This window comes from Odocoileus virginianus, chromosome 13 (assembly GCF_023699985.2).
Source record: "Odocoileus virginianus isolate 20LAN1187 ecotype Illinois chromosome 13, Ovbor_1.2, whole genome shotgun sequence".
Taxonomy (NCBI): Eukaryota; Metazoa; Chordata; class Mammalia; order Artiodactyla; family Cervidae; genus Odocoileus; species Odocoileus virginianus.
Genome location: NC_069686.1, coordinates 64,433,481 through 64,505,569, shown reverse-complemented (window position 1 = coordinate 64,505,569; position 72,089 = coordinate 64,433,481).

Sequence of the window (72,089 nt, the reverse complement as noted above, 5' to 3'; positions counted from 1 at the left end):
AACACTGGCATCAGAGATTCTGAGTGGATCCCAGTGACTTGTGCTTTTGTAAGTCCTTCAGATGTTTCTGATATCCACTGAAGTGTGAGAACTGTGGATATAAAATTTGCTTCTGGGCCACATATATTCTGAGCATTTGATTAAAATTATATACTTTCTTGAAGACAGAGTTGGGGTAATTCAGGAAAAAAGAATTTACATTCAATATTCAGGAATTAATGAAAAGTAGAAATGTGGTCAATGACAATTTGTGAAGCAGAAAACCAGACCTCATCTTATCAGAGTCATCACAACAGCCCTGCTAGGGCTGCCATAACAAAGTCACAAACTGTGGGGCTTAAACGGGAGATGTTAATTTCCTTACAGTTCTAAAAGCTAAATGTGAGGTTAGCTTCAGCCTCTCCTCAAAGGATGCAGTTGACCACCTAGCTCCTGTGTCCTCTGAACAGGGGGTAGGGATGGGGGAGAGTCTGATGTCTTCTCCTCTTCCTGGAAGGAAACCAGTTCTATCAGATTAAGGCCTCATCTTGATGAACACATTTAACCTTCATTACCTCCCTAAAGGCTGTATATCCAAATACAGCCACACTTGTTGTTAGGCTTTCAGCATATGGATGCAAGGGGACAAAATTAAATTTGCAATAATGCTGGCTGCAGAATGTGTGTTCTGGGGCTCAATTTGAGTTTGTAAGATACAATGAAAGTTTCAGTGGATTTCTGGGAAAAGATTTTCTCTTTCCTTCCGTACTTGAACCTAAATTTATTAACAGGAAGTACTGGCAACCATTTTGATACTATACGGGATGAAATTGTCTCAGAATGGAGGAGTATACTTTAAGGTAGTAGAGTAATGGAATGGAAAAAGAAAAATGTTTGATGTTGGAAAAATATTTGGGTTCTATATCGAACCTTAACTGTAGCTCCCCCTGATATTTTAATCCCATGAACAAGTATTTCTCATTTTCATTTTAGGAAGTTTAGGTTAGTTTCTCTGCCACTTGTCCATGAAGAATTCAGAGGCAAGAAGTACTGAAGCAGGCTGGGAACTGGGACCGTTTACTACAATGCTTGTACTGGACAAACATCTTCTCCAGCAATGAAATACAAAGAAACTATAAGGGGCTAAAAATAATTGCATGCATGCATAGTTGGGGCAAATTATGCACAAGATACAAAAAGACCAAAACATAAAGAAAAAAAAGAAAAAAATCTAATTGCCACTTCTGAGCACCCCAGAGCAAAAGAAGGGTGCAGTTAACATCCCCTACACACAGCACCTCCAAACCAACTATGGCATCCCCCTTCCAGCAGACCCCCGGATCCACCTCTACCATCACTCCATTTAAGGAAACAGCTGGCCTCTTTAGGGGAACGAGGAAGGGAATGTTACTTGTTTTCTCTCTCCTGGTACAGCAGGATCCCCAACAAAGCCTTGCCTGAATTTCTTGTCTGGCCTCTCATCAATTTCTATTGTCCGCAGAAGGCCAAGAACAAGGTTTGTAACAGTACTGGACTTAAAAAATCAGCAGGAACCAACCCTCTCTGTCCGTTGTAGGATCCACAATCTCTTCCTTTCCTTTCTCTCTGCAGACCAGTAAATTGTCCCTCCTCTATGGAAGGGGCATATGGGACATATGGGAAAATAGACTCCACAGATTCAGAGCTACAGATCTTGCTGTTCTGAAACCAATAACCAACTGACCCATATGTTGGCGTCCCGTTTCCAAGTGTCCTAAAAGTAAAATCTCACCAGGTATACTTAATTCAGATCACTCTGGTCTGGGGAACTGTGGAATCATGAAAAGTCATAAACCTGGATGGTCAACCCTCAAAACCTGAGCCTAGGTGGAAGTAAAATACCCAAACATGTGACCGCCAGTTTAGCACCTACCAAATGGGAGGAGAAGTGATACCAGAAAGTCTCTTCAGCTCCAATCTTGAATGCTGCTCTAGCTCCTTACATGAAATAGGAGTCGTCTATGCATATTTTTGTACGGGAACTCTAATGTGCAGAGATACAAGAAACCTATCAAAATAATTTCATAGATGTGATCAGACTTGACTTTGCTGTTTAAAGAGAATGAAGTAGATGGTTTCTTTACTAGGTTTTTAAGTATAAACTTTCCTTCTCTAATGGTTATATAAAAAAGAAAACTGGATCACAGAATTGGGGATCACTAAGAGACAAATTTCAGGACACATAAAATACTATTTTTCAATCAGTGCCCATAAAATATTGTATATGAGTAGTCAGCAGGTATCGAAGCGTTTACATTTAGGGATATGAGCATGTGATGAGCACTCCATCCCCTGCAGTGAGACAAAACAAGTGTGAAATGAGATATCCAAACTGGGTATCTCATTAAAGGGAAGGAGGGAAAGAGTGGGTCTACAGCTCATGGTCTCTGATGTGAATTGCTCTGATATTACAAAATTATACAAATAGGTTGTTCTGGTTCTCGATCACGATATCCCAGGAGCAAAGCAGGAAATGGAAGCTTTCAGCTATAGCCACATCACCAGCAGATGATTCATTTCCTTCACACTAATATTCCTGATGACAAACAGACAGTCTCACCAGGATAGAGGGAAGGTGAGGCTGTGACATTCTGTCTATGGTTCAGTGTGTGAAAACCTCAAATAAGCCTCAGGCATTATCTTGGTTTAAGAGGAATCCATGTTAAGCTGAAAATAGAAACTCAGCCCAATAACACTTGCACTTAACAGGGGCACCTATATTTTTTAAAAGTTAAATATTTAATTTTTATAGAAATGCTGTCAATATACAATTTTTTAAAAACCTAGAGCAATTTATCCCCTTCCCAATCCTTATTCATAAGCTTAATTTTGAAAGATAAATTCATTTACTATATTTAATGTAATCTATCAGAAAATTTCCACACCTGTGCTTCCATGTATATGTGTGCATATGCGCTTAGTCGCTTGAGTCATGTCCAATTCTTTGTAGCCCACTACACTCCTGTCCGTGGGATTCTCCAGGCAAGAATACTGGAGTGGGTTGCCATGCCCCCCTCCAGGGAATCTTCTTGACCCAGGATGGAACCTGCATCTCTTGCATTGCTGGCAGATTCTTTACCAGTGAGCCACCAGGCAAGCCCTTCATGTATATGACTTTGTTAATAATTTAATTTTTCTTCTCTTTTGATATTTATTTTTATTATATCTTGAACATGTAATTTTATTTTTAAATTAACTTTATTAGAGTATAATTGCTTTACAAAGGTGTGTTAGTTTCTCCCGTACCGTCAGTTGGCCACACATGTACACATATCCTCCCTCTTTTGGATTTCCTTCCCACTTAGGTCACCACATTTGAATCTTTATTTTTTATATTTTGTTGATTTACAATGTTGTGTTCATTACTGCTCTAGAGCAAATTGATTTAGTTATGTATATACATTCTTTTTCATAGTCTTTTTATTCTTGATTGTATTTTCCAATTAATATTTTTTGGAAACCTATAAACTCATTCTTTGTAATGATTGTATAACAGCTATCATCAAATTTATATATTAACTTCTCTTTTCTTGGTTGCCATTTAAATTATTTGTAGTTTCTAAAAAATTTTTGTTTGTTATATTTACCATTAAAGAGCCATATTTCAGAAGCGTTCTCGTTCACTAAACGTTTGTGTCATGCAAATTTATGTATTCAAGACAAGTTCTTAGAGAGGTATAGTAATATAGCAATAGTTATAATAATATTATTTTATATTAATACAAATATTTCCTATTAGCATATAAATATATTAATATAAATATATCTTATTAATATTAATAGAAAATATATTAATATTTATAATAATATAAAATCATAATTCAGCTATTGATGAGTAATGCCAGATTACCCTCCACTGAGTCCATATCTGCATTCACTAAAAATGTGTGATACATTCACTAAAAATGTATGACGCATCTGTATTATGATTTTAGCTGTTATATTTGTTTTGTTGGTAATTTACCCAAGTTTGCTATGTGCTTGCTTATGCTTTGTTACTTGATCCACTATGGAGTCAGATAGGCAGAGTACTTACTCATTATAGAGTTGTATCCATCCTCTATCTGTTCTCCAGGGAGCCTCAGATGCAGTCGACTTCTGGACCGATCTCTACTGTGTTTCTCTGAATTGGGCAATGTGCTTAGGGCCACACTTGCATCTGTGATTCTCTCTAGACTTGAGTGTCCAAGGTATAAAGCTTTGTTGGACCTTTCAGAGCAAGCTTCCTCATGTTGAATGCTTCAGAATATGATTCAGTAGTTTTAAAGGTAAGAGGCTACGCAAAAGATCTGTACGGCATTTTGCCAAAACTTTCCAGCATTTGGAAGGTATTCAATGAATTTTATTTTCAACATTTGTTAGTTTGTTTTAAATATCATTTAAGATAATTTTGCTTCTTTTCAATTATAGAGGAGAGAGGGGTAGTTTGGGGTTGAAGGTCTTTTGGTTTCATAAAAGAAAGTAATTACAGATTCCTCCTGGACTCTGCCACATTATCCAGATGTCCTTTGTAAGTCAAATGCTTGCATGTGAAATATAAATGTTATAGGGTCATCAGAGCATCCCCCCTCCAAGGGGCCTTTTAAATTAGAAAAGGGCAGGCGGTAGGAACTCCATTTGTGATTACAAGTCCTATTCTCTACATTTTCAAACATGTTTTCTCTCCTTGAATGAGACAAAAAAGCTGAAGGGACATTAGCTTAGGAGTTTCAGAGCATAGCACTTGACTCATACCTACAGTATAATGCTCTGATAATTTTACATTTTTAAATGCATGTTTCCTATGTATGCTTTTGCTTTCTTTTCTTTTTTTTTTTTGCTTTTTTCTGGATTGATTTCTTTTGAGGGTAGGGATTTTTTTTAATTTTTTTTTTTAAATTTTGCAGATCTGTAGGATCTGTAAGTATTTAATGATTTCTTGCTGCCTGAAATCATCCTTGAACTTAGAAGTTGTGTCTCATTGACAAAAGTTTACTTAGAGCACACATTTGTTAAATGTGAATGCAGTCACTATAAAAATCCGTTATGCAAAACTTTATTGGATTTAATTTCAAATACACTATATATACCAAAGCAGTTTCTTTACAGCATCTTCCTATTCTCCACAATGTCCTATTATTGATATGTCTAAAATCTTAGAATAGCCTGAATACTCACTGAAAGTGTTGCAGGAAGGGAGAACCATTCCAGGGCCCAAAACTGGGCTCTTGTCTAACACTCGGAAATGAATTGTCTGAGGAGACACACCTGCTGACAAAGCAGGAGATTTTACTGGGAAAGGGAGCCCGGGTGGAGAGCAGGAGGGTGAGGGAACCCAGGAGAACTGCTCTGCCCCTGGCTCACAGTCTCGGGTTTTATGGTGATGGGATTAGTTTCCGGGTTGTGTTTAGCCAATGCTTCTGACTCAGAGTCCTTCCTGGTGGTGCACGCCTTGTCCAGCCAAGATGGATGCCAGAGAGGAGGATTCTGGGAGGTGGTCGGACATGTGGTGTCTCCTTTTGGCCTTTCCTGAATTCTTCCGGTTTGTAGTGGCTTATTAGTTCTGTGTTCCTTACCAGGACCTCCTGTCATAAAAACAGCTCATGCAAATGGTTACTATGGTGCCTGGGCAGGGTGGACGTTTCAGTCAGTATGGCTCCCCTGACAGAAGGACTGATGCTGGAGCTGAAGTTCCAATGTTTTGGTCATCTGATACAAACAGCGACACTTTGAAAATGTCCCTGATGCTGGGAAAGATTGAGGGCAGAAGGAGAAGAGGGTGTCAGAGGATGAGTTGGCTGAGTGGCATCACTGATGCAATGAACATGAACTTGGGCAAATCCCGGGAGATGGTGAGGGCCAGGGAGACCTGGTGGGCTGCCGTCTATGAAGCTGCAGAGTCAGACATGGCTGAGCAACTGAACAACAACTAAAATTTCAGTCACTGATTCTCTTTCCACTTTTAACTATGCTTACACCCTAAGTGATCTCATTTGGTCCAACGGTTTTAAATATTATCTTTATATTAATTTATAGGCTTTCCAAATTTATATATCCATCCTAGATCACTTTCCTGAACTGCAGACTACATATCTATCTCCTTACTCAACATCTCCAACTGAATGTGCAAATCCTATCTCAAATCTAACATGCTCAAAACTGACTCCCTGATTCACACTGGCCCCGGTGCACCCACCAACACAGTTCACCTTGGACTTTCTAGTCTCAGCTAGTGGCAGCCATCCATGTATCTAGACCAAAAGGCATTTTTTTTTAATCCCTTTTTTTCTCTCCTATCAAAATTTTTAATTTTCAAAGGAAAACCTTTAGATCTTTTTTTCAAAAGATATCCGTATGCTTGGTACTTCTCACTGTGTCTATTGCTACATATATGAGACGCAGAAGTAGCCTTTTAACACATCTTTCTGTTTCTATCCTTTTCTTCCTCAAATCTATTCTCAAAACAGCAGTCAGAGTGATCCTGATTAAATAAAGGTTATATAATATTCAACCTCAAACTGGCCCATGTCTCCCATCGCTGCTAGCCTCTAACCCCTAAAAAGAGAAGGCTTCTGAAGGTAGGGAATGGAGAAGAATCATATATAAACATCCTTAATCAGATGACTGCAGATAATTACATTCAGTGGCACATTTCAAAGTGGATTAAAGTGGAAGTATGTGGATGTTAGACCATAGACTTATTACAAGTGGGGGAACATAAACTTTGAGATCAGAAACACTGGGCATTCAGTCCAGCAGTTTATATTCCAGCTGGGAGGTCCTGGGACAATTACTCAACATGGGGATAATATTTCAAAATAATTAAATGAGAATAGTTGAGGTCATCATACAATTTAAATTGTACAGAAGTGGACAGAAGAGCTAAATAGACATGTGTCCAAAGAAGACATACAGATGGCCAAGAGACATATAAAAAGATGTTCAATTTCACTAATTTTCGAAGTAATGCAAAAAAAGTTACAATGATTATCACCTTATACTGTTCAGAATGACCATCAAAAATCTACAAATAAATTGGAAGATCAAAAAAAAATCTACAAATAATAAATATTGGGAAAGATATGGAGAAAAGTGAATCCTCCTACACTGTTGGTGGGAATATACATTGATGCAACCACTATGGAGAACAGTATGTGTGTTAGTCACTCAGTCGTGTCTGACTCTTTGTGACCCCAGTGACTGTAGCCCACCAGGCTCCTCTGTCCATGGGATTCTCCAGACAGGAATACTGAAGTGGGTTGCCATGTCCTTCTCCAGGGGATCTTCCCAACCCAGGTCTCTTGCTTTGCAGGCAGATTCTTTACAGTCTGAACCACCAGGGAAGCCCTGAAGAACAGTATGAAAGCTCCTTAAAATAAAAATAAAATCTAAAAGTAGAACTACCATAGGATTCAGCAATCCAACTCCTGGGCACATATCTGGAGAAAACCATAGCTTGAAAAGATATGTGTACACAGGCAGTGTCAGTGAAGTTGTTCAGTCGTGTCCGACTCTTTGCGATCCCATGGACTGTAGCCTACCAGGCTCCTCCATCCATGGAACTTTGCAGGCAAGAGTACTGGAGTGGATTGTCATTTCCTTCTCCAGGGGATCTTCCCGACCCGGGGAGCGACCCCAGGTGTCCGCACTGCAGGCAGACGCAGTACCGTCTGAGCCACCAGGAAGCCCCTACACTTCTGTGTTTAAAATGGATAACCAACAAGGACAACCACAGGGACCTCTGCTCAAAGTTATGCAGAAGCTTAGATGGGAGGAGAGTTTGGGGAAGAATGGTTACATGCATATGTATGGCTGAGTCTCTGTCAATCATCTGAAACTATCACAACATTGTTAATCGACTATATTCAATATAAAATAAAAAGTTTAAAAAAGGGAAAAAAAGAAAAGACACATTCACTCCAATGGTCATAGACATAGCAGCACCATTTATAATAGCCAAGACATGGAAGCAGCTTAAATGTCCATTGGCAGAGGAGTGGATAAAGATGTATAAAAGATAAAGATCTTATACAAAGGGATATTACTTAACCATAAAAAAGAATGAAACAATGTCATTTGTAGCAACATAGATAGACCTGGATATTATTGTTCTAAGTAAATCAGACAGCAAAATATCATATATTGCTTATATGTGGAATCTAAAAAAAAATGATACAAATGAACTTATATACAGAGCAGAAATAGAGTCACAGGCATAAACTTATGGTAACCAAAGGGGAAAGGAGGGGAGGGATAAATTATGAGTTTGAAATTAATGTAAGCATACTTCTATATATAAAATAGATAGCCAATAACGACTTACTACATAGCAGAGAGAACTATACTCAATATTTTATAATTACTTAAAAGGGAACATATCTGATATACATAAAACTTAATCACTTTGCTGAACACTTGAAGGCACCAAAATGTTGTAAATCAGCTATACTTCAATAAAAAATTAAAATAAGATAAACTGTACAAGTCTAGCACAAATTCCAATAAACACTTGGTTCCCATTTAGCACTTTTTATAGCTATCAAATATTTAAAACCTTATACTTGGAAAATGGATAAATGGAAAATCTCCTAGTATCAATACTAGGAGATAATCTTAAAGCAGTAAGTTTAAAAGCGGTGAGACAAAGCAGGGTCCTACTTACCAGGTTTCCAAGTTTTATCACTCTCTGTCCAGTATGAGCAGGTTAAGTAGAGACTTGAATGGACATAAACTAACCACATCACAAGGTACTGGCTTCAAAAAGGCAGAGAAAGAGAAATGCTAAATCTTTCCATCCCAGATGGCTTTATTTAGAAGACAGCTTAAGAAAAAAGAGGGAAGGTAACTAAATCTACAAAAACTACATTTTTAACCTATGATCCTTTTATTCTTCATTCCCTCCTCCTATTTTTATCTATTGCTTTAATCTCTGCTGTTTTTGAATATGATTAAATGTCAGTAGGGAAACATTTTATTTTAGATGATTAGCAAACTGAAGCTATCTGAAATTATGAATCATTCAAACTTGTACATGAAGCTCACACATGTATTTTTTTTTAACGTATTTTCTTTTTGGTTTGGGGATTTTTTTTAGGTCGGATTTATATAGCAGTTTTCCTACTAGGGGCTGTAAGGAACTGAGTTCCTTACAGATCTCTACTCCTGTGTTTCCCTTTGGGCTTCTAGATACTGTCTCTGAGCTTATATCTTAGAAGCATCAAAGTAGTTAAACAAGGCAACAGATAAATAAATTAGGTCACAATAATATGGAAATTCTGCAAAAGATTTCTTAATTTCTTTATTGCATATGCTTCCTGAAAATTTCTTAGAATTATGGAAAAACAGAACACTTCAGTTAATCAAATCATCTAGCTAATGATTAATGTGATTATCCCTCATTTGTCTGACTTTACTTTCTAAATTAACCTCATTGTTTCAGGCATGGTAAATCCACACTGTTCTCTACATATGCCACACTCATCTCCTCTTTGACCTTTGCTCAGCATGGCTCTCTCTTTCCAAATCCTTCCATACATGACTCTTTGATCCCTCTAAGGCTCACTCACTGCTACATGGAGTGGACAAGAGGTTATCATCTCAAGAACATGGAGTGTCAATGTGAGTATTAGTCAGGGAGCTGATTTGGTTACTTGTAACAAGGGGCAAACAAAGTATTAGTAGCTTAAAGGACAGGTGCCTAGTTCCCGCTCCATCAAAGCAGTCCTTCCACATAAAGAATGTAAGGCTAGGACTCAAGAATTCTTAAAACTTCTTTCTTTGCCACTCTTAGTACGTGACATCTTTTTGGAGTATAGTGCTTCTCCTGTGACCATATGTTCAGCCCAGCTGGTTCTACATGGTATAACTAATTCTTTCTTTGGGAGTTTCTCATCAAGTCCATCTATAGGAGCACTGGTAAGAACTTAAACGCATGGTCAACCCGATCAGCACAGCAGTGTGTAGTTGGATGGTCATATACCCAGTTGGGATTTGGAGTTCTGAATATATGAAGAAGTAGGGGAGACAGATATTGAAATACTGAATCCCATCTTTATTCCTATCAATATAAATCTGCCTCTCTATGCAAGATTCCAGAATACTTTGCAGTTCTGTTCCTGTTCATTATGAATTGTTTAGTTGGCACTCTAGTCTTAAACACTGGTCAGATGAGCTTTGTTAAGCATTAGCTAGCATCTTCAAATCCCATCAAACGGGAGTACTAGGAAGTCTGAGGCCCAGGGCTGTGAGCCAGTGATGGTAGATCTCACCAAGGGATCTGCCACTTCATGAGGTGAGTTGGTATATAATCAGTCTGCCTCTTCTACTCAATACATCTCTGAAAGGCCACGTGCCAAGAGAACATATTTCAATTTGTAAATAGTCTGTCTTCCAGACATATGGACACTTAATCATAGTCAACCAAAAACCCAGTTCCAAGGGCATCTCTCCTGATGGGAAACAGAATCTTGGCTAGCTCAGTACTCCATCCAGAGTTTCTTGGACTCTAAAAATACTATGCCATTTTTATAACAAATAAGTCCATTACTGAAGTTTGGAAACCTATTATACATCAGTTCTTCTTCAACATACCTAGACTCTACCATAATAAGACCAATAGTCATAGAAACATGATGAATTGACCTTCATTGCTTTATATGAATCTTAAAATAAGAAATGTTACTTTAGGTATATAATCTCATATTTCCAAATATCTTATAAGCTTCTTTAGGAAAGACTATTATTTGTACTATAAGCTAGACTGCTAATAGTTATCAATTAGTGCTTATGATTTCTATATTTTATTTTTTATTATTTATCCTTTGAGCATATGAAGTGAAGAAGTGAAGTCTTAGTCGTTTAGTCATGTCTGACTCTTTGCAACCTCATGCAATATAGCCTGCCAAGCTCCTCTGTCCATAGAATTCTCCAGACAAGAATACTGGAGTGGGTTGTCATTTCCTTCTCCAGGGGATTTTTGCAATCCAGGAACCGAACCCAGGTCTCCTGCATTGCAGGCAGATTCTTTACTGTCTGGGCCTCCAGGGAAGCAAATGGAAAATATATAATAATTTAATACCATGTAGTGACTATTAAATATGATAACTGTGTCTAATTTAATTTTCAGAAAAGTCCTTTGATATGCCTATCCACACCTCAAGTATTTAGACGAAGATACTGTGGTCAGAGCAAAGTGATATGCTCAAGTCCATTCCAAGAGTAGTTGGAGGCAAATGAACCTATTCACAAAACAGAAGTAGAATCACAGATGTAGGAAACAAATGTACAGATACCAAGAGGGAAAGGAAGGGGAGGGATAAACTGGGAGATTGGGACTGACGTGCACACTACTATGTATAAAGCTAATACGGCCCTACTGCACTGCACAGAGAATTAAATTCAGTACTCTGTGATGACCTCTATGAGAAAAGAATCTGAGGAAGAGTGGATGTGTGTGTATGTATAACTGATTCACTTTGCTGTGTAGCAGAAGCTAACACAATATTGTAAATCAACTATACTCCAGTAAAAATTAATTTTAAAAAAGATTACTTGGAAGAATCTTCAAATTAAGGTCTGAATCTAAAGTTCATGCTTGCTATCACTGCACTACTCTGCCACTTTAGTAAATTGTAATGGAGTTCCTTATTAGTTCTTCTAATGTGTATTTTATATTTATTGTCTATAAAGATGTACAGTTCATCAGTGTATCTGAGGTCAATACAATAAATAAATATTTTTCATTATACTCAAATACTCATCATTATTGCACTAAAATGAATAAATGTTTGTTTAGCTTTTCATATTATTTGAGATATCTTTGAACAGAATTTGTATAAAGATATATGATGCTTGAAAAATATAGAGAATCGGTGTTATGGTGGGAAGAACAAGAGTCTTTTTGAAAATCACATGAATTATCAAGTGGTTGTGTCTATTTATCTACCTATTCATTAGTTCTGTGAGCACTGGATTTGCAAAATTTCAAAAATTTAGTTTATATCTACACAGCTGTCTTTTTGCTGTGTCCCTATGTAGTGGAAGGGGCAGCATTCTCCAACCCTTTTGTAGAGGCATTAGTTCCATGCAAGAGGACTTTTCCATCATGACCTAATGAACTTCCAGTCTTCTCACATTGGAGATTAGGTGTCAAACATTTTAATTTTGTGGGACAAAGTATATTCAGTCTACAGCAATTTGTTAAAAGTTTTCTATAAAAGACAATTTCAAAGTATTTTCTATATACAATTGTTTTCAGGTATCACAACAGCTGCTGAAATAAATATTATTATCCCATTTTTACAAATGTTCCAAATAACTAATTGGCTTAAAATGCTCATCTGATAAGTAATGAAGCCGGATTTCTACCCAGGGAAGAATATCTGGCAAACCTCTGGTCTCACCACTTTCATGCTAAGTGAATTTGTTCAACTGCTTACGATTTAAGAGTTTGTTTCTTTATGTATTTCATTGGTAAAAGAATAAAAATATGTTTCATAGAATTGTTATAAGGCAGTGTATATATATATAAAACACTGTAAACTCAAAAGCAGAGCTCTGGAAACACCAGGACATCAAAGGGTGCACTCACACTGTGATAAGCAGTACGGAAGGCTGCAATGATCATGCTTGGTACTGAAGAGAAATGTGATGTGAGATTCTGGAAAGAAATGTACACTGAGGAAGACTTCAAGTTTTCATGATGTGTCTTCATCAGAGAGGGTGCGGAAATACACACAACAGGCAGAAGTCAGAGTGATTAATTGAGAAGAATGCTGGACGCACCTGACATTGAATCATGTCATTGGAAGAGTGGGCTGAGGACAGAAGATCTAGACAACCAATGTGGAGCTGCGATGGCCAAATTATATTAAATTTCAAAAGGGTTACTAAGGATTTCCTGGAATATTTTTATTTTAATAAAATTTTATATGGCATTTTATAAAGATTTATTCACTAGTCCTTATGACAAGAATGAGAGGAAGGTATTGTAAATATCACCATTTTAGAGGAAGGAAACTGAAGCATAGAGAAGATGTGGGGCATATATACAATGGAATACTATTGAGCCATAAAAGGGAATGAAACTGGGTCATTTGTAGGGACATGGATGAACCTAGAGTCTGTCATACAGAGTGAGGAATTTAGAAGAAGGCAAGTAAACATCATATATTAAAGCATACTGCTGCTGCTGTGTCGCTTCAGTCGTGTCCGACTCTGTGCGACCCCATAGACGGCAGCCCACCAGGCTCCCCCGTCCCTGGGATTCTCCAGGCAAGAACACTGGAGTGGGGTGCCATTTTCTTTTCCAATGCGTGAAAGTGAAAAGTGAAAGTGAAGTTGCCCAGTCGAGTTTGACTCTTGGTGATCCCATAGACTGCAGCCCACCAGATTCCTTAATCCATGGGATTTTCCAGGCAAGAGTACTGGAGTGGGGTGCCATTGCCTTCTCCATATTAAAGCATGCATGTTGACTATAGAAACGTGGTATGGTTAAACTCACTTGCAGGGAAGAGACAGAGAAGCAGACGTAGAAAATAGACACGTGGGAGGGAGGGGAGGGGAGGGGGAGGTGAACTTGCAGATCAGGACTGACAGACATACATATATATATATTACCATTTATAATACAGATAGCTGGGAGGTTTCAAGATGGTGGAGGGGTAAGACAGGGACATCACTATCCTCCTCACAATTATATAAAAAATGCTTCTGCATGTGGAACAACTCCTGTAGAACACTTTCTGAACATTGGCAGAAGTCCCCATATTTCCAAAAAAGGCAAGCTAATCTCTACAGAACAAGATAGGACAAAAGATATGGGAAAATAAAAAGACAAAGACCTTGGGGCAGGGACCTGTACCCCAGGGAAGGAGCTGTGAAGGAGGAAAAGTTTCTGCAGTCTCGGAAGCTCCCTCAGGGCTGGGGCAAGGGGGAGCTTGGGGGACTTCAGAGAGGAACGCGCAGCAGGCGCTTGGAAGGCAAACAGAGAGTCCACCAGAGAATGTTGGACACCAACACTTCCCAGCCCAAAATGCTTGTTTGCACGCTCACCACGGGAGACGTGGCTGGGCGCCGAGGCTCAGGATTTGGGGGTAGGCTCCATGAAGTTGGCTGGGGCTGGCTGCCATGGAGAGATTCTGAAGGGGCTAGGCTGAGGGAGTCTAGGGAGCAGCCTGGGCCTGCCAGAGAGGCAAGAGATGGCTGGACCCAGGGCCCTTCCACTCCACACACTCACACATTGCAGGACCCCGCTTGTGCTAGTGCCACAGATGTGATGAGCTGACTGTGGTCTGTGGCACTAGAGACAGATACGCCAGCGCTGGCACAGGTGCCAGAGGCGGGACAATTCATGACTGCAAGTTGCAAACCCAGAGGGGGCAATGTGAACTGCTTGGCTGCCTGCAGGGCTGGTGTTGGTGCCAGAGATGGAGGGCCAGAGGTCACTGGGGTCTCAACATCAAGAGTCGCAGATGCCACCAAAGTGTGAGCAGGCCCAGGTCACTGCCCACACCTTCCTGGGAGCATGTGCAGCTTGGCTCTGCTGAAGCACCCATGACTAGGGCCCAGCTCCCTGGGGAAACACACGACCTGCTTCAGGCAGTACAGACTCCCCACAGGTCTCAGTCACAGCAGGCAATCCCTACACACATGGTGTATCCCAAACCACTCTCTCTCCCCAGCTTGACTGAGCAGTGAGCCCTAATAAGCTGTTTCTTTCACCCCCTTGTGTCTGTGTAGGGAAAGACTCCAGAGGGTGGCCTACAAGCAGAGGCCGGGTCAAAACCAAAGTTGAGCTCCACAGATTGTGTGACCAAAGAAGAAAAAGAGAATTCACTCCAGTGACCAAAGGTGAAGCACTAAATCCCCATAATTAGCCTGAGACTGTGGACTTTGGAAGCAAGTACAAACTGGTATAAGACCAGATCTGAGTCTCGGCTGACCCCACAGTGTCCACAGCAGGTCCAGAGATCTTCCTAGAAATAGTGGAGGACTGCTTCAGTAAGCGGATTAGCTGGTGATCCCTGTGTGGTGAGGAAAACGGAAGAATCAGGAAGACACTCTTCTTACTACTTCTCTAGATAGATAGATAGATAGATAGATAGATAGATAGATAGATAGATGATAGATAGATAGATAGATAGATAGATAGATGATAGATAGATAGATAGATAGATAGATGGATAGGTCTTTTTATTTTTTCTGTCTTGTTCTTTTAAATAATTCCTTTTATTTTTATTTTTTTTCAAATTACTATTTCATATTTTAAAAGCTTTATTTTTAAGTAAGTTTCTTTTACTCTATCTCTCTTATTTTTACAGTTCTCTTTGGTTATATTGTATTTTCCCCCATGTTTTCAATTTTGTATACTTGCTAGACCAGTTTTTGGAATTTGTTTTCACATATGGGTTTGTTTGTTTCACATATGCCTGTCTCCTGAGAAAACTGTATGCAGGTCAAGAAGCAACAGTTAGAACTGGACATGGAAAAACAGACCGGTACAAAATCAGGAAAGGAATACACCAAGGCTTCATATTGTCACTTTGCTTATTTAACTTATGTAGAGAGTACATCTTGTGAAATGCCAGGTTGGGTGAATCACAAGCTGGAATCAAGATTGTTGGGAGAAATATCAACAGCCTCAGACATGCAGATGGTACCATTCTAATGGCATAAAGTAAAGAGGAACTAAAGAGCCTCTTGAGGAGCGTGAGAAATGGAGTTAAAAAACTGGCTTAAAACTCAGCATCCAAAAAACTAAGATCATGGCATCTTATCATTTCATGGCAAATAGGTGGGGAAAAAGAAACAGTGACAGATTTTATTTTCTTGCACTCCAAAATCACTGCAAACAGTGACTGCAACTGTGAAATTAAAAGATGCTTTGCTTCTTGGAAGGAGAGTTATGACAAACATAGACAGGGCGTTAAAAAGCAGAGACATCACTTTGCCAACAAAAACCTGTACCTGTGTCAAAGCTGTGTTTTCTCTAATAGTCCTGTGTGGATGTGAGAGCTGGACCACAAAGAAGAGAGAGCATCAAAGACCTGATGCTTTCAAATCATGGTCCTGGAGAAGACTCTGGAGAATAGCCTGGACTGCAAGGAGATCAAATAAGTCAATCCTAAAAGAAATCAACCCTGAATACTTATTGAAGGACTGATGTTAAAGTTGAAGAGCCAGTACTATGGTCACTTGATACAAAGAATAAACTCATTAGACATGACCTTGATGCTGGGAAAGATTGAAGGCAAGAGAAGAAGGGGGTGATAGAGGATAGAGATGGCTGGATGGCATCACTTACTCAATGGGCATGAGTTTGAGCAAACTATAGGAGATAGTTAAGGACAGGGAAGTCTGGCATGCTCCGTCCATAGGGTTGCAAATAATTGGACACGACTTAGGGACTGAACAACAACGACATGTGCTGAAGGAACCTCTGTAGCCAGGAAACACAAGAGAAAGAAAAGTCCTGTAAAATAAACCCAAACTATAAAGTAAATGATAATAGGATCATGCATGTCAGTAATTAACTTAAATGTAAAGCGACTAAACACTCCAAATAAAAGACCCAGACTGGCTGAATGGATACAGAATAAGGTCTCTTTGCATGCTGCCTACAAGAGACCTAGGGACACACACAGAATGAAAGCAAGGGGAGGGGTAAGTGTGCCCCATGTAAATGGATATCAAAAGAAAGCAGGAATGACAATACTCAGAGCAGGTCAACAATACTCATATCAGATTGAAAAAAAAGGAGAAAGGAATGACAGAGGATGAGATGGTTGGATGGCATCACCAACTCAATGGTCATGAATTTCAGCAGGTTCTGGGAGATGATAAAGGATGAGAGGTCTGACATGCTATATATAGTCCATGGGATTGCAAAAAGTCAGACACAAATGAGCATCTGAACAACATCATATCTGATAATATACACTTTAAAATAAAGTGTTTCCAAAGACAAGGAAGGGCAGTACATAATGATAACAGGATCTATCTGAGAAGAAGATATAACAATTATAAACATATATGCACCTAATATAGGAGCATCTCAACACACAAGGCAAATGCTGACAACTACAAAAGGGGAAAATGTCAGCAACACAATAATAGGGAGGAACTTTAACATTCCACTTATACCAATGGGTAGATCATCCAGACAGATTAATAAGGGAACACAAATTTTAAATAATATATTGGCCCAGATAGATCTAATTGATATCTATAGGATTTTTCACCAGAAAAAAATAAAATAAAAAATAGAAATCACTTTTTTTTTTTCAAGTACACATGGAACATTTTCCAGGATAGATCACATCTTAGGTCACAAATCAAGTTTTGATAAATTTTTTTTAAACAATGAAATTGTATCAAGCATTTTTTTTTTCTGACTACAATGTTTTAAAATTATATATTACCTATAGAAAAAATAACTGCAAAAACAAGCGCATGGCATCTAAGCAATACACTTCTGAAGAACCAAGAAGTCACTGAATAAATCAAAGAGGAAATAAAAAATATCTAGAAACAAATGCCAATAAAACATGACAAGTCAAAACCTATGGGATGCAGCAAAAGCAGTGCTGAGAGAAAAGATTATAGCAATACAATCCGACCTGAATAAAAAAGAAAAACATCAAATTAACAACCTAAACTTATACCTAAAACAACTAGAAAAGGAAGAACAAAAATCTCAAAGTAAGAATAAAAGAAATAATAAAGATCAGAGCAGAAATAAGTGAAAAAGAAATGAAGGAAACAATAGCAAACATCAATAAAACTTAAAGCTGTTTCTTAGAGAAGGTAAACAAAATTGACATTAGCCAGACTCAGTAAGAAAATAAAGGGAGAAGTCTCAAATCAATGAAATTAGAAATGAAAAATAAGACATAACAGGCAATGCAGAAATAACAAGGGATCATAAGAGACTACTTTGAGCAACTATATGCTAATATGGTGGAAACTTTGGAAGAAATGGACAAATTCTTAGAAAAGTAAAACCTACAAAGACTGAACCAGGAAGAAACAGAAAGTCTGTTTCTTCAATCACAAGCACTGAAATTGAAACTGTGATAAAAATTTTCTAACAAACAAAAGCCCTGATTCAGATGGCTTCACAGGCAAATTCTACCAAATGTTTACAGAAGAGCTAACACCCATGGTGTGAGGTGGTCAACTCTTCCAGAAAACTTCAGAGGAAGGAAAACTCACTAACTCATTCAAATAGGCCACCGTCATCCTGACACCAAGACAGGACAAAGATACCACAAAAAAAGAAAATTTCAGGACAATATCACTGATAAACAAAGATGCAAAAATCCTCAATAAAGTTATAGCAAACAGAATCCAACAACACTTTAAAACGATCATATATGCTGACCATACAACCTGGATGCAAGAATTATTCTACATATGCAAATAAATCAATGTGATATACTATATTAACAAATTGAAAGATATAAAACATGTGATCATTTCAAAAGATGGAGGGAAAGTTTTCCACGAAATTCAACATACATTTATGGTAAAAAAAAACTCTCCATAAAATAGGCATAGGAGGAAAATACCTCAACAGTATTGTTGTCCTGTTGCTAAGTCACATTAGACTCTTTGAAAACTCATGGACTGCAGCACACCAGGCTTCCCTGACCTCACTATCTCCTGGATTTTGTTCAAACTCATGTCCATTCAGTCAGTGACAACATCCAACCATCTCATCCTCTGCCATAAGAAAGGCCATATATAACAAACTACAGCAAACATTATTCTCAATGGTAGAAATATGAAAGCATTTCCTCTAAGATCAGGAACAAGACATTCTTACCACTATTACTCAACATAGTTTTGGAAGTCCTAGCCATGGCAATTAGAGAAGAAATAGAAATAAAAGGAATCCAGAATGGAAAAGAAGAATTAAAACTCTCACTGTTTGCAGATGACATCGTATTGTATATAGTAAATCCTAACGATGTCATCAGAAAATTATTAGAGCTAATCAATGAATATAATTAAGTTGTAGGATATAAAACTAATACACAGAATTCCCTTGCATTCCTATGTATTAACAATGAAAATTCAAATGAAAAATTAGGGAAATAATACCATACACCATTGCAAAAAAATAAAAAAAGAATAAGATACCTAGGAATAAATCTATCTAGAGACAAAAGACAAGTATGCAGGAAACTCTAAGACAATTTCTTTCATCTTTGATTAAAGAAATCAAAGATAACATAAATAGATGAAAAGATACACCATGTTCTTGTGTTGGAAGAATCAATATTGTGAAAATGACTATACTATCCAGATATACCAAAGACTGCACTACTCACATATTCAATGAAATCCCTATCAAAATACCAATAGCATTTTTCAGAGAACTAGAACAAAAACTTTCACAATCTGTATTAGTTCAGTTCAGTCGCATCCGACTCCTTGCGACCCCATGAACCACAGCACGCCAGGCCTCCTAGAACATCACCAACTCCCAGAGTCCACCCAAACCCATGTCCATTGAGTCAGTGATGCCATCCAACCATCTTATCCTCTGTCATCCCCTCTCCTCCTGCCCTCAATCTATCCCACATCAGGGTCTTTTCATATGAGTCAGCTCTTCGCATCAAGTGGCCAAATTATCGGAGGTTCAGCTTCAACATCGGTCCTTCCAATGAACACCCAGGACTGGTCTCCTTTAGGATGGACTGGTTGGATCTCCTTGCAGTCCAAGGGACTCTCAAGAGTCTTCTCCAACACCACAGTTCAAAATCATCAATCCTTTGGTGCTCAGCTTTCTTTATAGTCCAACTCTCACATCCATACATGACTACTGGAGAAACCATAGTGTTGACTAAATGGGCATTTGTTGACAAAGTGATGTCTCTGCTTTTTAATATGCTGTCTAGATTGGTCATAACTTTCCTTCCAAGGAGTAAGTGTCTTTTAATTTTATGGCTGCAATCACTATCTGCAGTGATTTTGGAGCACAAAAAAAATAAAGTCTGACACTGTTTCCACTGTTTCCCCATCTATTTCCCATGAGGTGATGGGACTGGATGCCAGGATCTTAGTTTTCTGAATGTTGAGCTTTAAGCCAACTTTTTCACTTTCCTCTTTAACTTTCATCAAGACAATCTGTATGGAAGCACACAAAAAGAAACCCAAATAGCTAAAGGAATCTTAATAAAGAAAAATGAAACTAGAGGAATCAACTTTCCTGACTTTAGACTATACTACAAACTTATAGTCATCAACACAGGATATTACTGACACAAAAAACAGAAATATAGACTAATGGAATAGGACATAAAGCCCAGAGATAAATCCACACACCTATGGACACCTTATCTTTGACAAAGAAGGCAAGAATATACAATGGAGAGAAGGTAGCCCCTTCAATAAGTGGTGCAGGAAAACTGGACAACTATTTGCAAAACAATGAAGCTAAAATACTTCCTATCGCCATACTGAAAAATAAACTTAAAATGGATTAAAGACTTAAGTGTAAGGCCAGAAATAATAAGCCTCTTAGAAGAAAGCATAGGCAATATATACTCTTTGACATAAATCACAGCAAGATCCTCTTTGACCTACTTCTTAATAGAAATGAAAACAAAAAATAAACAAAAGGGACCTAAATAAATTTAAAATAATTTGAAAAGCAAAAGGAACATTCAGTTCAGTTCAGTTACTCAGTTGTGTCCAGTTCTTTGCAACCACATGGAATGCAGCTTGCCAGCTTTTCCTGTCCATCACCAATTCATGGCAATTACTCAAACTCATGTCCATTGAGTTGGTGATGCCATCCTACCATCTCATCCTCTGCGGTCCCCTACTCCTCCTGCCTTCAATCTTTCACAGCATCAGGTTCTTTTCCAATGAGTCAGTTCTTCTCATCAGCTGGCCCAAGTATTGGAGTTTCAGCTTCAGCATCAGCTCTTCCAATGAATTTTCAGGACAAATTTCCTTTAAGATGGATTGGTTGGATCTCCTTGCAGTCCAAGGACTCTCAAGAGTCTTCTGCAACACCACAGTTCAAAAGCATCAATTTGTCAGCATTCACCTTTCTTTAGAGTCCAACTCTCACTTCCACACATGACCACAAGGAAACACATAGATTTAACTAGATGGACCTTTGTTGGCAAAGTAACATCCCTGCTTTTAAATATACTATCTAAGTTGGTCATAGCTTTTCTTCCAAGGAACAAGCATCTTTTGATTTCACGGCTGCAGTCATCATCTGCAGTGAATTTGGAGCCCAAGAAAATAAATTCTGTCACTGTTTCCATTGTTTCCCCATCTATTTATGAAGTAATGGGACCAGATGCCATGATTTCTGAAAGTTGAGTTTTAAGCCAACTTTTCACTCTCCTCTTTCACTTTCATCAATAGACTTTTTAGCTCTTCTTTGCTTTTTGCCATAAGGGTGGTATTGTCTTCATATCTGAGGTTATTGATATTTCTCTTGGAAATCTTGATTCCAGTTTGTATTTCATCCAGTCTAGCATTTCACATAATGTACTCCGCATATAAGTTAAATCAACAGGGTGACAATATACAGCCTTTCTGGACAATATACTCCTTTCCAGACTTGGAATCAGTCTGTTGTTCCATGTCCAATTCTAACTGTTGCTTCTTGACCTGCATACAGATTTCTCAGAAGGCAGGTCAGGTGGTCTGGTATTCCCATCTCTTTCAGAATTTTCCACAGTTTGTTGTGATCCACACAGTCAAAGGCTTTGGCATAGTCAACAAAGCATAAGCAGATGTTTTTCTGGAACTCTCTCTCTTTTTTGATGATCCAGTGGATGTTGGGAATTTGATTTCTGTTTACTCTGCCTTTTCTAAAACCAGCCTGAACATCTGGAAGTTCACGGTTCAAGTACTGTTGAAGCCTGGCTTGGAGAATTTTGAGCATTACTTTACTAGCGTGTGAGATGAGTGCAATTTGCAGTAGTTTGAGCATTCTTTGGCATTGCCCTTCTTTGAGATTGGAATGAAAACTGACCTTTTCCAGTCCCGTGGCCACTGCTGAGTTTTCCAAATTTCTGGCATATTGAGTGCAGCACTTTCACAGCATCATCTTTTTGGATTTGAAATTGCTCAACTGGAATTCCATCACCTACACTAGCTTTGTTTGTAGTGATGCTTCCTAAGGTCCACCTGACTTTACATTCCAGGATGTTTGGCTCTTGGTGAGTGATCACATCATTGTGGTTATAGTGGGTCATGAAGAACTTTTTTGTACAGTTCTTTTGTGTATTCTTGCCACCTCTTCTTAATATCTTCTGTTTCTGTTAGGTCCATACAATTCCTGTCCTTTATTGTTCCCATCTTTGCAAGAAATTTTCCCTTGATATCTCTAATTTTCGTGAAGGATCTCTAGTCTTTCCCATTCTATTGTTTTCCTCTATTTCTTTGCATTGATCACTATGGAAGGCTTTCTTTTCTCTCTTTGCTAATCTTTAGAACTCTCATTCAGATGGGTATATCTTTCCTTTTCTCCTTTGCCTTTCACTTCTCTTCTTTTCTCAGCTATTTGTAAGGCGTCCTCAGACAGCCAGTTTTGCCTTTTTACATTTCTTTTTCTTGAGGCCATCACAACTTTCTGTAGAGTGTCATGAACCTCCACCCATAGTTCTTCTCACACCCTATCAGATCTAATCCCTTGAATCTGTCACTTCTGCTGTATAATCATAAGGGATTTGATTTATGTCATACCTGAATGGTCTAGTGGGTTTCCCTACTTTCTTCAATTTAAGTCTGAATTTGCCAATAAGGAGTTCATGATCTTAGCCACAGTCAGCTCCTGTTCTTGAAACATTAAACAAGATTAAAACACAGCCCTCAGAGTGGGAGAAAATAATTACAAACAAAACAACTGACAACAGATTAATTGGCAGAATATATAAGCAGCTCATACAGCTTAATATCAGAAAAAGAAATAGCTTAATCAAAAAACAGGTAGAAGACCAAAACAGACATTTCTCCAAATACATACAGATGACCCATACACACAGGAAAAGATGCTCAACATCACTAATTATTAGAGAGCTGGAAGTCAAAACTTCAGTGAGGTATCACCTCACCCCAGTCAGAATGGTCATCATCAAAAAATCTACAAAAATAATTACTGGTGAGGGTGTGGAGAAAAGGAAATCTTCTTACACTGTTGGTGTGAAAATAAACTGAAACAGCCATTATGAGAAACAGTATGGAGATTCTGTAAAGATCTAGGAATAAATCTATGATATGACTCAGCAATCCTACTACTCTGGCATATATCCTGAGAAAATCACAATCCTAATACACACATGTAACCCAGTGTTCAATGTAGCACTATTTACAATAGCCAGGACATGGCAGCAACCCAGATTTCCATTGACAGATGAATGGATAAAGAAGTTGTGGTACATATATACGATGGAATACTACTCAAACATAAAAAAGAGTAATCTGAGTCAATTCTAGTGAGGTGGATGAAACTGGAGCCTGCTATAGAGAGTAAAATGTCAGAAATAGAAAAACAAGTATTGTATATTAACATACATGCATAGAATATAGAAAAATATTATTGATGTAAAACCTATCTGCAGGGAGACAACGGAGATGCAAATGTAGTGAACAGACTTGGGGACACAGTGGCTGAAGGAGTGGGATTGATGGAGAAAATAGCATTGGCCTGTGTAAAATCAGACAGCTGGAGGTGGTGAGAAGTTGCTGTAAAACACAGGGAGCCCAGCCTGGTTCTCCGTGATGACCTAGAGGGGTCGGCTGGGGGCAGGGGAGGGAAGTGCAAGAAGGAGGATATATACGTATGATTATGACTGATTTGCTTTTTTGTTTGGCAGAAAAAATACGACACTGTAAATTAATTTTCCTCCAATGGAAAATATTAATAAAAAACAAACAAAAAATGAAATAGGTAATGTGCACCTGCTGTATATCATAGGGCGGTCAGCTCGTTGCTCTGGGATGACCCAAAGTGATGGGATGGGGTGTTGGTAGGCGGCTCAAGAGGAAAGGGATGTATATATATCAATATCCTTTTAGCTGATCCACATTGTTGTACAGCAGAGACTAACACAACATTTTAAAACAATTATACTCCAATTAGAAAAAAGAAAATAAAGCTATCAAACAGAAAAGCACCAGATGCTTATTAAGGACAGCAAGACAGATTTTTACTAGGCTACTGCAATTAGGAAGAGACTCCAGTATAAACTGAGCTCAACTCCAACTAAGATGAAGGATGAATCAGAAATGGGGTAATCAGTTCTAATGAGATGGATGAAACTGGAGCCCATTATACAGAGCGAAGTAAGCCAGAAAGATAAAGACCAATACAGCATACTAATGCATATATATGGAATTTAGAAAGATGGTAACGATAACCCTATATGCAAAACAGAAAAAGACACAGAGGTACAGAACAGAATTTTGGACTCTGGGAGAAGGCGAGGGTGGGATGTTTCAAGACAACAGCATCAAAACATGTATATTATCTAGGGTGAAACAGATCACCAGCCCAGGCTGAATGCATGAGATGAGTGCTCGGGCCTGGTGCAATGGGAAGACCCAGAGGAATCGGGTGGAGAGGGTGGTGGGAGGGGGGACTGGGATGGGGAATACATGTAAATCCATGGCTAGTTCTTGTCAATGTATGCCAAAAACCACTACAATATTGTAAAGTAATTAGCCTCCAACTAATAAAAATAAATGGAAAAAAAAAAAAAAGAAAGAAATGGGGTATTGGTAAAATGGAAAATTACAGAAGGGAGGTGAGTGGAAAGTTAATTCAATCGTGTAGCAATGTGGATTAGGAAAAAAACACATTTTGCAGTTCGGCAGCATGGCATTATCTTGAGCAAAGGCTCAGAGTGAGGCCTGGGGTCAACTTTAGGGACACCGTCTAGGACAGGTGGAAGCCAAGGGAGTGTTTGGTTAAGTATTTTAGCACAGCCTTCAGGGAAGCGCTTTGTGCCATGCTAGAGGTCACAGCTCACTGAACCACATCCTCACAGCCAGTGCCTGGCAAAACCAAGATTCCACACCACCATCCTGACTCCTGAGGAGGACTGCATCTGGGTGTCAGACTTACCACCTGCTAATTTCAACACTTTACATTTATTTCTTTGTGGCATTTAAGGCCCGATTTATGCACATTATGTTTGGAGCCTCTGGTGGTTAAAAAGTTTCAGAAAATCTCAGCTGTATCTATATTGTTGTTTTGGAACTTTGACTTATTTCTGTGGATTTTTGACATGAAATTATTTAAGCCACTAAACATGTTCTCTCATTTATTCTCAAGGATCTGTGATGGAAGTGGCTCTTATCTATTTTGTTCTGCACTTCCTCAATTGTTCTTACTGAAAAACATGTATGTGATGAAACTAAATTGTTTAAACTTCTTTATCCAACACAAAACGAACTAAAATTCTACAACCAGCAGCAGCCCCAAGACTCAATTCTCTGTTGAACTTATTTCTTGGTATTTTTTGAAACGTCTTGACTCAACATTTGGTTTAAAATGATCTTTAATTTGAACATTTTTCTCTCAGTTCTATCAGATTACTAGATTGGGCTTTTCCTGATTTCTTGCCACCCACATTCGCAGTGTGTGCATTTTGTTTGCTAGGAAAAAGCATTGGCATGCATATACCTGCCCCTATCCTGAACGTTTCCACGTAAAAGGCGGGAAAGCATTATGAACATAAGGTGGCTGGTGGGGCAGGTTCATGCTCAACGTCTGCCTCAACCTCGGGATAGCTGCTTCAGCTCAACCTACCTCCATCAGAAGCGCTCCACGTGTTTGGGTGAGATTAACTGATAGATGAGTTTTCTGATACGAAGCCTTAATGGCCCCAGCAGAAGCAGTTCTTACTTCTAATAATCAAAAGACACTTAGAAATACTGTCCGATATAGTAAACATTTTTTAAAGAAAGTGGAGAATAAATTTAGGAAGGAAGTTTCTAAAAGTGAAATGTATGGCCCATAAGAATCCACGGAGGTGGGGACACACAATAAAACACCTACTCTAAAGCCACTTTGAAATATTCTAAGATGGATAATTGAACAAAATAGAAAAAAATAGAATAAAATGCATGGCTGTTAGCCAGAAATATCCAGTTATGGTTGATCTTTGTCAACAGGAAGTTTAGTAGCTTCAATTTTGCATACCTTTGTTCTCTGCATTTATCATCTACAGGCCAATGAAAAGGAGGAGGAATTTTCTGTGCAGAAATTAAATCAAAAGGAAGGGGGGGAAAATCTATATTAAACATTTAAAACACACACACAATCAAAACACTCATGGTTCTGCACTTCGCGACATCACCTTAATTTCTATCAGCCAGTGCAGCTGTGTACTTCCAACAGTGCAAAGTCTCATGAAGGGTATATTAATTAAGTCATTATGCTCTGAGAGATAGGTATAATTATGAATCTTTTCACCATACTATTTTGAGTTTCTAAAATTCAAAAAGTTCGAGACTGTCCCCCCCCCCCCCAAGGTGCCACAGAAGAGGAAAAAAAGCCAACAACAACAAAAAAAATCCAGAGGAGAAAATTATCACACTCCCCAATTACAAAAAGACTATCCAAGAGCAGTTCCTTCGAAGAGGAATATCAGCCCCTATCAGCCCTGTTTGAGAAGTTCCCGCAAGAATCGCTTATATATGGTCAGGGACATGCAGATGTGAAAGGAGATTGCCCTAAAAGAAAGTGGTCAGAAGGCTGGAGAATGTCCCCTTCTTCTAGCTCCAGGTGAGGGTAATGCTGCTTTTTTAAATTAATTTCCACTGGAGCAGTGGTTTTATAACGCTGTGCTCGTTTCTTCTGTATAGGAAAGTGGATCAGTTAGACACACACCTGGATTTCTTCTTTTTTTGATTTCCTTCCAAATTTAGATCCCAGTCAGTCCCAACCCCCGCCTTCCTCCCTTGGTGTCCATCCATTTGTTCTCTATGTCTGAGCCTCTATTTCTGTTTTCCAAATAAGATCGTGGATGCCATTGTTCTAGATTCCACATCTATGCATTAACATACAATATTAGTTTTTCTCTTTCTGACTGACTTCAGTCTGTATGACAGTCTTGAGGTCCATACATTTCTCTACAAATGACCCAGTTTTGGCAGAATGCATGCTTCTAGACTGGAAAGGCAGTATTAGAATAAGAGGGTCTGCCATCCTTTCTAATCTCCTTATAGCAGCACAATAAGTGTTATATTTAGTATGGCTGCATATAAAACTCCAATTACCAAGAACCATATTCTATAAGGTAATCCAGAGAGTTTGTTTGCATTTAAAATCAGAAATATTGAACATCGAGAAAACAGATGGCGTTTTTCTTATAGCAGACAATTATCTTCCATAGTTGAATATACACCTAGATTCTTCCAACAAATTAAGAAAAAAAAATTAATATCAGAAAGGGGATATACTAGTTATGGGGGAAACACACTCTTAATACATCCTATCTAAACCAATTAGTGGATAATGAAAAAGTAACATCTTAATCGTGCTAGAGACAACTTGATGCAATTTCTTTGCATTCAGAAATAAGATCCCCCAGGGATTCATAACCAATTCAGAGGATAGAATCATCTATTTCAAAATTTAAGGACTTCTAAGTGTGGTGTAAGAGGTCTTTAACTCAATTTCAGTTTGATTAACCTCAACATGCATTGCCAGTGCTAGGTCTGTATATCTATGCTTGTATGCAAAATGTCTTTTGCTACAAGCTATCTTTTTTAGTTTTTGTTAACACTTTCCCCTCTCAATAAGAACAGGTTATCTTGAAGCAAATTTAATATCTTTTGATTTCGCCCAAACTCTTCAGGCTGGCATTTGAGGTTTTCCTATCAGCTGACTTCACTCTCACTTTCCATCATTATATTCAGTTGTCCCTTAGAAGAAACTCCCTTTAATTTTGTCAAATGAAATATAACACAGTAGCTAAATTAGGGATTCCAGTTACAACTCTACCTTTGCACAAGTAACTTAACCTCACTTTGTCTTAAATTTCACACCTATAAAATGGGAGTAGAGAACTTACCTCATTGAGTTTAGAAACTTAAGAGGATTAATCCATGCAAAGTGTGTACTGCATTGCTTCACAGACAGGAAGCACTCAATAAACATTAACATTTTAACTACAAAAACATTTTGGGCTTTTCAACTACTACAATTTTGGTCATTCTACTTCTTGATTCTTTGCCTGTATTAGGCTTCCTATCCTTCGAGGAGGAAATAGATTTCCTCTCTTTTGGGAAGACACTCTTGAACTTTGTGGCTCAATCACCTATATTTTATTTTAGAATCAGAAAGCTTAGTAAACATCTTGTTATTCCTTTCTCATAAAAAAATAAAAGCAATGAATCTTGCATGCCATATATTGATATATGCTACAAGCCACTTTGCAGTTCTCTGTAATTACTGCCATGTTCACGTATTCACACTTTATTATTTTTTTTCCACATAGTGCATCCATGGGCAATTAAATCCCCTCATTACTTGACTTCCTATGCTGTATTCCACCTGTGCCATTTCCTACCTACTATTTATAATTATTTTGTGACCTAACATGTTTACATTCCAATTTGTTCTGTCCTGGACCAAGTGCATACATTTTTCTCTGTACCCCATTTGATGGCTTTATTTCTCTTGTTCTCAAAATGGCCATAAAGACTCAGATTGAAATCACAGCTATTTCTCTGTAGTCAATCACATGCTAAGTCACAGGACACCAGTGTTTTGGGATATGCTTAAAACTTTGACTGTGGTGATTGCCTTTTATCTTTACCAGCAGAACTTGATGTAAAACCAACTGAAGTGTTCCCTGAGTCACTGATTCTCTAACACCCCAGAGATGGGGCAGTGAGAGAGATTGGCAACGGGGATAAATAAAGAAATCTTTGACTGGGCTGAAATCTCTTCTAGAGATTTGTGAGGGAAAGGAAGCTAAAGTCATGGTCCTTTTGTCTGTGGAAATAGTGTGGGGAAAAAAGTAAAAGCTTCTTGCAGAGCATGAACAGAGTCTTTTAAGCATTGGGTATCAAAGAATCATGTGCCTTGGCTTCTCCTATCTTACTGATCAAAGAAAGTCATGATAGGCTTGCTAATTTTAAAGGCATAAGAAATGCAATCCTAAGACTTCCCTGGTGGTCCAATGGCTAAGAATCTGCCTGCCAATGCAGGGGACATAAGTTCTATCCCTGGTGTGGGAAGATCTTATATGCTGTGGGACACCTAAGCCGATCTGCCACAACTGCCAAGCACACATATTGCAACTCCTGAAGCCTGAACGCCTAAAGCCCATGTCTGCAACAAGAGAAGCCGCGGCAGTGAGAGGCCCACACCTGCGACTAGAGAGTAGCCCCTATTCACTGGAATCGGAGAAAGCCCATGCACAGCAGTGAAGACCCAGCACAACCAAAAACAATTAAAAAAAGAAAGAAAGAAAAAAGAATTGCAATCCTGCCTTGTGTCTTAAAGGGGAGGATATATAAGTATTTAATATAGTGGCACTAAACATAGCCCTGTGCACATTTTACCACTGACGAAAATCAGTAACAGAATACGACTTAATACAGAGAATTCTTTACTGTGAATTACCTTTTTCTCTGAACTTAATTCCTGCAGTTATACCATTAACTGAACTCAAGCTAAAAGCTTCCTAAATGCATGCATACACACACACACACACACACACACACACACACACACAACCAGATGAAGGCCAGGGGGTCATGCCTATAGTGACAGGTTTCTTTTCCACCCTGCCTTCCTCTTCCCTTTCATATGATGTTTTCCTACTTCCACCTCAAGTTTTCTCTGGACCAAACAAATGATCACAAAGCATCCAGACAAAGGGGACTTCACAGAAACTATGGTGCTTTGCTCACCCACCTGTCTTTTCTAAAGCTGTCATTTCCCTGGCATAGTAGACCGACTCATCAGCTGAATGGGACAGTGGGTCCATGGAAGAGAAGGCCGACCAGGGATGTTTATGGAGGGAGGATTTATAAGCTTGACTTGGCTGCAGGACTATAAGATAAAGCTGGCTTAGGTATCTGACACAGGTATTTTATCTTTATTTCTTCTGGTTACCCAGGGACCATAAGAAAAAGACTGGCAAGCAGTCAAGAGATATTTCTGACAGATGAGAAGACATATGTGAGCACAGAGAGACTGGTTGAAGAATTCTTCACAAGATATTTAATATACTGTGTATCTTTGCACAGAACTCAATGGAGGCTCACTAATGTTGCTTTGGCTTTTCAAGTAATCTATGCAAGAAATCTCTCTGTTCTTCAGGGAAGCCTTTAGCTTGGGTGAAATACAGCTCCTGTATAGATGATACTCATATAGGGCATATGCACACACTCTCCACTTAGACACATTAATTATTTTTATTATGGAAAAATTATTCAAGGCTATAAGATAAAATGAAAAAAATATCTTGTTAATACTAAAACGTCCAAGAGAGTACTTAGGGAAATTAAATAGACTGGAAAACATATGCTAGATGTCTTCCAAATTAGAATTTGTAAATAAATGATTCTGGTTTAATCACATGGCAATTTACAGGGGCATTTTTGGTAAAAAATTGATCACATCACAACCTCTGACAAGAATTTAATACAGATCAAGTTATTTTGCTTTCCACTTGAGTAGTTTTAGTGATTTTTTTGGTCATTAATCATTTTAAACACTTGGTTTATTATTTTATTCAAGAATTCTAACTTTTAAATCAATTATATTACGAATTGTGAAATACATCTCAGTGTCTGAAGCCTGAAAATCTGTTACCAGCCTTCAACCCCACTGCTTTCCATGTTCCTGACAGTGCTGCACACCCCACTGTTTGGATAGCAAGACAAACTCATACTTTATAAAGAATGTGTCCAGTCTGTGTTACAATGTTGTGAGCTAGTTTGTAGACTTTTTGACTTTGATGTGAGAAGAGGAGTCACAGCTCTGATTCTAGAGACTGACACATACAGAGGCAGATAGGAATTCTTCGACCTACAGTTAGATTGTCAGTTACTCCATTCAAGGGAAACATCAGCGCTCCCTGTGTTCTCAAATGGTGATAGATATTTGACTGGGATGGAAGAGGTTGGTGATAGGGAAGTGATATACAGATGTGCTGTGGCAAAAGGCAACTATCCTCAAAAATTGTTCCTTCTTCTAAGTCAGGCCACTATCTTTCCTCCATTGAACTTGCAGCTAGATAGGAAGAAGCAACTAGGCTTGGAACAATGAAAAGTGTGTGGAAAAGACACGAGCAGCATAGTAATCTCAGACCCTAAAAGAAGCGTCTCCTCGAACTTTGACACTTTCTCTTTCCCATGTATGTTTCTGAAACACACATGTTGCAGCGGTAAACTTTGAACTGCACAGATAAGAACAACAATCTAGAGGATTTTGCAGTAATAATATGGAAGGAACGTGGGGCCCTTAACAAACTTGTGGGGCAAAACTGCCCAGTTCTTTCTGATGAACTAGGCAGACATTGTTGAGAAGCAAACTTCTATTTTAACTACTTTATTATGGGGCCTTATATCTTTTTTTCATTACATTAATCTTTTAAAAAAAATTTACAGTGGATTCTTACATAGTTAATAAAAGTCACTTGATTCAAGGTGTTTACAATTTCCTTCAGCCTCATAAGGAGCACTTAGCTTGGGCATCATATAAAGCCACTTGAGGGCATAATCTCTTTTAATACTGAGGAAGATATCCTGGGAATTGCATCTTAGCGCCCAGCGGCTGCTTCTGGAACAGGCTTGGCCTCTTCTGTTGATAAGAAAAAGCAGTTGTGAGTCCTGGGTTTGCTTATATAGAATTTAGTCCAAGTTACACAAATCCAACTTTCCCCTGGCTTGTTTTCCCTTCTGACTCTTCTGATCCCCTAGACAAAAAGACTGAATACCTCTTCCTCCTTTCATGTTCTTAATTTGATGAGCGTTAATGGATTTTACAAAAGTGGTATCAAGAACAGAAAAACAGGACCTTTGGTGAGGCTGCCCTTCAAATACAGGTTCTGGGGACGGAGGCTGTCAGAACCCACTGACTGGTATTCTTTGCTAACCTATCTTTCAAACTAACTTCCTGAAACAGATTGCACCAAATGTTCTTTCTAATGTAATTGTTGAAATATATCACAAAGATATGATAGTAAATATACTCTTGCCATCAAGAGAAATGTCAACTCGTTTTTTGTCATTATGTAATTCATGATATATATAATAAGTGAGATAAAATTGCATGCAATTTTTTTAAATTGCATCAAAACCATAACGGACTTTTGTAGCCTCTAGTGAGGAAAAGACACACATAGTGCAGGCTACCAAGTAATAACAACAGAGAAATAACAGATAGAAAAAAAAAATAGCCAAAGAAAATGGTTATTTCTCTCCTTTTTTTTCTTATTTTTCTCAGCCAAACATGTAAGCAACGAGTACCCAAACGAGAGTGTGGGTCGCTTAAGTTTTATATATTTTCACAGTCACTATTGAGATTTTTAACTTTTCTATAGATTCCTTATTATTCATCTACACTTAAATTAAGCCCTGATACCCCTTATGCTCCTCACTCAATATAATATGAATAAAGATACTCAGATAAGTCAGTTTCTGCCAGTTCTATAGTACATCACTCATTTGAAGTCCAGATTCCTTTATCCCCCTCCACAGTTTTATCAGGGTTCATCATTATCTGTGACCATGTTATACCGACTCCAAACTAAAATAAAAGGAAAGACACATGAGAGTAAAATGCTATTAATTTCTTCCTGTTCAATTTATAACATCATATGGGTTTATCTGCATGTATATGCAAAATATGTATATGTATATACATATATGTATCTATATTCACACACATATGTACATGCACACACATACATAGATGGCTTGAGTCAAGTGCTTATGTTCTTGAGGATAAAGAACTATGACTAAGATTCAACATGCATGTGCCCATGAGGCAATCAATATAACATAATATATAATTTAATGATAAATTTAATCATTGACATAGACATGCTCCAAACAGGAAGCAGTAAGGAAGTAAACTAATATTTTCAGGTTGAGTAGAAATAAAAGGAAGGAAAGGGGGAAACAAGGGGGCAAACAAGACAGAATAAATGTGCGTGAAATAAAATATTGAATTAATCTCCCAATTATGCCCTCTAGTTAGAAATGTGGCATAATGTTAAGTACATATGAAAACTACTGGACTTTGACATGTAGAGTTGGTGGCCAAAACAGGCATGAAGGTCAGCCCTAATTCATAGGCTGAGTACCAAGTCGCTGAAGGGTACTTTGTCACTACAGCTCCATTGAGGGCAAATTGGCCTCCAGTCATTTATTTTACATAATTAACCCTGTGGTCAAAATATAATATTAATCACACCCATTTTTTTCAACTCTTACCAATTACATTATAGAATAAATAGATTCTATTCTCATTTCTGAATCCTTAAACATATTCATCAAACACATAGACTTTTTAAGAATTTTTTTTTTTACTTTAACTTACTGATAATTATTCATGCTTTGATTAGCCTATTGAAAAATCTAAGGAAATTAAGTGTTTAATTATAGGGAATGCCTCAGAAAAATTTAAATATTTTGTATTAACATACACCAAAATATAAAGAGAGTTGAATCATCTATCATTTGTTGGAAATTTAGATTTCTCCCAGTAACACAGACTCTTTCTCTTGGACTTGATACCTTTTAGTAAAACTGCATGCTAACGGGAACACAAAAGTGAGTGAGAAGGCAGCACTGAAAAGTGAGACGATATTTTTAAGTCCTCTCTCTGTTTTAATGCCCTCTCCACATAAAGTTAAAGCTCCTTCCAGCTGTCACATTCCTGGATTTATTTAGAACATGGCCTGTGATACAGAATGTTTACTCGCTTATTTCCTAAGCCTCATACATCGAGAGCCCTATGACTAATAATCATAATTTAAAAAAGAGGAGTTTCATAAATCACTTTCAAGGCTAGTTTTACAAAAAGAAAAAAAAAAAAGCATGGATTCCTGTAGCCCTGACTTTTCCGGCCAAGACATGGAGGGTGTAGATGACAGATGATATGAGCAGGAGGGAAGTGACTAGATCCATGAGTCACAGTCAGAGGGGAACCGCCCTGGGGAGTTTCCAAGTCCCATGCAAATGAGATGTGAGTAAGAACTTAGCTCCTACGGTGTTAACCTTCTGCAAATTCAAGGTCTGCCTGTTGTAGTAGCTCCTGCTACCTACTATGATATCTACAAAACTGGCCCTGTAAATGAAATGCTGTCAAAAACTTAACCTTAAAGCAAATTGGCTTCATGATCAGGTGAAGAACAGTGAAAAAAAAAAATGATCTTAAAGGCTTGGAAATGTGGCAAACATTTGGATAAGACAACTCGGGACAGCCATCACCATGAGGTATATGGTTTTCCCATTCAAGTTTCCCTGTTGCAGCATTAAATTGAAAGAGTGAGGATTGAGTGAGTAGACAGAAAGCAAAGACTAAAGGAGATCCAAAGACTGTGACTAAAAGAACTTTATATACAAGATAGGATTTGGACCAAGAGATGAGAAGTTTATTAGGTAGTAGGAGAAAACACAGTGCTACAAAAAATAAACACTGATCCAAGTTTATTTTAAAACACCTTTTTAGGCATCTGCAAGCTATCAAAGTTACAGAGGATTTAGAAATAAGGATACCAGGAAAAGGAAACTAGCCAATAGCACTTTGTCCCATTTTTCCTCCTAGAAATCTTTGCAGATTCAGAGGTTCCAGAGGCTCAGAAGGTGACTGCTGCTGCTGCTAAGTCGCTTCAGTCGTGTCCGACTCTGTGCGACCCCATAGACGGTAGCCCACCAGGCTCCCCCGTCCCTGGGATTCTCCAGGCAAGAACACTGGAGTGGGTTGCCATTTCCTTCTCCAGTGCATGAAAGTGAAAAGTGAAAGTGAAGTTGCTCAGTCGTGTCCTTAGAGACCCCATGGACCACAGCCCACCAGGCTCCTCCGTCCATGGGATTTTCCAGGCAAGAGGACTGCAGTGGGGTGCCATCGCCTTCTCCCAGAAGGTGACAGAAAGGGTCATTTAAGAGACTGAGAAGATGAGAAAAGCTGGCAGCAATGATAAAGGGATGGAGGGGCAAAGAACTGGGATTCACAGCAGCTGAGGCAGCCAAGACAGGGGGCAGGATACCAGCAAACAGAAGCATGAGAGGGGAGCTCCATATTTGCATAATGTCTCTTAGGAAGAAGCCGGTTTGCAGTGATCGGCCTACCAACGGAAAAGTCAGTGAGGAGGTGGTGACCAGTGGACTAAGCAGTTGCCCAGACTGCGGCAGGCTGAAGGAACCGAGGGGCTGTGGGCTGGGGAGACACAGTGTAATCTATCTCTGCCAAGGAAGGCTGGCCTTGGTAAACCACCGTGCAGACCCGAGTCCTACAGACTGAGCACTTCTAAATAGCAGCCAAGCTGGCAGTAATAAATACACTGTGAAAATTTTACTTTGAAATGATGTTATTCTCATGAATTTTTAATTTGAGGAGATTTGCAATATTTCAGATTTTGGACATAAATAATATATCAACTTTTATATGGTACCATTTGAAGTCTTCATAACTGAAATTGTCATAACATATGACTTTATTTAATTGATTATCTGTGTGTTATTTCCCTAGTTGTTACTAAATCCCAAGACTGGTGCCAGATAACAGATATACAAGGTAACTAAGATACCATTCATTTTCTTTAGAGGTTTATAATCTAGCAAAACTAGTAGACATGGAAGTGACATGATAGAATTATACTATGATAGGAGTAACCATGGGAAGTCTGTGAAGACACATAAGGGGATCAATATCTGAAGTATGTCTGCGAGTCATTACTGCCTTATTCTCCCCTCACAAAGGAAAACAGCAACCTTGAACATCATGCTCCTTAAAGGACTGAATAACAAAATTATTGACATTTATACATAAAAACTTTTCTGAGATACAGTACAGTACAAGTAGTGCTTTGTTTTATGTCGGGTTTATATACAGGGAAGTCTGTTCTGCACTTTTTGATAATGGTTTGGAACATTATCTACAATTTTACTCTAAAACAGTAGAAATGTTAAAAAACTCTCAATTTCTAATACCTGCTGTAAACATTAAGCATGGAGTTTGGCAATGAAAGACTCAAAGACAAAAGCTCCAGAATAAATGTGAAAAAATATTTATGTGTACATATCTCTGTATATCCACATATACATATAGGCTTCCCAGCTGGCTCTGTGGTAAAGTATCTGCCTGCCACTGCAGGAGACTCAGGCTGGGGAAGATCCCCTGGAGGAAGAAACGGCAACCCACTCCAACATTCCTGCATGAAAAATCCCATGGAAAGAGGAACCGGGCAGACTGCAGTCAAGAGGGCCACAGAGTGTCAGACACAATCAAGTGACGGTGCGTGCACACATATATACATACATCTCTATAAGCAAATATACTGTCAGTATGCTTTCTTTGTATATAGATATACATATCTAGATGTATAGATAATTGTTTTATATACCTACAATATAGATAATGTTATGTAGATAAAATATATAATACCTATGTATATTTCTATCTATGTATATATCTAGATATATCTGTATCTATATATATTGCATTATATATTGTCCCCACTTTACAGATCAGAAAATTGAAATGTAAAAGCTAAGTAAGCTTGAGGTAATGAGTGAAAGAAGCAGAATTCCAAGCCAGGCCCACGTAGCACACAGTCCATGATTCAGTGACCTACAACAAGCATGTAATAAAAATTTAAGTCTATGACTTCGGCTTTATCTGCATGTCTCAGCAATGACTAACTCAGGATTAGTGCATGCATACTCAGTGTCCAAGTCTTTACCACCCCATGGACTGCAGCCCGCCAGGCTCTGCTGTCTGTGGAATTCTCCAAGCCAGAATACTGGAGTGGGTTGTTGTGTCTTCCTCCAGGGAATCTTCCTGACCCAGGGTTTGAACTTGTATCTCCTGCATTGCAGGCTGAATCTATAGCTCTGAACTACTGGGGAAGCCCCTAGCTCAGGATAACCACTTATTCCTATTAATTCTCCAGCTGTTTAAATAATCCATGTTTCTTCTGCTCTCCCCAATCTGTGGCATAAAGTAAACTGTAATTGTGCTAACAAGTGATAATTAGTCTGGGTTGGTTCTCAGCTACAAAGTGGTAGAACCTTCAACCAGCCTGACAGTCCAGTTCCATAAATGGCACAGCTGGCTCTTGAGTATTTGTGAGCACCGCAAAGTATCCTCCTCTGCTGCTACTGGACACAGCTCCTGGGTCTCTACCCTAAAGTTTGTCACTGAAACCAGCATCCAGGCAGAAGGTCCAGTACCAGATGCCTGTGGTCACTGTGGGCTCCCGGCGTGCCCTCTACCCCGGGATCTCTCAATTTCAGATGTGCCCTGTGACACTGCTGAAAGAGGAAAATGCCTCTCCATCCCTTTTGGGTAATGAAATAGCAAATACTCTGTTTCCCACATAAGCATGTAGTGACAGCTTGTTCAGCATTTTTAGTTTTAATATATGGTCCTATCTTACAGATACCTGGATGTTAGCCATGGAATCTCATTGTGACAAACACACTGAATGACTCACATCAGGTTCTGTTTACAATCGCTGTGCCCTCCCCTCTCCAAGACAGCTCGTATTTGAATTTGCATCACCTATACATGCCTCCACCTCTTCTCCTTAGGAAGAATTTCTTCCTTCACATTTCTTGAAAAATACAGACTGCCTTCTCCCTGAGAGCTCTTCATATGTATTTTATCCAAAAGTTGGTCCTGGGCTTCATTGTTGTCCCTGGGGTCACCTGTTACATTTATTTTTGTTGAGTGGTTTATAGAGAGTCTAGTTAGAGAAAAATTGCTGTAGACCTCTTGAGCCAACTTTCCCATAGCAATTCGCCATGCATTGTGGTTCCTTTTATATAGGTAAGATGATGGCGTTATGATGAGGCAGCTTTGAGCCTGCAGTTGGGTATCTCCACTGAATTGGATAGGACTTCCCTGCTGGCTCAGACGGTAAAGCATCTGCCTACATTGCAGGAGACCCCGGTTCGATCCTTGGGTGGGGAAGATCTTCTGGAGAAGGAAATGGCAACCCACTCCAGTACTCTTGCCTGGAAAATCCCATGGGAGAAGCCTGGTAGGCTACAGTCCATGGAGTCGCAAAGAGTCGGACACGACTGAGCGACTTGACGTCACTTCAGTCCTCTGAGTTGGATATTGTAATGACAAACACCTCGGGCAAGCAAGACCCTCCTCATGAAGACGGCAATGCACCCACTTAGCTCTATAATCCAGTGCCCTTTCAGATTGTGTTTGCATGCAAATGGATGTAACCGGGGCAAACTCTGCCACTTTGATGGACTACATTTCTGATCTGTTGTCGGAAATGTGGTCTCTGACTGACTGAACAAGAATGTCCAGTGCTCTGTACCACAGGATGCTGCAGCATTTCCATTTGATTTCCTCCTGTGAGCAGGCATCAGCAGCAACAGTTTGGATGAGGTTGTGGAAAATCTTCCAGCTGGACATCTTGCTTTTCCTCTCTATTTGAGTCCAGGTAAATCAGAAAGCATCCCTACAAAGCTGAGACATTAAGTGAAACAAGAAGAGAGAAAGACAAATACTCTATAGTATGACTCATAGGTGGAATCTTATACAAAATAGTCAGGGACCATGCTGTTGGGTACACAGTATCTGGTAAAATGTTAAAAAAAAATTCCTTCTATCACATGCGTAAGATCTGAGGATCAGATGTAAACCACACAGAGGAAGAAGATGGCAGAGGAGTGGGTGGATGTGGAGTGCATCTCTCTCCACGGGTACATCAGGAACACACATTCAGACTCACAAGTGCCTGCAGAACACCAGCTGAGTGTGTACAGGAGGACCTGACCGGTGGAAAAGAATCCATAGAACCACGCAAAACTCAGTAGGATGAAGAATGGTGGCGTTTTTTTGGTTTAGTCACTAACTTGTGTCCAACTCTTGTGACCCCATGGACTATAGCTAGTCAGACTCCTCTGCCCATGGGATTCTCCAGAAATAATACTGGACTGGGTTACCATTTCCTTCTCCAAGGATGAAGGAACTAAGGGGGAAAATAGGAGTGTTAGCAGAACTATCATGCCCTCAGTGGGTGGGGGAACTGAAGCAGGGGTCTGATCCCCACATCCAGGCAATTGTCTGAATCAGAGGAGGAACATTTAAGGCTGAGAGTGAAACAGATGATCTGTAGCAGACTGAATGGAATGAGAATTAAACAGTCCTTGCTGCAGCCATACATACCCTGGACAGGAACGCTGGTCCCCTGGAAGGTGCAGCAGCTGGGAGCTAGAGTCTGGGGACTGTGGAACAATCCCAGGGTGAGGGATGCTGCTGACTGCAGAGAGGCGGATCTAGGGAATGTGAGGGAGGAGATCGTGGTGGGAAACGCCTGTGGAGGAAAGCCAGGCAGCCATGCGAGCAAGGTGACACTGCTGAGTCACGGTAGTGGGTAGAGCCATCACTATAGCCTCTGTCTCCCCACAAGCCAGCATCAGTGGCTGAACAATGGAGAGGCTGGCCCACCAAATGCCTGACACGCTGAACTACAGAGTAAGACCCCACCCAGGGCGCCCCTCTAAGTGCCTGATGCGACAATCTACAGCGTAGGACCCCAGGCAAGGCAGCCCTCTAAGTGTCTGAACGGGCGGAGCAGGAGAAAGACTGGCCAAAGAGGCCTCCTGATCGCCAACTAAGAGGTTTGGAAATAGACTCGGGGAGGGCGTAACTCCTGTGGCAGAGGCAGCCCGCGTCCCTGCACTGTAGGCACCGCCAGGATCCCCGAAAGCCACGCAGCTGCACCATCTTCTTAGTCAACTCTCGCCAGGGCAGAGTTGCCACAGGCAAAAACTGTCCTGTGTCTATGCACGCAGGGTTGCTTCGGTCACGTCCGACTCTGCGACCTTGTAGACTGTGGTCTGCCAGGCTTCTCTGTCAGGGAGAAGAGGGGTCTCCAGGCAAGAATACTGGAGCATATTGGCCAATACCGGTTGCCATAACCTTCTAGAGTTGTATAATCCCTGCTGCCCTAGCTGCCAGCTCCCCCGAGTGCCTGGTGCGGCCAGAACCCCTGCGACCCTAGCAGCTGCACCGCCTCCACACCCGGCCCTCACAGGGCAAACCCCAGCCCTCCAGGGCAGCCTCAGAGCAATCCCCAGTGGACGACCCACACACAGAGGTGGAAATAAAACCGCAGTTGAAATCCAGGGCAGGGTGGCTAAGGAACGGGACCCAAAACCTTCCCACCAGCTGTGCGAGCTGCAGGCTAAATCCACACGGTCAATTAGGCAGATGGTGTCTATGGAAAATATAAAAGGCCGCTGAGAGCGCCCACAAAAGAAAGCGCACTCGTTCTGATAGCCGTGGACAGTGGAGGCGAGGACACACAGGAGTGGGGCCGGATGAGTCTCTGAGCTGCCCCCAGAGCAGGTCCAGAGACCAGCACGGTGTCGGAGGGCATCCCAGGGAGGCGAGCTGGACTGGGACCCCCAGCGAGGGAAAGGACTCTGACAGCAGAGACTCAAGAAAAGCATTTATTATTCTTATGTTTTGACTTGTTCTGCAGATTCTTTTGGATTTTTTTCCGTCCCTCGGCTGTAGCTGTCAATTTAATTGGCACTGTGAAATCCAATTAAGCTTTTGAGCTTTTTAGCTTTTTTTTTCTCAGACACATTTTTTTTATTGTTATAAACCTCTGCCTCTATGTTGGACTTTTGCAGTTCTGTGGAGTTTTCCTTTTTCCTTTCTTCTATTTTTTTTTCTTTTCTCTTTTTTATAATTTTAATTTTTTAAGCCTATCATATTTTCCTACATGTATTCTTTTATTTGCCTTTCCTACTGTTTTTTCCCCCTTGCAGTTAATCTTTAATGTATATAAATCTTCTTCATCTACCTCTATTTAACTTTACACATCTGTTCTTTCTTTCTTTCCTTCCCTCTAAACATATCTGTTAGTTTTGTTTTCATTGCTTTATTCCCCACTTGACACTTCGCTCTAGTGTTGTTTTCCAGTTTGTGCTTTAATTAGTTTTGTTCTTAACTGGTAAATATAATTTTTGATTTCCTTTGCTTGCTGGGTCAGTCGACTGTACTTTAACTTTGTCAGACTGTTTTTACTTTGCTCATGGGTGTACATGTATATGTATATGAATATATTCCATTATTTTACTTATTATTTTCCTGGTTTTGTAACTGCCATTTGTCTGGGGTTCATCTTGGTTTCTTGTTTTGGGTATTTGCTTTAATCTCACTTAATGCCATAACAAACCACTTGTGGAACCGTCATTCCTGACCAGAGCTTAAGTTCTGAGCCTTTGGAGGGGGAGAACTGACTCTAAGGCCCTAGACTACCAGAGAACTAACCCTAGAGAGTATCAAATAGTGAGAACTCACACGTGAAACCGCTTGAATACACGACCCAGCATCACCCAACCACCAGTAGCACCCTGTGCAGGACGCCTCATCTAAACAACAAACAAAACCAAAATAGGAGCCCAGTCATCAGCAGACAGGATCACCACCTCACTCAGCCTTACCCATCAGAGGAAAAGCAAACAAATAAACAAAGACTCAGCACAAATCCCACCCTATACCACTGGACCAAACTCAGGAAGGTAGAAACCAAAAGGAAGAAAGAATTCAACCTTCTTTAAGGAAAGAATTCAACTTTCCTTGAAGCCTGGGAAAAGGAGATCTCAAACACTGTAACTTAAAAAAAGAAAAGAATGAAAAGGCAGAGACATACTACACAAATGAAGCAACAAACTAGAAACACAAAAGTCCAAGTAAATGAAGAGGAAATAGGCAAACTACCTGAAAATTCAGAATAATGATAGTGAGATGAGCAAAAACCTTTAAAAAAAATGGAAAAAAGGGAAGAATCAACAAATACCTCAAAGAATTATAGAATAAACATACAAGCAACACAATTACTGAAACTAAAAATGCTCTAGAAGAAATCAATAGCAGAATATCTGAAGCTGAAGAACAAATTAGTGAGCTGGAAGATAAAGTGGTAGAAATAATTTCTGCAGAGCAGAATAGAATAAAAAGAATGAAAAGAACTGAGGATAGTCTCAGAAACCTCTAAGACAATATCAAACATGCCAACATTTGAATCATAGGGACCCCAGAAGAAGAAGAGAAAAAGAAAGGGTGTGAGAAAGTTTTTGAAGAGAGTATAGTTAAAAATTTCCCCAACATGAAAAAGGAAATATTCAATCAAGTCCAAGAGGCATAAAGAGTCCCATACAGGATAAACCCAGGGAGAAACACACCAAGACACATACTAATCAAACTAACAAAGACTAAACACAAAGAAAGGATATTAAAAGCAGCAAGGGAGAAGCAACAAGTAACATACAAGGGAAACCCCATATGCTTAACAGCTGATCTTTCAGCAGAAACCTGCAGGCCGGAAGGGAATGGCAGGGTATATTTAAAGTACTGAAAGGGAAAAATCTACAACCAAGATTACCTGAAAATGATCTCATTCAAAATTGATAGAGAAATAAAAAGATTTTCAGACAAGTAAAAGTTAAAAGAATTCAGTACCACCAAACCAGCTTTACAACACATTAAAGGGACTTATATAAGCAAGAAATACAAGAGAAAAAAAAATCTACGAAATCAACCCTAAACAATTAAGAAAATGGCAATAGGGACATATATGTCAAAAATGGATTAAATGTTCCAACCAAAAGCCATAGACTGGCTAAATGGATACAAAAATAAGACCCATATATATATTGTCTATGAGAAACCCACTTCAGACCTGAAGACACATGTAGATTTTAAGTGAGAGGATGGAAAAATACATTCCATGCAAATGGAAAACAAAAGGAAGCTGGAATAGCAATCCTCATATCAGACAAAATAGATAGAGATAGAGATAAGATAGAAAGAGATAAAGAAGGACTCTGCATAATGGTCAAGGGATCAATCCAAGAGGAAGACATAACAGTTGTAAATATCTATGTACTCAACACAGGATCAACTCAGTACATAAGACAAACATTAACAGACATAAAAGGAGAAATTAACAGTAACACAATAATAATAGGAGACTTTAACACCACTCACACCAATGGACAGATCATCAAAACAGAAAATTAATAAGGAATCACAAGTCTTAAATGATACATTAGATGAGATGGATCTCATTGATATTTTCAGGACATCCCATCCAAATGCAGAAGAATACCCCTTCTTCTCAAGTACACATGGAACATTCTCTGGGATAGACCACATTTTGGGTCACAAATCAAATCTCAGTAAATTTAAGAAAATTGAAATTGTATCAAGCATCTTCTCCAACCACAACACAACACTGAGACTAGATATCAACAACAACAACAACAACACTCTAAGAAACACAAACACACGGAGATTAAACAACACATCCTAAATAACCAACAGGTTACTGAAGAACTCAAAAGAGAAATCAAAGAATTTCTAGAAACAAATGACAATGAAAGCATGATGATTCAAAACCTACAGGATGCAGCAAAAGCAGTTCTAAGAGGGAAATTTATAGCAATACAATCCTACCTCAATAAACAAGAAAAACATCAAATAGGCAACATAACTTTACACCTAAAACAACTGGAAAAAGAACAACAACAATGATTAGTGAAGGACAGAAATCATAAAGATCTGAGCAGAAATAAATGAAAACAGAAATGAAAGAAACAGTAGTAAAGATTAATAGAACTAAAAGCTGGTTCTTTGAGAAGATAAACAAAATTGACATTCCTTTACCCAGACTCATAAAGAAAAAAAGAGAGACAACTCAAATCAACAAAATGAGAAGTGAAAAAGGAGAGGTTACAGCAGACAATGTGCAAATACAAAGGATTATAAGAGACTATTATGAACAACTATGTGGCAATAAGATAACCTGGAAGAAATGGACAGATTCTTAGAAAAGTACAATCTCCCAAGACTGAACCAGGAAGAAATAGAAATTATGAACAACCCAATCACAAACACTGAAACTGAAGCTGTGATCAAAAATCTCCCAAAAACAAAAGCCCAGGACCAGATGGCTTCACAGGAGATTTCTATCAAACATTTAGAGAAGAGCAAATGCCTATGCTTCTAAAACCCTTTCAAAAAATTGCAGAGGAAAGAACACTTCCAAATTCATTCAATGAGGCCACCATCACCCTGATATCAAAGCCAGATAAAAACAACACAAAAAAAGAAAAATACAGGCCAATATCACTGATGAACATAGATAAAAAAATTCTAAACAAAATTTTCACAAACAGAATTCGGCAACATATCAAAAAGCTCATACACAATGATCAAGTTGGGTTTCTTCCAGGGATGCAAGGATTCTTCAATATATGCAAATAAATTAATGTAATACATCATATTTACAAATTGAAAGATAAAAATTATATGATAATCTCAATAGATGCCGAATAAGCCTTTGACAAATTCAGCACCCATTTATGACTACAACTCTTCAAAAAATGGGCAAAGAAGGAACCTACCTCAACATTGGAAAGGCCATATATGATAAGCCTACAGCAAACATTATTCTCGGTGATTAAAAACTGAAAGCATTCCCCCTCAGATCAGGAACAAGACAAGGGTGCCCACTTTCACCATTATTATTCAACATAGTTCTTGAAGTCCTAGCTATGGCAATTGAAGAAGAAAAAGAAATAAAAGGAATCTAGATTGGAAAAGAAGAAGTAAGGCTTTCACTGTTTGCAGATGACATGATACTGTACATAGAAAACCCTAAAGATAGTATCAGAAAATTACTAGAGCTAATCAGTGAATTTAGCAAAGTTGCAGGATACAAAGTCAATAGACAGAAATCACTTGCATTTTTATATTCTAACAATGAAAAATCAGAAAGAAATTAAGGAATAAATTCCATTCATTGTTTAACAAAAATAATTAAATATCTAGGAATAAACTTACCTAAGGAAACAAAAGACCTGTACACAGAAAATTATAAGACACTAATGAAAGAAATCAAAGACAACATAAACAGATGGAGAGATATTCCATGTTCCTGGGTAGCAAGAATCAATATTGTGAAAATGACTATACTACCAAGTGCAATCACAGATTCAATGAGATCCCTATCAAATTACCAATGGCATTTTTTACAGAACAAGGGAAAAAATTTCACAATTCATATGGAAACACAAAAGACCCCAAATAGCCAAAGAAGTCTTGAGAAAGAAGAATGGAGCTGGAGGAATCAACCTTCCTGACTTCAGACTATACTACAAAGCTACAATCATCAAAACAGTATGGTACTGGCATGAAAACAGAAATATAGACCAAAAGAATGAGATAGAACACCCAGAAATAAACCCATGCAACTATGGGTACCTTATTTTTGACAAAGGAGGCAAGAATATACAATGGGGCAAAGCCAGCCTCTTCAATAAATGGTGCTGGGACAACTGGACAGCTACACATAAAAGAATGAAATTAGAACATGTCCTAACACCATACACAAAGATAAACTCAAAATGGATTAAAGATATAAATATAAGACCAGAAACTATAAACTCTTAGAGGAAAACATAGGCAGAACACTCGATGATATAAATCAAAGCAAGATCCTCTATAACACATCTCCTAGAGTAATGGAAATAAAAACAAAAGTAAATAAGTAGGACATGATTAAACTTAAAAACTTCTGAACAGCAAAGGTAACTATAAGTAAGGTGAAAAGACAACACTCAGAATGGGAGAAAATAACAGCAAATGAAGCAACTGGCAAAGGATTAATTTCCAAAATATACAAGCAGCTCATACAACTCAATACAACCCAAAAACAAACAATCCAATCAAAAACTAGGAAAAAGACCTAAGCAGACATTTCTCCAAAGAAGACACACAGATGGTTAGCAAACACACGAAAAGATGCTCAACATTGCTCATTATTTGAGAAATATAAATCAAAACTACAATGAGATACCACCTCACACTGGTCATAATGGCCATCATTAAAATGTCTACAAACAATAAATGCTAGAGAGGATGTGGAGAAAAGGGAATGCTCATGCACTGTTGGTGGGACAGTAAATTGATACAGCCACTATGGAAGACAGTATGGGGATTTCTTTAAAAACTAGGAATAAAACCACCATATGACCTAGCAATCCCACTCATAGGCATAAACCCTGAGGAAACCAAAATTGAGAAAGACACATGTATCCCATTGTTCATTGCAGCACTATTTACAACAGTTAGAACATGGGAACAACCTAGATATGCCCATCAACAGATGAATGGATAAAGAAGTTGTGGTACATAAATGCAATGGAATATTACTCAGCCATAAAATGGAACACATTTGAGTCAGTTCTGATGAGGTGGATGAACCTAGAATCTATTATACAGAATGAAGTAATTCAGAAAGAGAAAGATAAACATCGTATTCTAATGCATATACACAGAATCGAGAAAAAGGATACTGAAGAATTTACTTACATGCCAGCAATGGAGAAACAGACAAACATAATTGACTTTGGGCATGCGGAGAGGGTAAGAGAGGGTGAGATTTATGGAAAGAGTAACATGGGAACTTACATGACCATATGTAAAATAACCAATGGGAATTCACTGTATGGCTCAGGAAACTCAAACAGGGGCTCTGTCTGTATCAACCTAGAGGGGTGGGATGGGGAGGGAGATGGGAGGGAGGTTCAACAGGGAGGGGGCATATGTATACCTATGGCTGATTCATGTTGAGGTTTGACAGAAAACAACAAAATTCTGTAAAGCAATTATCCTTCAATAAAAAATAAATTAATTAAAAAACTATAAACCACATATTTTTTGTTTTACACATACCTGTTTTACACATTTGTGTATTGTTTTACACACATACATAATTATAGTTGATAACACTGTTGTGTAATAGAAATTTGCTATGAGTAGAAATTAAATTTTGGAAGTCCTTTGACAATGTATGTGTATAAAATAACAGTATGTCAGATTTAAATACCTTACAATTTTATATGTTAAATATCTCACAATTTTATAGATACTTCAATACAACTGATTTTTTTTAAAGAAATCTTGCTTATAGAAAGATGCCAGTTCTCTATTGTTAGGTTTAACCAAATGATAAAATCCAGGACTGATCAGTAACCTAGGGGTATTCTCTGGCTATCATAACCATGATTTGATATTTAGATGAACAGTTAAATCCTTTAGACAAGAGAAAAAAAAAAAGGATAAACAGCAACTAGTCTTTCCAATGATTATTTTTACTCACTGAATCATCTACCACCTTACTTGATCACATATGTTGGTTAACTGCGTATCCCCATCTACTGGGTGAAATCAGTCAGCAAAAGGAAAAGAAGAAATTAGTTAATGACATATAAAATTGTTAAAGAGAGAATGGATTTTTTTCCATTCTTATTGACAATTGACAAGAGATTATGGAAACTTGGAGAAGGAAATGGCAACCCACTCCAGTATTCTTGCCTGGAAAATCCCATGGATGGAGGAGCCTGGTAGGCTATAGTCCATGGGGTCACAAAGAGTTGGACATGACTGAGCAACTTCACTTTCTTTCTACAGAAACTTAGAGAATAGAGAATTAGACCTCATAAAATGATTAGCTGTCAATCATTTCATTTTCCAGATACGCCATAGCGGATCTAAGAGAGAAACTGACTAATCCATAAACATGGCTAAGAATTGATAAGGATATGATATATGTGCATGCCTCTGTGTTTGTAGTGTATTTACTTCAGTTTTGACTGAAGAAAATATGAATGGGAATGAGGGACCTTAGAATTTATATCTACTCTTACGAGTCAAAGGAATTATTTAGAATATCATGAAGGAGTTTTTTTTAAAAGCAGCTAATGTGTCTTTTGAAGCACTGTGACTGCAGATAGTGGAGAGTTGCATCTCCTATTTGTAATAATAGCAGGGAAAGTGATGCTATTCATCATAGATATTTCAGGAGACATGAAAAAGTGCTGACTGCAGCCAAATGGAACCAGGAGATAAAGGACTGCAGCGCAGCATGGGAAAGTTTTCCCAGGAAAAACTAATGGGTCCCCAAAGGGCTATTTGCTCCTCAATATCACACATGATTTGAGAAAAATGAAAGCAAATAGATGTGAATGCAGGCAAAAGTTAATCAAAACAACTCTACTCAATGGCCAAAGGTATAGACGAAAGAGCAAGGAAATAGGTAGAATTAAAACATGGATATTACAAAAGAGGGAATTAAGTCTCTTTCAATGGAGGATTTTAGCCTCTCTACATTTGCAAATCTTGTCTCATCCTTAAAGACTTCCTCACACTCTACTTTTCCCAGGAAGCATTTCAAGAAAATTCAAACCCATTTTAACTCAGCCTGTGTTGCCCAGGTCACTCATATTAATCCTGTGTCTGTGTATCTTAATGATAGAGTGAAGACTGTCATTAAAGAAGAGAAAAGTAGCTAATACTGAATTCACAAGACCCCATATCTCCTCTCACATAAATGGTAACTGCCTTTTTTCCAGTTGTTCAGGACGTAAAAATTGAAGTCATCCTTGACCCTCCTTTTTTATTTTTAATAGCACTTACTTTTTAGAGTGTTTTAATTTACAAAAATGTGAAGATGGTACAGAAAGTATTCATACACTCTGAACTCAGTTTTCCCTATTACTAACATCTTAATTCAATATTGTAAATTCGTGACAATCCACAAATCAATATTAATGTTTTTATTATTTCAAGTCCACACTTTAATCAATTTTCTTCAGCTGTTAACTAGTGCCTTTTTCTCTGCTACAGGATCTACCCAGAATACCACTTTATACTCCCTTCTCATGTCTCCTTAGACTCTTATCAGCTGTACTCTTTCTCAGACTTGCTTTGTTTTTTATGACTTTGACACTTTTGAGAAGCCAGGGTCAGGTATTCTGTAGTATGTCACACTATTATAACTTTTCTGATGTGTTTTTTTTTCTGATTACACGGTCTGTATTGATTCTGGGAAAGAAGACATGGAGGTGATGTGCTGTTTTCATCACCATCACCTTGACTCTCCTTTTTGTCTCACAGAGCACAGCCAACCCACGAGAAATCCTGTTGGTTTTTTCACTGGTATATTTCCAGAATCTAATCAATCCACAACACCCCACAACTACCCTGGTCCATGTTGTCATCATCTTTCTCTTGGATGATTTTAGAAGCTTTTTAATGATCTTTTCTTTCACTTCTCTCCTCACAAAGAAGCCAGAGTGAATTTTTTGTTTCTTTTTTCAATGTCAGTTAAGTCGTTTCACTCCTCAACTCAAAGCCTCCAGTGAATTCCTATTTCACTCAAGAGAAAGGTCCTACATTCTTTACAGTGGCCTGTGGGGCCTTACATGGCCTAACACTTGCCATGTCTCAGACCCCATCTACTAGAGGTTTATGCTCACAATCCATTTTTCTTTCCTCGTTCACTTATGTAAGGCTAATCTTGGTTCCCTGTTAAAAAGGGTTTAGAGGCATCTCTTCTTGTCATTTCCCAAGGACACAATGGAATTCCAGTGAGATAATTCACTAAGATACCACTGTCCCTTGAATCTACTATATGCTTTACTGGGACAGCTCACCTGCTGAGGTTAGAATAATACACAGCAACTGCAAACCGTGAAGCTAAGCAGATTCCAAACTTGCTTTGAGTCCTGTATGCCATATGAATAATTTTTATAATCCATGTTTACTTATCAAGATCCCATGAAAACTATTCACTATAAAGACTTTCAGGCCAACTCTATCATCTAGGACAAATAAGAATAATAATTATCATTTTTTTACACTAACCATGAGCCAGACACCGTGCTAACCCCTTTACATGCATTCCATTTACTCAAAGACATTCCAGTGCTTTTCCATCACAGGTGCTATTAAATAGGCTCAGTCCTAATGGACACAGTTTACATGAGCTGGCCCCTCTTTTTCTCTCCAGCGCCCCTTCTTTCCATTTTTCTTCATGTTCTCTGTGTTTCAGCTGCCCTGGCATTTTTATTCCATCTCACCACATTTGCTACACTCTACCTGGAAAGTTCTTCCTTAGGACTTGACGTTAGTTGTATTATCACATCCATCAGTCACCTTCTCAGGCTTTCCTTGTCCACCTGGACCATGAACTCTCATATTCTCTAGATCATCTGGTGATAAGGTAGTAGGGGGAGAGTCACAATTTTACATTGCTCTCTTTTAACTTCAAGCTCCTTCACACGGCGATCACTATCTCGTCAATACCTTATCTCTTCATTGCCACTTTTGTTCTATTTTGTTTTATGTTATTACTCTCCCCCGAGCCAAGATTTCTGACCATGGTGTTTCTCCTGCCCTTGATGTCTCTCTAGAACACTTATGTTTTCCTTCAGCACCATAAATGACTTGCTTCAATTATGAACTCACAAGAAAACCTCCTATTTGGAAATGACCTTTCACTCTTAAGATCTATGTTGTTTGCTGTCTACAGTTACCTTATGGGGCTTTTTCAGAACTATGTTACTCAGTAGATCTGTGCATAGTGACTGTACCACCTTGCTAGAAGAGATGATTCTTGATAAAAGAGACTATGCTTTATGTACACTGGTAACTGTCTCTGGGCTCAAAAATTATTCTAAATATAAGGGTTATTCAGTTATATTGGTTGAATTAGAGGCTTTATGTAATGATATGAATATTTTCCATAGTGTGTGCATGTATATGTGTGTATATATATACATATATATATATACACACATATATACATATGTATACATACACACACACACACACACACACATATATATATGAATTAGTCTCTCAGTCATGTCTGACTCTTTGAGACCCTTGGACTATGGACTGCTATGGACTGTAGCTTACCAGGTTCCTCTGTCCATGGGATTCTCCAGGCAAGAATACTGGAGTGGGTTGCCATTCCTTTCTCCAGGGGTATATATATACATATATGTGTGTATATATATATATATATTGTGAAAAAAGTATAGATTGATGAGCATAATATTAAAAATGTGATTTAAAAGGAGGTTAAGATATATTAGTATTTACATAGATACATTTGCATAAAATCTCTAGATGAACACATATGAACACAAAAGTATGATTACCCATCTGGGGTGGGAAAGATCTGCTCACATAGAAAACAGAGGGAGACTTTTTTTAAACTATGATAATACAATATCTATTCAAATGAATAAATAAGGAATTCCCTGGTGGTCTAGAGGTTAGGATTCAATGCTTCCACAGCAGTGGTCTGAGGTTCAGTCTTTAGCTGGTGAATTAATATCCCCTAAGCCATGCAGCACAACCAAAAAAGGATAAAAAGAACAAATAAAAGAAACAATAAACTGCAAGGAGATCCAACCAGTCCATCCTAAAGGAGATCAGTCTTGGGTGTTCATTGGAAGGACTGATGCTGAAGCTGAAACTCCAATACTTTGGCCACCTGATCCAAGGAGCTGACTCATTCAAAAAGACCCTGATGCTGGGAGGGATTGGGGGCAGGAGGAGAAGGGGACGACAGGATAAGATGGTTGGATGGCACCACCGACTCAGTGGACATGGATTTGAGTGGACTCCGGCAGTTGGTGATGGACAGGGAGGCCTGGCAAGCTGTGGTTCATGGGGTTGCAAAGAGTCAGACACGACTGAGCGACTGAACTGAACAGAACTGAAATATAAATATACAGAAACATATCTGGTATAAATTGCCTTGTTTACTCTGTAAATCAGGGGTGTAGATGATAAAAAAAAGTCTAAGTTTGCACACTTCTTTATAGTCAGATCTTTTTTTAAAGCATGTAATGCTTTTGACATTAATATGTCCAATTTTTTAAAATGTATAGAAGTCCAACATTTATAAATGGCCAGACTAAAAAGCTGAATGTGAACAATTTTGAACACTATCTAACTTCAAGGGAAAAATCACTCTATTGAGGCCTGATTGATTTCTAGCCTGTATGTGTGACTAGTTGATAATTTTTCTGTGTCTAAACTTCCATTTATCATCCTGTTTTTGTTTGTTTGTTTGTTTGTTTGTTTGTTTCAAGATATCAGTTGCCTACCACTGCTGTAAAAATTTATCACAAATTTAGTGACTGTAAATAGCATCCTTTTACTGTATCCCAGTTACATAGATTCTAGGTCCACATACAGCCCAGTTTGACTGCCTCTTTATATAGAATATCACAGGCCAAAATCATGGTGTAGGCAGGGCTGCACTCCTCACTGGCGACCATGGGAGAGAGTCCCGTCCAGGTTCATGCAGGCTGTTGGCAGAATCAGTCTGCTTTGCCAAGCTGGCTGTCACCTGGGCATCACAATCAGCTTCTAGAAGCCACCCAGTTTCCTTGGCTTGTGGCCCCAACAACACTAGTGAAATATTTCTCCCCCACTTTTTCCCCTTCATCTGTGTGACTGCAGACTGAGAAATTTCTCTGCTTTTAAGGACTCATGCAATTTTATTGTACCTACCTAAATCATCCAAGATAATCTTCCCATCTCGAAGTCTGTAATCTTAATCACATCTACAAAGTCCCTATTGCTATGTAACCTAACATGTTGACAGGTTCTGGGAATCAGGTGGGCATTTTCAGGGGTGGCACTAGTCTTCCTACTGCATCCATACGGTTGAATCTCCTGTGATGATCAGGCAACTCAGTGCATCTGAGTAGTCCAAGAAAATGGATTTCATCTGGAATACGAAATGTACAGTACTCAGTAAAGTACTGTATGTAAAAGATGATTTAAAAATGGGGCAAAGATAACTGTAAATATTGATCTTTGGTTTTCTAAGCTGTTTCCTCCAGATTTGTTATTATGTGCAATAATTCTAGAGCATTAATTAAGCAATCAACATTATAATACCACCTCTGCCACTGAATAGCTATGGCTTTAATTCAACTTCCTGAGCCATGGTTATTTTAATTTCTATTTGTTCTGAAAAAAATGTAAATAGTGTGATGATTAGTTGAAAAATCAGACAAAATTAAAGAATTCATACTTGTTCTTTTAAATGTCTCATCTTGGGGATCTGCTTTACATAATGTTATTCTATTGTCTGCCTCTCAGAGCTGTATTCCATTGCAAATGCAAGAGTTGTGTCATTTTCTAAAATTTTGTCTAATCATGTAAATCCCTTTTAAATTTTAGACTCATAATAGCATGTCCAATATTTCTCAATTTGTTATCATCAGTAAATTGCTAGATGCATTGTTTTCTTCCACTTTCAGATCATTAAGATGTTTCTGGTGACTAAACATCACCCATCCCTACTCACCTCATTAAGAACCTTCTGGAATGAGAGCCTTCGGGTCATTTATCAGGTCTGATTGGCCTAAGTCTCTCAGCTCACTTACATATGAGAGCCTCATCAAATCTGACTGCAATCAGACCTGTAGGTCAGACTCTGAGATGTTGTAGACCATCACAGGCATTCAGATGAACTACAGTGAAAGCAGCACCTTCTGAGCAAAATTAGATCCGCTGAGTGAGAACTTTGCCCATAACTAACTCTATAGTCCACAGAACAGTGAGTCGGAGGTAGGAATGGAAAAAGAGAGAGTGGTCGTGTTTGAGAAATACTTAAGAATAACATGGTATGACTGTGTCGTGGCTGTAAGAAATGAAACATGCTCAAATTATAATTATAATCTGTGGATAGTGATACCACACCCTTTGAGCATGTAGAAGAGTAATAGGTCATGTGGGTGTGTGTGTGTGCATATGAGTTTCTGGGTGTATGTATGTGTGTATGTGTGTGTGTGGTGGTAGCTGTGATAGTAGTGAGATGTAGTAACAGAATTATTTTTATAAAATGTGTTTTATATTCCTCAGGAACATCTAAATAGAGATATCTAGCAGTCTTTTCAATACATGTGTTTGACATCCAGAAGAGTAGTCAGAGCTTAGATAACGGAGCAATCACAGTTCAGGTGTATAAAACAGAGTTGGAGTAGCATTGAGGATCTGGCCTCAGAAATGTCCTTATACCATGGAGAACTGGCATTTTCTGTGAACTATACCAAACCAAGGGTCAGTTCAGTTCAGTCACTCAGTTGTGTCAAACTCTTTGCAACCCCAGGGACTGCAGCATGCCAGGCCTCCCTGTCCATCACCAACTCCAGGAGTTCACTCAGCCTCATGTCCATTGAGTCAGTGATGCCATCCAACCGTCTCATCCTCTCTTGTCCCCTTCTCATGCTGCCTTCAATCTTTCCCAGCATCAGGGCATTTTCCAATGAGTCAGCTCTTCGCATCAGGTGGGCAAAGTACTGGAGTTTCAGCTTCAACATCAGTTCTTCCAATGAACATTCAGGACTGATCTCCTTTAGGATGGACTGGTTGGATCTCCTTGCAGTCCAAGGGGCTCTCAAGAGTTTTCCCCAATGCCACAGTTCAAAAGAATCAATTCTTCAGCACTCAGCTTTCTTCACAGTCCAATTCTCACATCCATACATGACTACTGGAAAAATCATAGCTTTGACTAGATGGACCTCTGTGGGCAAAGTAATCGCTCTGCTTTTTAATATGCTGTCTAGGTTGGTCATAACATTTCTTCCAAGGAGCAAACATCTTTTTATTTCATGGCTGCATTCACCATCTGTAGTGATTTTTGAGCCCCCAAACTGATTCCATTGTTTCCCCATCTATTCCCCATGGAGTGATGGGACCAGATGCCATGATCTTGGTTTTCTAAGTGTTGAGCTTTAAGCCAGCTTTTTCACTATCCTCTTTCACTTTCATCAAGAGGATCTTTAGTTCTTCTTCACTTTCTGCCATAAGAGTGCTGTCATCTTCACATCTGAGGTTATTGATATCTCTCCCAGAAATCTTGATTCCAGCTTGTGTTTCATCCAGTCCAGCATTTCTCATGATGTACTCTGCATATAAGTTAAATAAGCAGGGTGACAATATATAGCCCTGATGTACTGCTTTTCCTATTTGGAATCAGTCTGTTGTTCCATGTCCAGTTGTGATTGTTGCTTCCTTAACTGCATACACATTTCCCAAGAGGCAGGTCACATGGTCTGGTAGTCCCATCTCTTTAAGAATGTTCCACAGTTTGTTGTGATCTACACAGTCAAAGGCTTTGGCATAGTCAATAAAGCAGAAATAGATGTTTTTCTGGAACTCTTTTGCTTTTTTGACGATCCAACAGATGTTGGCAATTTGATATCTGGTTCCTTTGCCTTTTCTAAATCCAGCTTGAACATCTGGAAGTTCACGGTTCTCGTACTGTTGAAGCCTGCCTTGGAGAATTTTGAGCATTACTTTGGTAACCTGTGAGATGAGTGCAGTTTCCAGTATGCTGGGGTCCAGCCCCAGCAGGATCCAGGGTACCCTCAGGATGAATGGCGTCGGCGAGAGAGAGAGAGAGAGAGAGAGAGAGACCAGACTGGGGGTGTGCAGCAGAGTCTGGCGATGCTTTATTCTTTTTTTACCATAGCTTTTATATTCTGTTAGTACATTTTTAAGGGGAAGATAGTTTAATATTACATCAGCTTATCCTTCACGGAACCAGGGTGTTTTCTGCATACTTCTTTGTGAGAGTCTTGTATATTATCTTCTGGCCTTGGGGCCTATTGACATTTTATGACCTAGGTGAATTCAAAGCTGTTTTCCGTAATTTATTCTTTAATGAACACAAAGGTCAGTCCTTTTGCAGAAGCTATCAGTTAAATTTATCTAAAAGGTTTACCACACAAAGACTCTGCAGCTCCGATGAGGCAGCCCCTGTTTAGCATTCCTGGTTAAAATTAACAATTCTGAACTCTTATTTTTCTAAATCTTTAACTATAACCACTTTTAGAATAATATTTTTGTGTTCTCTAATAGGGCTTCCTCATCCCCGAAGGGCTCTGTGCCTGTTAGGGCCTTTTGTGTGATCAGGTTCTTTATGCTGTTTATGATTAAAGTGTTGTGAGCAGTCATGTGCATTAGTACGCATTTGCCAAGCAGGCTAGAATGCCAGCAAAGGGGTCTAAATTGAAGCTCTCCTTTCATCCTGGATAATCTTATAGGATCTCACCATCCGGGGACATATTGATTAAAGTTCTAAATCGATTCTGTTTGGAGAGAGATCGGGGAAGGCCGTCTACCTGTGTCACAGAAATTAGGGAGTGGTCTAATATAGCAAGCATCAGAAAGACAGAGGTCATCTTTAAGGTGAGCGCCGGGGCAGCTTTTCGAAATCCCTGAAGTCCTGATCCGCCTTGCCTGTCAGGTCTTCTCCTCACGACCTTGTCATGGGTAGGGATCTCACGTGCTGGCTCCTGGCACCAGTACTTTGAGCATTCTTTGGCATTGCCTTTCTTTGAGATTGGATTGAAAACTGACCTTTTCCAGTCCCGTGGCCACTGCTGAGTTTTCCAAATTTGCTGGCATATTGAGTGCAGCACTTTCACAGCATCATCTTTTAGCATTTGAAGTAGCTCAACTGGAATTCCATCACCTCCACTAGCCTTGTCTATAGTGATGCTTCTTACGGCCCACTTGACTTCACTTTTTAGGATGTCTGGCTCTTGGTTGAATGATTACACCACCGTGATTATCTGGGTCCTGAAGATCTTTTTTTGTATAGTTCTTCTGTGTATTCTTGCCACCTCTTCTTAATATCTTATGCTTTTATTAGGTCCACAAGGATACCAGCAGCTTATAAAACAACACCTTCCCACAACCTAGTGGTCTCAAGTCTGTTCTTCTTGTAACCAATTTCAGATGGTGTTAGTAGTAGAGAACCCGTCTGCCAAAGCAGGAGACATAAGAGATATGGTTTCAACCTCTGGGTTGGTAAGACCCCCTGGAGAAGGGCATGGCAACCAATTCCAGTATTCTTAAGCCTGGTGGGCTTCACTCTATGGGGTCAAAAAGATACAGACACGACTGAAGCAACTTAGCACACACTCTTACTTCTTTCCAGGTCCATTTATAATTCTTAATACATAGCTCATGTAACTAACTGTGCTCTTGAGGTTTTTGCCTTTATAAGTTTTCTCCATTTTATGTTCCAACAGAACACAATTCAAGTGCTTCTTAAATCTGTGTCTTGGGCTTCAGTTCTAAAAAGCAAAGATTTCCTTTTTTCAATCAAGTCTTTGTTTCTAAAATGTTGGCTAATAGATTTGGGCTCCATCCTTATATACATAGTAATTAAAAATACACAGGTAGATCAACTCCACCAGGAAGAACTTATATACGAGGAAAAAGAAAGAATGTATTGTGGAGAACCTTGATAGCTAAAAATGGAGGCAGTTAAATGCAGCAGGGAATACAAACCTCTAAATCTATTAAACAAGGAAACAGTGGTTTCAAGGGGATGAGAGCATTCATCAGCAGCAAATGTTGTCAACTAATCTGGAGTATAATGTGGTATGTTGCTACTAAAGTCTTATTTATAATGTTCAATCATCTCTGTAAGTTGACAATGAGCACAATACAAGAGATTTGGCTTTGAAACTAAGGTGTGCCTTGACAGAATCACTCTAGTCACTTAGAGAATGACATGGAGCAAGTTATGTCACTTCTGTAAGACTCAATATATCCACTGTCACATCCAGAGGATGATATCTCCCCCCAGTTTACTAGCAATGACATCTTTTAAAAAGAAAATTTAAGTGAAGCGAAGAGTAGGGCAAGACTTGGGCCATTTTTGTTCATTGTTACATTTCTAGTTTCCGTAAAAGTGTTTTTGATATAGTAGGTATTCTATAAACCTTATTTAATGGCTAAGTTGGGCTTCCCAGGTGGTTCAGTGGTAAAGAATCTGATTGCCAAGCCAGAGACCTGGTTTCAATCCCTGAGTCTGGAAAATCCTCTGGAGAAGGAAATGGCAACCCACTCCAGTATTCTTGCCTGGAAAATCCTGTGGACAGAAGAACCTGGCAGGCTACAACCCATGGGTTCACAAAGAGTCTGACACAACTTAGTGACTTAAACGACAGCAACAACAAGCAATGAGTAAGTAGAAGAAGCTTTTTTTTTTTTATAATCACTGACATTATATGGACCTGTACACTTTATTGTTGATAGATCCTGGCAACTGGTATAATACCTGTTGAAATGTTTGAAGAGCTAAATGGGACTTTTGGGATTTAATCTTTGAACTAGATGAAAATTGATAATTTAATTATGAGGCGATTTATTAATGATTGAAAAATGGTCCTGTGTTTCACATAGGCTTCAAGTTATTTGGACAAAACATATGAAAGAAATCATGTGTTTACATAAGTGAGCCAGATTTTGAAGGAGATACAAAGAATAATAAAAGAGATACTGCTACCAATAAATCTGCAATTTATTTTAATAAAAAAAAAAATGGCTTGCTCTTCCTAAAACTTATGAAAAGAGAAAATGGAAACATGCCATACAAAGTGAAGGCGGCAACTACCCCATCACACGTACCCCTTTCAGAATAGCTTCACCACTCAGGAGGACTGACTTAGTGGGGGCGGAAATGCAGCAGCCCCAGCTTACACCGCAAGCCCTGTGCCACTTTTTCATTTTAAAACAAAGTCTTTCTCTTACAATTTTTTTCATTTAATGTCTATAATCATCATGAAAAGTAAAATATTCTACACTTTGACTTGGGTCACTGATGCTATAAATCATACACTATCCTAGAGAGAGGAATGTGAGAAATCAAATAAAATTTCTTTTTAATACATGAAGAATGAAGAAATGAGAACTTAATAACATGAAATAACTTCTCCATGTGAACTTCTTTTCAGATTTTATAATCTATTGTTCCTTGTTATACATGCTTACTACAGACATTTTAAAGAGTAAAGAAAAACTAAAGATGGCGGGGGAGGGGGAAACACTATAAAATATTTTGTAAAAATGTACTCGATGAAAATAGATAAATTTCCATGCCCAAATGAGTAACAGAATAGAAGTTTATATCTCCCAAATTGACATTCCTAATTGGGCTTTTGAATCTAGGTGTTGATTCAAGTATCCAAATGGACTTCTCTTGTACAGTGGTTTCACTGTAACAGAGAAAAGGCAAAAGCCAAAAAACGCAAGAGTGTGGAAGAACATGCCTGGGAGCTTTCATGAGCCAAGTTCCTAAGCAGTGCTTCACTTTAGTTCATGTCCTACTATTGGTTAGAACCAAACACCTGCTTATCTTTCCAGCTAATCCCCAGTCTCCTTAGAGACCATGACAGTTCGCCTGCAGAAGTGCAACACATAGATCTTTACTCCGTTCAGGAAATGACCATCCACGTAGATCTTTACTTTGTTCAGGAAATGACCATCCACATAGATCTTTACTCCATTCAGGAAATGACCATCCACATAGATCTTTACCCCGTTCAGGAAATGACCATCCACATAGATCTTTACTCCGTTCAGGAAATGACCATCCACATAGATCTTTACTACGTTCAGGAAATGACCATCCACATAGATCTTTACTACGTTCAGGAAATGACCATCCACATAGATCTTTACTCCAGGAAATGACCATCCACATAGATCTCTACTCCGTTCAGGAAATGACCATCCACGTAGATCTCTACCCCGTTCAGGAAATGACCATCCACGTAGATCTCTACCCCGTTCAGGAAATGACCATCCACGTAGATCTCTACTCCGCTCAGGAAATGACCATCCACGTAGATCTCTACTCCGCTCAGGAAATGACCATCCACGTAGATCTCTACCCCGCTCAGGAAATGACCATCCACGTAGATCTCTACCCCGCTCAGGAAATGACCATCCACGTAGATCTCTACCCCGCTCAGGAAATGACCATCCACGTAGATCTCTACCCCGCTCAGGAAATGACCATCCACGTAGATCTCTACTCCGCTCAGGAAATGACCATCCACGTAGATCTCTACTCCGCTCAGGAAATGACCATCCACGTAGATCTCTACTCCGCTCAGGAAATGACCATCCACGTAGATCTCTACTCCGCTCAGGAAATGACCATCCACATAGATCTCTACTCTGTTCAGGAAAAGATCATCCACATAGATCTCTACTCCATTCAGGAAAAGATCATCCACAGACAACTCTCTGCCTCTTCTTCTGAAATTCCCCAAATTGCTTGCTAACACCTTGTAACAAAGCAAGGAGTCTCAAATGTACTGGATGGCAAATTAGAAACTCTTCCTGGATTCCAAATTCCATGCTATATTAAGCCCCCTACATACAAATGTGATCTGTTCTGAGGGAATATTCATAAGTCAATTTCCTCATAAGCCCAACAAAGTCAGCCTAGGTACCCAACTAGCACAATTGGCTAGATAGTACTTGACTGTAATAGGTTTATAATATTTTTCACACAAATAATACTTAAAAAACAAACACAAAAAAATAAAGGATGCATTTTTAATCTTACAGTACAGTCCCTTGAGAAGTACAACAGTGGGCATACAGTGGCTGGCAGGTAGTGAACAAGCAAGAGTTACTGACTGGGAGAGGGAAGAGGTGGCAGACGGTAGAGCTAACGGACCCTCAGCAATAGGAGATACAGCTACATAACATTGCAACTGCTTCTATGCTTGCTTTCAGACACACTGTGGGCTTGAAAGATACTATAGTATCACACTCTATACAGTACTGTACAGTAAAGTCCCCCAAAGCACAACCAGTCATAGAGGATGCATGCATGTGACAATGTACCCCAGACCCGTGAACTACCTCACATGACTGTGGGCAACTTGAAGGTTCATATATAGGGGAGTCACTGTAATAAGATTCTTGCCAAGCAGAAACTGCCTCAGATGTTTTCTCTTTTTACTGTATATTATGAACTGAATGCATTTTTCCCTTGCAATATTCCTAGGTGAAAGTCCTAACCCCTATAAGGAGGTAGGGACATCAGAAGGTAATTAGATTTATTATTTATTAATACTTGAAATTGGTGTCTTTTATTGTTATTTATTTATATGTTTGGATGCACTGTGTGGCATGTGGGATCTTAGTTCCCCAACCAGGGATTCAACCTAGGCCCCCTGCCTTACGAACACAAGTGTCTTAAGCAGCAGGCCATCAGGAAGTCCTGGTAATTTGGCTTAGATGAGGTCATGAGGGTGGATCCTCCATCATGGATTGGTGCATTTATAAGAAAACACACAGACAAAGAAGAGAGCTTGCTTGCTCTTCCTCTCTCCATGAACACACACCTAAGTGAGGCCATATGAGCACAGAGAGAAGGCAACAGTATACAAGACAGGAACTGGACCTTCATCAACAACCACATCTGCCAGCACTTTGATTTTGGACTTCCCAGCTTCTAGAACTGTGAGAAATAAACATCTGTTGTTTGTCAGTTCAGTTCAGTTCAGACACTATAAACCTCATACTCCTTTCAAACATTTTTTAAACTTTGTTGAAACTAAAATGATGGCAGATGGATTCTCCTACAATGCAAAATCATGAATATGTGGCTTTTGCTAATTTTCTTTGTGACTTGATTTTATTTTTGTTACAATTTATCCACAGCTTTGCCCAACTGGAAGAGAAATTTGAATGTGTTGTCTAGTTATGTTCACAAACTAGAAAAAAATAATTTTGTCAGAAGCTAAACAGCTCTGCCCCATAAACTATAGATGTACTGTTAAGAGATACTGTTTATTTATTTCAACACTATTTATAACAGGAAGATTTTCAAATAAGTCAAAGGCCAAATGCAACAATATTTCTGTCTTTACTGTCTTTCAGCAGCATTTGAAACTGTCAGATGTCTTTGTTCCTTGAAACTGTCCTTTATCTTGACTTCTGTGAAAAAGCATTGTCTTTATTTTCCTACTCAGGTCCTTAGCAGTCTCCTCCTCTTTGCCCATTTGTCAAAGTTGGATACTGGCCTCAGCATTCTTTTCATATGATTTATTCTTCATGCACAATCCAATCAACTCTTTTGATTTTAATCATTGTCCAAATCCTGATGATTTTCAGATAGTTTTTTCAACTCAGATATATTTCCTGAGTATTGGATGTGCATGCATGCATGCTAAGCCACTTCAGTCATGGATAGTTATTTGCAACCCTATGGACTGTAGCCCACCAGGTTTCTCTGTTTATGAGATTCTCCAGGCAAGAATACTGGGGTGGGTTGCCATGGCCTCCTCCAGGGGATTTTCCAGACCTAAATATTGAACCCATCTCCTGCACTGTAGGTGGATTCCTTACTCTTGAACCACCAGGAGAGACCGAGTTTTGGACACAAATCTCAATTCTCTGGTAGACAAATGTGGAAGTTCCCAGGCAATCAGTCTTTTTAACAAAGAAATAAAGATGATCTTTTTTCCATGCTACTCATTGGAATCCTTTCCTGACGTCTTTGATCTTTCTTAATTCCCCTCAAGATGGAAACTTAAGCACCACCCTCACTTTTCTTCTCTATTGGTCTTGGTTAATCAAACTCAAATACAATCAGTCTAACCTCACAGTTGCCTTTGGAGTTATAGACATTTTCCCACTCATAAGGCTGTTGGTTTAATTCTGTTTAATTCACCACTATCTTTATTAAGGCCTATAGACAACTCGATTGGTCTTCATCCTGGATTTTCCACCTCCTATTTTTAACGTTCATGCTACAATCAGAATATTATCACTAAAGGAATTGTGACCAAGAAGGTGGAGTAGAAAGACTCCAAGCTTCTGAACTATGAACAGACTGACTCTGGTAAATTGAATCAGTAATAATAACTCCTAAGTAATAAAAATCGAAGACCAGATGACTTTATGGATGAATTCTACCAAACATTAAAGAAGAATTAAAACCTATCCTTCCCAAACTATTCCAAAATCTTAAATAGAATGGAAAGCTTCTGAACTGATTTCACAAGACCAGCATTACCTTGATGTCAAAATGTAATAAAGACATCACACACAAAAAACATGTATGGCCCAATATCACTGATAAACATGAATATAAAGACATTAAAAAATATTAGCAAATCAAATTCAATAGTACGTCAAGAGGATCATACACCATGTGAGTGAAGTGAAGTCACTCACTTGTGTCTGACTCTCTGTGACCCCATGGACTGTAGCCTTCCAGGTTCCTCTGTCCGTGGGATTTTCCAGGCAAGATTACTGGAGTGGGTTGCTATTTCCTTCTCCAGGGGATCTTCCTGACCCAGGCATTGAACTTAGGTCTCCCACATTGCAGGCAGACTTCTTACCTTTGAGCCACCAGAGAAGCCTTATACACCATGATAAAATGATATTTATTGCAGGGAATGCAAGGATGGTTTGAGAAATACAGATCAATCAGTGTGACAGGCAATAACAAATTAAGGAATAAAATGTATATAATATCTCAGTAGATGCAGAAAAAGATTTTGACAAAATTCAGCGGATATTTATGATAAAACTCTCAAGATAGTTAAGTATAGAAAGACCATGCATGCTCAGTCACCTTAGTCATGTCTCTTTGCGACCGCATGGACCGTAGCCCACCAGGCCCCTCTGCCCATGGGACTCTTCAGGCAAGTATACTGGGGTGGGTTGCCATTTCCTCCTCTAGGGGATCTTCCTGATGCAGGAATTGAACCTGCTTCTCCTGCACTGCAGGAGACCCTTTACAACTGAGCCACCAGGGGAGCCCCATAGAGTGAACATACCTCAACATATTAAAGGCTGTATGTAGGAAAGCCAGAGCTAACATAATACTCACTGCTGAAAAGCTGAGTCATTTCCTCCAAGATCAGAAACAAGACTAGGGTACTCACTCTTGCCTTCTTTATGCTTCATAATGTAGAAAGCCCTAACTACAGAAATCAGACAAGAAAAACTAACAAAAAGAACTCAAATTGGAAAAGAAAAAGTAAAACTGTCACTGTTTGAAGATCGCATGATATTATGTATACAAATTCCTAATGGTAAAACCAAAAAACTAGTAGAAGTAATACATCAATTTAATAAAGTTGCACAATAAAAAATTAATATACAGAAATCTGTTGTGTATCCATACAATAATAGTAAATGGTCAGAAAGAGAAATTAAGAAAATAATCTCAATTAATCTCAGTTCAACAAACAATTAAGATTACAATCACAGACAAACAAATAAAATACCTAAGAATAAATCTAACCACGGGTGTAAAAGACGTACTCTGAAAAGTGTGAAACTGATAAAGAAATTGAAGACAGCACAAACAAATGAAAAATATATATTATACTCGTGGATTGAAAGAATTAACATTTTTAAAATGATCGTATTGCACAAGGTGATCTTAAGATTCAATGGAATTCCTATCCAAATATCAATGATTTTTTTTCCACAGAAGAAGAAAAAATTGTATAGAATTTATATAAAAATTAATAGACTGTATAAAAAATCTATAAAATTGTTTATAAAACAGTCAAAGCAGTCTTGAGAAAAGAAAAAGCCTGCAGGTATCATGTTTTCTGATTTTAAACTAGACTATAAAGCTACAGTGATCAACAAGGGACTGGTGCGTGAAACAGACACAAAGATTAATGGGAAAGAATAGCCCAGAAATAAACTCCTGTTTCTATGGTCACTTATTCTGTGAAAAGGGAGGCAACAATATACAACGGGGAAAAGATAGTCCTTTTGGTAAGTGTGTTGGGGAAAGTGGACTGGTACATGCAAAGACTCAAACTGGCCTACTTTCGCAGATAAAATACAAAATAAACTCAACACTAATGAAAGACTTAAATGTAAGACCTAAAGCTATAAAACTCCTAGAAAAAAATAGGCAATGTGCTCTTTGACATAGATTCTTAGCAATATTTTTTTGGACCTGTCTCTCCAACTAAAAGAAGCAAACAAACACGCAATACACAAATGGATCTGTATCAAACTGAAAAGCTTCAAACAAGGAAGATAACTACCAACAAGACAAAAAGGCAGCCTACTTAAAGGGGGACGATATTTGCAAATAATATATATGATAAATGGTTACTGTTCAAAATAAAAAGTAAGCTCATACAATTTGGTGTCAAAATACTGTGTGCATGCTAAGTCACTTCAGTTGTGTCTGACTCTTTGTGACTCTATGGGCTAAACCCAGCCAGGCTCTTCTGTCCATAGAATTCTCCAGGCAGGAATACTGGAGTGGGTTGCCAAGCTCTCCTCCAGGGGATCTTTCTGACCCAAGGATCAAACCCACATCTCTTATGTCTCTTGCATTGGCAGACGGGCTCTTTACCACTAACTCTCCGATTTCAAAATGAGCAGAGGACATGAACAGACATTTTTCTAAGAAAGCATACAGTTGGCCAATAGACAAAAAAAAAAATCCATCATTACCAATTTTCATGGAAATGTATATCAAAATCATAATGAGATACTACTTCACACCAGTCAGAATGGCTATCACCAAAAAGACAACAAATAACAAGTGTTGTAGAGAATATGAAGAAAAGGGAACTCCCATACACTATTGTTGGGACTGTAAATTGGTATAGTCATAATGGGAAAATATTATAGATATTTCTCAGAAAATTTAAAACATAACTGTCATAGAATCCAGCAATTCAACTTCTGTATATTTACCTAAATAAAGTAAAACACTGATTTGAAAAGATATATTCATCCCAGTGTTTATTGCAGCCTTATATACAGTAGCCAAAATATGGAAACAACATAAATGTGCATCATTAGATGAAAGAATAAATAAAATGTTATATGTGCATGCACACACACACACACACACACACACACACACGAGAATATTACTTAGTCATAAAAAATAAAAAAAAAATTTTCCCTTTGTTACAACATTGATGAATCTAGAAGGTGTTATGCCAAGTGAAACAAGTTACCAGAGAAATACCATATAATCCCTAGAGAAGGCAATGGCACTCCACTCCAGTACTCTTGCCTGGAAAGTCCCATGGATGGAGGAGCCTGGTAGGCTGCAGTCCAATGGGGTCACGAAGAGTTGGACACGACTGAGCGACTTCACTCACTCACTCACTCGCTATATATGGAATCTACACAAAATAAACAAATTAAAGAAAAAAACAGATGCATGGGTGCAGAGATTAAAAAGGTGATTGCCTGAGGGGTTTGGAGTCAGGAAAGGGGCAAAATAGGCCAAGGGGATTAAGAGGTATGAATCTCAATATATAAAATAAATAAGCCACTGGATTTAATGCACAGTATAAAGAATATGGTAAATAACTTCATAATAACTTTGGCAACCAATGGTTACTAAAGTTATTGTGGTGATCATTTCTTAAAGAGAGTAAATGTTCAAGCTTATATAGTATTGGACTGAAGCTAACATCATATTATATACACATCACCTATAAGCTAAACTAAGCTAAGTCACTTCAGTCGTGTCCAACTCTGTGCAATCCCATAGACAGCAGCCCACCAGGCACCCCCGTCCCTGGGATTCTCCAGGCAAGAACACTGGAGTGGGTTGCCGTTTCCTCTTCCAATGCATGAAAGTGAAAAGAGAAAGTGAAATCGCTCAGTCATGTGGGACTCCAACTCTTCTCGACACCATGGACCGAAGCCTACCAGGCTCCTCCATCCATGAGATTTTCCAGGCAAGAGTACTGGAGTGGGTTGCCATTGTCTTCTCCGATACATCACCTATAAGTCAATAATAACGGTAAAAGGGGAAAATACATAAATTAACATATATTAATAAACCAATACATTATTTTTGATGTAAGTACCAGTAAATCTGTGTTTTTGCACTGTCAATATTGATATTGTCACAGTATAATTGTGCTAAAAGGGTCACCTCTCTTCTTGTGACAAAAGCTTATTACCAAATGCCCAATTTAGCTATTTGAAGCTTTTGTATTGGGTTGGCCAGAAAGTTCATTTGGGTCTTTCCATTAAAATGTTATGGAAAAACTGAGTGAACATTTTGGCTAATGCAATTTGTTTCACAATCCAGGAAAAGAAGGAAATCAAGGGAGAATAGAAATAATTTAATCCCAACCCTATGACAAACTAATTTAATTAGTTAAGTATAGCAATGTTATGTTATACTTATTTTCTATTCTTGAATGATAGTTCTTGGAATTAGTGTAATTTTCCCTAGGTATTTTGAGAATATCACTCATTTTACAGTGCAATTCTTATTTTTGTAGATGAGAAGAGTTAAGCTCAGAGCATGGCAAAGATGTGCTCAAAGTGCTATAGTAAAAACAAATATAGACCACTGCATCTCTGCAAGTTACCTAATGATTGCATTACTATCTTTATTAAGAATATATTAGTTTTCTATTATGCATAATAGAACAGTGCCAATATTTTAGCCATCTGATGCAGAGAACTGACTCACTGGAAAAGACTGTGATGCTGGGAAAGATTGAGAGCATGAGGCAAAGGGGGAAATAGCACATGATATGGTTGGATGGCATCATCGACTCAATGGGCATAAGTTTGAGCAAAGTCTAGGAGATAGTGAAGGACAGGGAAGCCTGGCATGCAGCAGTCCATGGGACCACAAAGAGTTAGACTGAGCTACTGAAAAACATCACCACTAACTGTACGTAACAAATTACCTCAAACCAATAGCTTAAAATCACACACACGTCTATTATCTCCCAGGTTCTGTGAGTCAGGCGTCTGTGTTCAGTTTAACTGAGTCCTCTCTTCAGAGTCTTATAAAATTTGTGATCAAAGTGGTTGTCTGGGCTGTGGGGTCATCTGAGGTTTAGAATTTTCCTCCAAGATCCCATGGTTTTGGGCAGGCTAATTTCTTTGTAACTGTAGAAATTAATGTGACTAGCTTCTTCCAGGACCCCCAGAAAACATTTTAGTCTTTTATATCCTTTTATTTAGGACTTATACAAAGAGGCCAAGCTTATACCCAGGATACCCTTCTTTTGCTTACTTCAAAGTTAACTGCTTGGAGAACTTAAATGCATTTGCAACATCCTTTCTCAACTACAGTATAATGCTAACAAAGGGATTGATACCCTTCATATCCAAAGGTTTTAGATTTTCTTGGGTAGAGTTTACTAGCATGAATAGAAAAAAGTTAAGATTAGATGTTTCAAATCAGACATCATGACTTCAGATGGTATTTGGCACTTACTGACCACATATTCATGCAACTTAGCCCTTACCAAGGCTTTAAAAGCTTTGTTTTCTTCTTCACAAAATTAGAATTAAAATACATTCATAAACAAGTTACATTTTTTAATTGTGTGTCCAGAATAGAAGGCAGAAGCTACTTATTATTTTCTCAAGTTTACCATGTCTTAGATGATTTCTTTAAAGTCAATGTTGTTTTGTTTCACTGGGAAATATATAATATGGTGTTCATCTTTTTCCTTGGACAGAAACTTGGATTACTTTTACCTAAAATTTCAAAAATTTAAAATATTTGTCTTCATTTGTTTATTTTGCATGAAGAAGATTGTAAAAACTAACATGCGTTTAAGAGGTTGGCATATGTAAGCATGCTGAGTTGCTTCAGTCATGCCTGACTCTTTGCAACCCTATGTACTATAGTCTTCCAGGCTCCTCTGTTCACAGGATTCTTCAGGCAAGAATACTGGAAACGGTTTCCATGCTCTCCTCCGGGGGATCTTCCTGACTCAGGAATCGACCTGACATCTCTTATGTCTCTTACAATGGCAGGGAATTCTTTACCACTGAGCCACCTGGGAAACCCTGGCATATGCAAGGGAATGAATATCAAGAGGAGGCAGGAATCAAGACCATCCCCAAAGAAAAGAAATGCAAAAAGGCAAAATGGTGGTCTAACAAGGCCTTACAAATAGCTATGGATAGAAGAGAAGTGAAAGGCAAAGGGGAAAAGGAAAGATATACCATCTGAATGCAGAGTTCCAAAGAATAGCAAGGAGAGATAAGAAAGACTTCCTCAGTGATCAATGCAAAGAAATAGAGGAAAACAATAGAATGGAAAAGTCTAGAGATCTCTTCAAGAAAATTAGAGATGCCAAAGGAATATTTCATGCAATGATGGGCACAATAAAGGACAGAAATTGTATGGACCTAACAGAAGCAGAAGATATTAAGAAGGGGAGGCAAGAATACACAAAAGAACTATAAAAACTAGACCTTAATGACTCAGATAACCATAATGGTGTGGTCACTCACTCTTAGAGCCAGACATCCTGGAATGTGAAGTCAAGTGGACCTACGAAAGCATCAATATGAACAAATCTAGTGGAGGTGATGGAATTCTAGTTGAGCTATTACAAATCCTAAAAGATGATGCCCTGAAACTGCTGCACACAATATGCCAGCAAATTTGGAAAAATCAGCAGTGGCCACTTGACTGGAAAAGGTCAGTTTTCACTCATTCCAATCCCAAAGAAAGACACTGCCAAAGAATAGTCAAACTATTGCACAGTTGAACTCATTTCACACACTGTTAAAGTAATGCTCAAAATTTTCCAAGCCAGGCTTCAACAGTACGTGAACAGTGAACTTCCAAATGTTCAAACAGGATTTATAAGAGGCAGAGGATCCAGAGATCAAATTGTCAACATCTGCTCGATCATCAAAAAAGCAAGAGAGTTCCAGAAAAACATCTATTTCTGCTTTATTGACTGTGTCAAAGCCTTTGACTGTGTGGATCACAACAAACTGTGGCACATTCTTGAAGAAATGGGAATCCAAGATCACCTGAGCTGCCTCCTGAGAAATCTGTATGCAAGTCAGGAAACAACAGTTAGAACTGGACATGGACCAGCAGGCTGGTTCCAAATAGGAAAAGGAATACGTCAAGGCTGTATATTGTCACCCTGCTTATTTAACTTATATGCAGAGTACATCATGAGAATCACTGGGCTGGAAGAAGCACAAGCTGGAATCAAGATTCCTGGGAGAAATATCAATAACCTAAAATATGAAGATGACACCATGCTTATGGCAGAGAGTGAAGAAGAAATAAAAAGCTTCTTGATGAAAGTGAAACAGAAGAGTGAAAAAGTTGGCTTAAAGCTTGACATTCAGAAAACTAAGATCATGGCATCCAGTCCCATCACTTCAAGCAAATAGATGGGGAAACAGTGGAAACAGTGGCTGACTTTATTTTTGGGGGCTCCAAAATCTGCAGATGGTGACCACAGCCATGAAATTAAAAGATGCTTACTCCTGGGAAGGAAACTTATGACCAACCTAGACAGCATTTTAAAAAGCAGAGACGTTATTTTGCCAACAAAGGTCCATCTAGTCAAAGCTATGGTTTTTCCAGTAGTCATGTATAGATGTGAGGGTTGAACTCTAAAGAAAGCTGAGAGCTAAAGAATTGATGCTTTTGAACTGTGGTGTTGGAGAAGACCCTTGAGAGTCCCTTGGACTGCAAGGAGATCCAACCAGACCATTCTAAAGGAAATCAGTCCTGAATATTCATTGGAAGGACTGATGCTGAAGCTGATACTCCAATACTTTGGCCACCTGATGTGAAGAACTGACTCATTTGAAAAGACCCTGATGCTGGGAAAGGTTGAAGAGAGGAGGAGAAGGGGGTGACAGAGGATGAGATGGTTGGATGGCATCACCAACTCAATGGACATGAGTTTGAGTAAGCTCTGAGAGTTGGCGATGGACACGGAGGCCTGGTGTGCTGCAGCGCATGGGGTCACAGAGTCAGACACGACTGAGCAACTGAACTGAACTGAACTGAATATCAACAAAAGGGTGCTATAATCCTTGGCCACATTTTCTTTCCTCTAAAATATATTTTGAAAAAACGTAGCAAAGTGGAAACTGCTAAAGACTGATCTCATACCAAAAATGAGACTGTTTTACATTTCTGGATTTAAGTTAAAAGTCTGCTAACATTCCTGGGAGCAAGACAGGAATTAAGACTTACAAAACAGCCCTTGATTGGCAATTAGCAATTAGACAATTTCAGAATGTTCAGAAGGTAATTTTGGATAAGTATCTAAACCCATGACTGCATGTCTGATCCTTTGCCAAAGTTTTCACCTATCAGATTTGCAAAGTTGAGAATACATTTTTTCAGATACAGATTGCCTATGGAGATATTTCCAATCTTTGTTCTAATTAATGCAAAATGGCTTTTGTGGGTTTTTTTTTTTTCAAGCTGTGATCCATTTTGAAGCAAGAGCACAGAAGTAAGTGAAAGGGAAATGAATAAGTAATAATGAATTATTTAATACCTGCTTTGTACCTGGTGGCTTTCTCAATGTTAGAAATAAAGAATTACTACTTTATGAAAAGACAAAAAGATATGAAACCTGAGGATGAACCCACCAGGTTGGTAGACATCCAATATGCTACTGGGGAAGAGTGGATAAAAAGTTCCTGAAAGACTGAAGAGGCTGGGTGAAAGCAGAAGTGACTCACAGTTGTGGATGTATCTGGTGGTGAAAGTACAGTAAGATGCTATAAGAAGCAATATTGAACAGGAACCTGAAATGTTAGGTCCAAGAATCAAGGTAAATTGGACTTGGTCAAGCAGGAGATGTCAAAACTGAACATCAACATTTTAAGAATCAGTGAACTCGACAGGAATGGATGAATTTAATTCAGATGACAATTATATCTACTAATGTGGGTAAGGATCCCTTATGAATTGCCCCCCTAGTCAACAAAAGAGTACAAAATGCAGTACTTTGGTGCAATCTCAAAAATCACAGAATTATCTCTTTTCATTTCCAAGGCAAACCATTCAACACCATAGTAATCCAAGTCATGCCAAAGAAGCTGAAGTCTAATAGTTCAATGAAAACCTACAAGACCTTCTAGAACTAACATCAAACAATGTCCTTTTCATTATAGGGGATTGAAATGCAAAATAGCAAGTCAAGAGATACCTGGAATAACAGACGTATTTGGCCTTGGAGTACAAAATGAAGCAAGGCAAAGGCTAACAGAGTTTTGCCACGAGAACACACTGGTCATAGCAAACACCCTTTTCCAGCAGCACACGAGACAATTCTACACAAGGACATCACTAAATGGTCAACACTGAAATCAGACTGATTATATTCTTTGCAACTGAAGATGGAGAAGCTATATGCAATCAGCAAAAAGAAGACCTGGACCTGACTGTAGCTTAGATCATGAGCTCCTTATT